Genomic DNA, 72,089 nt, shown 5'->3' on the forward strand with positions numbered 1-72,089 from the left:
AGACAGTCTGTGGTTTGTACTTGTTTAACTTTTGTCCAGTTTCTGAACAGATATGAGGAGCTGTGAGCTCTGTGTGCTAACTGCTAACAGCTAACGGCTGATGTTGTGTGGTTGAACGTCAGTGACGGCAGGCTGAGATCCTCACCGCTGATTGGCTTCCGCGAGAACGTGTCACATAAATTTGACGCTCGAGTTAAAAAAATTGAACTCTCGCGTTTAACGCGGCACCGTTCAATCGCCTCAATCGCGTGATTCGCGCCGCGTCCACCGCTTCATGCGCGCCGTCGGAGCGAATTTGCGTCTGTCCGCGTCTCTGCATTGACTTTACATGTAATCGCGCCGCCCCCAAACGTCGCATCGCGTCCGGTGTGAACGCAGCATTAGAGATGTCTAGCACTAGCCAATAGAGGCGTGAGTTTTACAAAGTGATGTCACTATGTTACGGATGCAAACAAAGGAGTCCCATGGAGGTGTTTCAGGCAGGGCGTGTGTGGGAGAGAAACTCCCTCTGGAGGGAACAGGGATTTGAGCCTTTGCAAACCATGTACATGCACACAAACCTAAAGCACAGTACAGGAGGCCTTATTATGCCTTGCCTCTTTCATTTAAGTATAAACGGGAGAAGAAAGATAATTAGCAACCCTGTGAGCACGTTGGACCCTTAATAAACCCTAATATGGTTCAATGTGATATTTAACCTGAAATTGTAATAAGAGATGTTGGCAGTGTATCAAAGAAAAGACTCATTAAACTGAAATGTAATTGAAATATTTTCCTTGGCTATGTTAAAAGATTAAGACGTTAAGATATTATTTTTTTCATTGATTTTTTTTCAAATGACCTAAATAGTTATTTGTCATCAAAACTGTTAAGAAATCTCTGTATTTACTAATAAATGATTGGACTAATGGTTTCTAAACACACATGCCGCAGAGCTGCGTGTCTTCTAATGGCATTTGAAATGTGCTGCAGATAAATGTTGTTTCTCAGGAGGAAAATCTAGATTGATAGATGGTCTGCCATGTTGTGGCATGGCAATTTGGCATGGAAGGGTGCACTGTCACCGAGGTCCAGTGATCAAAGGGGTCACCGAGTTCAGCAGGACAGTTCACAGTCTCACACCCAGACCAGAATCACTGCAGACCTCTGCATCGTATCCCCTGCCGTGTGAACTCTGGAGATCTGACTTTAGGCTGCCAGACAACCCATTTCTGGAAACACTTTAAGCCTTCTTTTAGTGTAAGTTGTATATAAACATTTAATAAATAGGGTAATAACAGAAATTAAGTGTTAATTAATGTATTTGTCAATAACTCCTCCTGTGGGGATTCATATGAGGAGGCTTGTTTAAAACAGAAACCGTGTCTCATGACATTTCCGTAAAACTAAACCGCATTGACAACTTTGTTTATAGCGATAACGGTACTAAAGACGTGGTTAAAGCTGTACAATTGTAACAGCTTTAACCCTAACCCTAGCCCTAACCCCCTAACCCCAACTCTAATAACAAAGCAAAGCAATGAACCCAACAAAACGAGTTGGTTAGGTTAAGGATTTGGATCGTGGTTTGGCTTCAAATGTGTTATTTTAATTCATTGTTAAAAGGAGTTTTCAATGGAAAAATACAGTTTTCAGCGTCTGCAATATGGAGATATCCTGCTTTTCTCTGTTTTATGTCATATTAAACTGAGTATCTTTGAGTTTTTGACTGACAAAAGATATTAAAAGACATCACCTTTAATTTGGTGGAACTGGGGTGTATATTTGTCACTATTTCCTGAGATTTTGTAAAACTGAACATTCAATGGATGAAAAAAATCATCAGATTATTCAATAATGAAATAATCATAATTTGAAGCCCTAGTAGTTATTAATAAAGATCATGTTTTAAAAGTATATATGCTGCTTATAAATGCTAAATTAGGGGACTTCAAATAAAGTGTTCAGTAGTTGTATTTGTGTTAAATTCTCCACGCTGTCAGGATATCTTCAGGATAGGGGGTAAAGTTGTGTGCTATTGTAGCAGCTTAACAGATACTTGGCTATTTCAAACTATTGATTTTTCCTTTCTTGTTGTTAGTTTTAAGTTAAGTGCACGTCATTAACCTGGCAGAGGGAGGTTGTTCAGTAGCTCCATCAGATACGAGCTCTTTGGGGATCAAAGAAATTCTCGGCCAGCATGGGTGCTGTTTGACTGTGAAAACTCAACGTTGTGCCCCTGACGAGAAGGGATTCACTGCCAGATAGAGACAAAGAGGGGATCAGTGGCCTGCCAGGGAGGGGGGGGGGGGTTGAAAGCAAACAGCCTGCTGCCAGTGTGATATATGTTTAAGCCCACTGGGTGCAGAGCACAGACACCCAGCTTAAGATCTTTAACTCGTCTCAGTAGCCGGGATGGTCGATCCTGCCGACTCTGCAACTCAAGCTGCTGCTTTATTAAAGAAAAACACAAGCTGTGCTTAAATGCCCATATGAAGGCAAAGACGAGAGCATTGTCTCCATTTAAAAGTGGTTTTATTCTAGAAAATAAAACTTATTGTTGGATACAAGTATAAGATTGTACAACCATTTTTATTCTACCCTAAAAACTCAATTGAGTCTCTTTGAAACTATAAAATAACGTTTACCAGGCAACATTCCTTAGAGCCTTTGAAAGGGTTAAATGATGTAACTTCTGCAGAGGGATTTTACTGCTAAAAAAGTCCTACCTCTAAAAAAGATATATTTTCGGACTGGAAAAGAGTGTGCTTACAAAGTAAAAATAAAGCATGTTAAGGTTTCAGTGAGTGTATATCTTGTGGAGTTATATAACGAATAATATAATGGATTTTAGGATAGGACTTGGCAAAAAGATCAAATCCTTTATCATAGTATTTGCAATTATAAATCTTGTTGTTATATTTCATCTTGTCTTTGTTTATGGCGTCATAACTGTAATCGAGACGATACAACTCCATAATAAAGACTGCTCAAATGCTCATTTAGCTGTCAGACAGAAATAATCTTTTTGGTAGAAAATGAATAAATTCCACCGGAGATCAACTGATTCAGTTTCAATGCTCTTTAGTTGAAAGTGCTGCACGAACAAGTTTTAGAACAGTGAGTAAAGACGCCATATAATGCTTGTGGTGACGTCCTGGTAAATGTATAATTTGTGGGTTTGAAATATATAGTGATATTTGATCCAAGCATATAAACTGTTTTATGGTGTCATAACTGAGAAATTGCTATAAATAATATACTCAAATTACAAAATAGTGGCTCAGTGGAGGAAAAGAAAATGCCTGGGGTTACAATAGAAGTATAAGTTATGAACTAAATATGATTAAATATATATTTGGTGTCATATGGAAAACTAATATGATGACCAAACAATAAAAGGCTCAGTAAACTAGGAAAATTATCTTTTGGTCAAGATGGTACAAAATTCTGGACTTAATTCCTCCTTCTATTCACTAGGTTGATGACATTTTAAAAAGGGTCCCTATTCTCTTTTTTGGGGTTATCCCATGTGTGATGTATAGGTTTTGGTGCATGGGGGAGTTTCTCTCCCACACCGCCCACGTAAATCGCCTCCAATGGACTCCTTTGTTTACTATTGACATCACTACGTAACACTCGCCCTTCTATTGGCTAAAGCTTAGACCCCATTTACACGGGAAGGTTTGCGTTTATGCACCGTATGCATTTTTTAAAAAGTCTTCCGTTCACACGCATTCGATTCATTTAACGTGTCCGTTCACACGAGACCGCTGGAAACGCTGGAAACGCTGTAGTACATATGCCGGGCCTGTAAGTGGCGCTGCTGCCGCCACAAAATACACTAAAAGCAGCGAAGAAGACCCCGGAGCATGGTTGCCATGGTTGCCCTTCTGTTTATTCTCCGCGGTGGACGGCGTGTGCGCCTGCTGTAAATCTCTCCGGTAGTCCACCAGCAGATGAAAAACACCCACCTCTCCGCCTCTTCCAAGGGACGAGGGAACCATGCGGCAGAGTTTCCGTTAACATTCTTTTTCGCCGGTCAACATGTCCGTTAAAGTTTAAATCTTCCGGACACAATTAGAAAAGTGCCGGTCAGAGGTCTTCTTTGTTATTTATTGAGCTTTAAAACAAATTGATAACGACTCTATATAATAATATAAGAATAATATACGGAGCCTCTCTTTTCCTCCCCCTCTTCTGACAGCCCAGCAGCTGATCTCTGAGCAGGAGACGTGGGGAGAGGGAGGCGGGGCTATTTCATCGTTGTCAGAAAATGATCGTATAGGGCGTACACACGGAGCCGTTTGACCCCCCAGAGCGTTCCGTTTGCAGATCTATCTGGGACCTGTTATCGTTTGCGGGGTCCGTTTCTATCGTTTTGTTACGGCCTCGTGTAAACGAAAGGGCTATACGCAAGAGAAACTATGCGGATACAACCCGTATCGTCCTCGTGTAAACGGGGTCTTAAACACATTGTACGTGAGAGGCTAAGGGGCAGGAAATCTCAAGCGGTTGTCTAATCATGCCAGAGCCGGCCAGCTAACGAATCAGCGCGGACTGGGCTCTGGTTTCAGACGGAGGGGGAAAAGAGGTGCTGCAGCACAGGCAGTATGAGAAAAATAAAGAGCTTTTGAACAATAAAGCATGGAGACATGTCACAGGGGAGACACAAACTACAAATATGAACCTGAAAATGAACTGAATAGGCCCCCTTTAATGTCCCCTAGTTAATCATTGTAAACTGATGGAGAAACTGTAGATTTATTTGACAAGAAAGACAATGTGTCTTTGTGATAAATACGACATGAATCCACCATCATCAGCCTGCATCTGTTTTTACATTCAGCTCTGTCCAGCTGCTCTGACCCGTTTTAAACTGCGTCTATGAAACATTTACTGCTCTAATTCAGCGTCCCAGACACTGAAGAATGAAAATAGTGGCTCTGAGACCCGACCCTGACTCGGTTACAATTTTCTACTTTTCCCTCTTCTTTAAATGTCAGTCTGACGCCAACCGAGGTCTGCAAGTAAAGACGAGGGGGGACCGCTATTTGCCATGCTGTAACAATTAATTAGGAGTCACTCAAATTACCTAAGCAGTCAACCGAGAAGCTCCCACAAAGGAAGAAGATCAGCTCAGACCACCCAGATCCCTCGGAGAGCACTGCTGCAGCCAATGTCAATCATTTTTGGAGTAATAGCAAATAATATTGTGTCAAAAGCATGCAGCTCGAAAAACCCAAAAACAAACTAGCTGATGTGGCATTAAATCCAAATGTAAGGGGCTTTGAGATGATTTAACAATCATTTGAGCAGCTTTTGGAGCACTGATGATTGGCTCTCTTTAAATACATTTTAGGCATAGTGCAAACTTTCCTTCTTTTCCCTGAGGAGTTTTTTTAAATAACAAAGGGACTGGGTCTGCAGGAGAATGACGACGCTGAAGACAGACAGCAACGTGACATCCTGTTCTCCAACCCAGCTGATTTATTTAATATTGTAAACAATTTCACAGAATTTTCTGCAGCAACAAACAGCTGATGGGGTGAGGTCGGACAGGGAAGTGTTGACAGTGAAAGCTGAGGAGTCTGTGGTCGGGTTGTTTTTAGTGTCTCTCTGATTCTGCTTGGCAGGGAGCCGGCTTCTGTACGGACTGATACGTCTTCTGCTGTGCTTCTCTACCCTTGCATGGCGAGGTAAAGTCTGCACACACCGTTAGACTTTATCCATTCAAGGTATTTTGAAGGTTGATTTCATGTAAGCAACACTGAGGTGGTCACCGAGAAAACATTTAGTTTACAACCTATGAATTTATATCTTTACGGTCCAGCTCATGAAACTTGTGTCAAATAGACCGTCAGACAGCTTTGTTTTTAAGGAGCTCCGACGTGGCGTTGTTGTTTACGTCTGCGGCGCCATCTTGTATACTGCATCATGTTTTTGCGAGAATTGATATATCTTATACAAGATCAGCGCCCTCATACTATAAAAAAAAAACCTGGATAGTTTACATTTCTCAGAAAACTTGTGACAAAAACTAAAGGAGATTCTCTATATTTTGGTGTTGGTTTAATTTTGTTGAGAAAGAGATCTGGCTTTTGGTTTGAACTATATAATATTATGTATTTTGTAATTAATCTGACAGCTAGTTACAAGTGAGTTATCACACTAATGCCTCAGTAATGGAACTCTATAAATAGTACATTTTTTAATGCTTCACTTTTGTAGCTCAAGTAGTACTGAATAATAGTTTCTTAGCTTAATTATGACAGGCAAAACCCACCAATCAAGATCAAATGAGAATAAGTTAGCATTAAACACTATTTCATCTTACTATCAGAAAGTTACAGCCTTGAGTGCTTCAGTTCTCGTAATCAAGTTACATTTTGACAGCAGAAGTTTTTTCCATAGTGCGCTACCTTTACATGAATGAAGGATCTTACACACTGTTGCAACATGGCATCATTTGCTATAAACACTTCCTGTCTGATGATGACTTTAATATCTGAGATATGAAACCGATATCCCACCTACAAATACAAGCACAATTTACACAATCACATTTTGTGTCTTTTTTTGATATTTGTATTCTTATTTTTATTATATCCCATTCTTTAATTTTGCCAACACTATTGCGTTTTGTAATCTTGGGTATGCCATTACAATGCCATCGGCCTCTTCCTGGGTATATATGATTTGTTATATTTTGTTTTATTATGCATTTTTAAACTGTTGATGTACGTAAAAAGTTGTTTACCACAACATTTTAGAGATGTAAACTGTTAAACTCCATTTCAGCATGATGGTAAGTCATCAGCCAGAACCAGAAGTTAGAGCCACATTTGAATGATAATTTTTTCTTAATAAATTATCCAACCATTCTTAAAGTGAAATGTCTTCAACATAAAGTGAGGACAAATTGAACCAGATGATGCCGCTATAAGAGCAATGTCTGTCCATGGCTGTGGGTTATAGGACATTGTCGCTGGTGGAGAGAGTATAGATAAGGCTGTGGGGAGCCGACAGTGAGTGATGTGCTGCCGGTCATTCAGACACTCGGAGATTGGCGTCTCCAAAGGCTTAAGGAGCAGAAGGAGCACGCAGGGGTTAGACTAAACAAAGCCCTGTCCACCCCAGGCCTCTCTGGGGACTACAAAGCTGCTCCTCTCAATACTCCCAGAATCCAGAGCAGTGCTCGGAGTAGGCGGCAGGTAAAGAGTTCAGATTAACACGTATAATCACTGCCGTATATTCTTTGAGGAGATGATCAACATCCTGTCACTACAAAGAGGGACTGATCTCCCACAAACTAGTCCTGATTAAAAGCAATCCACCAAAGCACAAGCAACTTATTCAACATCACTTACTTTTATTCACCACACAGTATTTCCATGTTTTTACCTTTGTTTTATTTTTTGGAAACTTTTCTTCTGGTTATATTTCAGTAAAACATTGACTTTATTTCCAAATGCCTTCCTGGTACTAATACAAATATATCTGTAGCATCTACATCAATTCATCTTGACTCATTCTCTGATCAGATAATGTATTCATATTAAACAAGGCAAAGTTGCTGCAAGGTTTTCTGTGTTAAGACATCATTTTGGAAAATGTTGGCATCTTTTGTCGAAAAAAAAACAAGCTTTGTAGAAATCATAAAAAAAAAATTCGCAAGGTAAGGTACGGAAATTGCTAATATTTTCTATCAACAAAAACCAGGCATGTAATTGGCACCAATATGAAACTAAATGTAAAATGATACTTAGCCCTAGGTATGTTTCTTGATAATAATTTACTAGTGTGAGAGCCAAAAAGGGTATCATAAAAAATGAATAGACTTAAAAGAAGTATACATGTTGAGATTAAGGGTCTGGTTTTGATTTACAGCATGCAACGGTGAACATGGTGAAGTTATTACTCTTTAAAGAAAAGTGGGCCTCAACGAAAGTCTCCATCCAAAGTCCATTTCAATTTTCTTTAAACAAGCTGAGATTTTAGATCAACTCATCCCATATATCTTGTGAAGATTGGTATTCCAAGGTCAAGCGTTTTCCTCTCACAATATTTGTACAGTTTAGCCTGCTGTAGTGATTGCGTACACATCTTTATTGTGCAGTGTGTGTGTGTGTGTGTGTGTGTGTGTGTGTGTGTGTGTGTGTGTGTGTGTGTGTGTGTGTGTGTGTGTGTGTGTGTGTGTGTGTGTGTGTGTGTGTGTGTGTGTGTGTGTGTGTGTGTGTGCGCATGTGTGTGTATGCCACTGACAGTTTAGAGCCGCAGAGCTAAAACAAACTACAACATGTGGAATCATCCCACGTTAGAACCGTGGCACCAGACTCATCCAGACAAGCCTGAATGGCGAGCTCTGTGAGAATCCGGTCTGCAGCTCGAATTCCTTTCAGTATTTGTGAGACGGCTTAATAACTGTAGAATTAAACTAATTACAAACACAAAGTTAGCGGCGGCAGAGCTGCCAAGCTCGGGAGACCCTGAGAGTTTGGATCCCGGCCTATCTTCTGCCTCCCAAAGCATGCAAACAAAATAACCAGATTAAATGGAGGTAGATTGAATAATTGATGTACACGAGTGTTATTATGTTAACTCGGTTGTGCTTGTGGATGCAGGTTGCGGTACATTACAGAGCCAAAGTGAAATCAATCAAAACAAAATGTGGGGATGCTGCTTTGGCACTAACGCCAAGTGTGCAGCGCAGTCGATTAAGATGCATTTCTCCAGGAGAAGGTGAAAGAGCTTCTGTTGCCATGGCTGCTGCTGCCATCAAACACTTCTGATTCCTGCCGGTATGTGTGGATTCAAGGGCAAAGCCGTAATGAGCAGAGACATTAATGATACTGCAAGATTTGCTTCCACTACAGCCCGGATTACTGCAGTTTACTGGTTTTGTATATACTTTTTCAAGCGCAAGTCAAGAAAAAATACAGATCAGACAAAGAGCATGAGTCAATCAGAGTATTACTGGAAAGCAGGGAGAGGATGTGCAGTCATGACGTCTCATAACACCCGTTGTGTTCAGAGATCAGGTCAGGTTAGGTCTTCCAACAGGTTAAAAAAAACTAATGGCGCATTTCCACCACACGGTCGGCCTCGGCCACGCTCGGTACTGCTTGGCCGCGTTGGGCCTTAACAGGGCCGGCTCACTTCATGCTGCGCTTCCATTACAGTTTAGGAACTGGGGTAGTTACTATAGTAACGCAGTGTAGGCGGAGCCGTGACGTCATCTTCAATGAGAACCCCAGAAAAACAACACAGCCGTTAGCTGTTAGCACTCAGAGCTCACAGCTCCTTATATATGTTCAGAAACTCGACAAAAGTTAAACAAGTACAAACCACAGACTGCCTGTGTCATGGTGAATACAGTCGCTGCTTTATTTATGTCTGTATAGGCCGTTGTTGTGAGTGTGGACGGTCGGAGCATATACTGCGTTAGCTTAGCCAATCTCCATTTAGAAAACACGCATTTTAAAAGGTTTTTCGCCTGCCGTCTGTCTGCAAACTTGCCAAAGCATTCATTCATGGTTTTTACTAACCGGTATCAGTATGTTGTTACTTCGGCATCATTTTGAAACGTGTATTACAATTAAATCACGGTCAAATATGTCCATCTTGTTGTAGTTGTAGCCCCCTTGACAGCGATCCTCTCTCTAGTTTAGCATACTCAGCCCGACTCAGGCCTGTTTGTTGGCCCCGATAGAACCACAATTTTGTCGGGCCAGAAAAGAGGTGAAAAAGTGGCCCCGGGCCGTAACTAGGCCTAGTGGAAGCGCAACCAAAAACGGGCACGGCACGACACGGCACGCTTAAACCGCGCCATGGTGGAAATGCGCCATAAGATTCACCCTCAGGTTGACATTTTGCTTTTTATGGATAAAGCACTGCATTGTGCGCATTCAGGAGGCAAACCATAAAAAAGGGACGTTTCTAGCAGCAGCCCATGAATTATATCCATTACCATGGGTTTGATAGTGTGGAATGAACAACAGAAGAATGATAATAACTGTAATATTGTCACAGCCATTGTGTGTCCTCCCCCGACTCCCACTTTGTTTGTGAAAGGCGACGGTATGAGGGTGACTGGCCTTTGATTCTGGGAATCAGTAAATCAGTCTGCAGGCTACAATGAGACATCTCATTTGAGGTATTTGTGTATTTTGGGTTTATTGGTCCCAAAATGCCCCCCATCCATCTCTGACCAACACTTTTTTTTTTTACTAGGGAATACACTGTTGAGAAGTTTATAGAAGAGCACTTAAGTTCACAGACGGGTTTACTGCTGGCTCCGTGCGCTCGGTGTGAAATAACAAACATTTCTCTTTAAACTGTTTTACTGCTCAATAGAAAGTGTGGGGTTACTGAAACCCACATAGCAGCGAAGAAACACAGATTCATATCTATATTTCATAAAAAGAAAACTCTTCCTCCCTTGGTGTCTCCACATACTGCAGCACAATGTCATTCTTAGTTAATTTGATCATTATCAAACCACAAAGTGCTACCTAAGGCATTTAAAGAAAATGAGGTACACAAATGATATGACCCACACATGATTAGTATGTCAAAACATTTAGTCGTAAATATTTAGAGCTTCTATTTGCAGTCAAAAAATATTTCTAATTACGGGCTATAGGGATAAACATTTGGTGATAAGAGTTGTCATGGCAAGGACTCAGATCATTGGTGGTTATTGGGGATCATTGAACAAATGCTGAATGCCAGAATAAAATGTTTTAGAATAACATTTATAAGGGATTAACATTTTCACATAACCTAGCAAAGAGTCCGGTGTTATCTTCATCGACACAGCGGGATTATATGCCTTTACACATTTGGGACTTTCTTTTCTTTAAACCCAGAATATTAGTGGGGAAAGGGCGACAAATCATTTTCTGGAACAATTTTTTTAGCTTTTACACTGCCAAAAAAGGCATCAACCAATCACGTCATTCGGAATAGACATATTAAACATGAGGTATAAAACAAACAAGGAGGATATTTTGTCCCAAATATGACAGCACTCAGACAGACAGCAGATCTACTCCTTCTGTTGCTATTTTTCACAATAAAAAGCCCTAGAGATATAACATTGTAATGTCGTTTATTGGTCACACCCCTGGTGAAAAAAGGCCTTGAGAAATGGAAAAATCAGCACGGAAAGAATACCACAGAAATGGTGGGAAGCTTGGAGAAGATCCAGTTTGTTTAGTCAATGTACACACAACAACTCCTCAACAGGTGTCTTCAATCAATACATCGACATATTAAAAGTGAACTATAGCAAGATCCATGTTGAAAATGACAAATAAATCGACACTAGTGATGATTTGGTCCAACATACCCAGTTTCTGCTAATTTGCCAATGATGACTGAATATTAAACTGAAAATAAAATGAAGTTTGATTATCAGATTAGGGTTTAAAGCCATTATGTAGACTCTGACCTCCTTTGGTTTCCCAAGTGGTCAAAAAGAAAAGAGCTGATTTAACCCCGTTTTTTCTCATTTTAACACAAACAAAAATAATGTTAAGTTTTATTTATGCTTTGACAGCTTCAGTACAGGAAGTGTGCTCCACAGTTAAAACCACCTACTAAACCTCTCATGATAATCGGTTTGCGATTATCATGAGACTTCTTTGCAACACGACACAAGTCACAGGTCAAAAGTGTGTTTCGTTTTCAAAGAGAAAAACGTCACATTGTTTTACTGCAGGTCTAACATTTCTTTACTGTTTCTTGAGGGGTATTAGTGTGATTTAGTCTAATCCAAATAATCACTGAAGGCAAAGCAGCGCTCCAAGAAAAGCACTTAGGTGGTGCCAGCGCAAATCATGCTATTTATCATTCCTTGGTAAACATGTCTCTGCATTACATGCATTTCTAACCAACACCCTTATTTTCTGGATGCTTCACACCTTATTCCATTTCAATAAGACATTTAGAATTAAGCACGTACTTTGGTTTTATGAGCATGGTTCAGCAAAAGAAAAGAAAAATCATCTCCTTGAAAGATAATGGCATAATTTGAGGTGTGGGATCCTGGCGAAGAATCAACCCAGGAGCCAATTATCAATCACACTAAATCAAACAGTGTGGCAAGAGATCATGGAGAAAACATCCTGATATTCTCAAGACAGTGCTGGGTGTTTAAACAAATTGTACAACACGTTGTGCTGCGTGTTCCACTTCTAGGAAACTGTGCATGCCGTACTTTTTAACTGTCCGTTGATGACAAAGAGCGGAAAACTGAGAAAGCTGAGAGAGAAAGCACAGATCCCTCCTCTGCGTATCCCGCTTCACCTCCTTTACGCACAGCCATTCATGCTGCTTTGTTTCAAGCTGCTTGGCTGACTGCAGGTCTGGCCTGCTGATTACAGTGATAGACATGGAGGAATCTGGCGCTGGCTGCCAGAAACCACAGAAGAAAAAGGAGAGGACCCTCAGTCTGTGCCGGTAAGGAGAGGTAAACACAACTAGTCCCTCCTTGGTATGCAGGGCTTATGTTGGCCCGGAGAGGAGCTGCGACTCAGAGGAGGTGCCAGTCTGTGGTATGCTCAGTAGAAAACACAATTATTTTTAATGAACGCAAAAAAAACACCCAAGAAAACAAATAGCAGCGATTAACCGTGCAGTCTGAGCAGCCTATGAGCATTTCTGTTATGCAATCAAACCCATACTAGCACAGACAAGCAGCAGAGTTTAGCCTTTTAAATTAAGTAATGTATTCATTGTACATGAACTGTAAAAAGGTGAATTTCCTAATTGTCCTAATCTGCCTTCCACTGTATTTTGAAAACTACTAACAGGAATTGATGCACTGATGCACTACAAACTTTACAGGATAGACATGTTTGTGGATGACTAATGGCGCATTTCCAACGCAGGCCTCGCTCGACTTAGTACGGTTTTGTTAGGCCTTGTTAGGCCCGGCTCACTTCAATGCTGCGCTTCCATTACAGTTTAGGAACTGGGGTAGTATCTATAGTAACGCAGTGTAGGCGGAGCCGTGACGTCATCTTCAATGAGCACCCCAGAAAAACAACATCAGCCGTTAGCTGTTAGCAGCACTCAAGCTCACAGCTCCTCATATCTGTTCAGAAACTAGACAAAAGTGAAACAAGTACAAACCACAGACTGTCTGTGTCATGGAGAGTACAGTCGCTGCTTTATTTATGTCTGTATAGGCCGTTGTTGTGAGTGTGGACGGTCGGAGCATATACTGCGTTAGCTTAGCCGATCTCCATTTAGAAAACACCCATTTTAAAGGGCCCATGTCATGGCCATTTCCACTGATCATAATTACATTGTTGAGGTATACTAAAATAGATTTATACTGTGCAATTTTCCAAACTCACATTGGTTTCGCATACAGCATCTCTGTCAAGCATGTGTATTCAGCAGTATTCACTTTCTCCACTAAACGACTCGTTGGAGCTCTTGCCCCCCCCCTCCCTGTGAGCCTAGTGTGCTCCGATTGGTCAGCTCGGCCACTCGTTCTGATTAGTCAACCACCAGAGAGGCTGCGCCCATGTCTAACAGTGCTTTTCCCGGCTGCTCTCAGCGTAACATGAGTCTTATCATGGCGTCGGTACAGCGGTATATTTTATATACATATATATTTTTAACTGTTGTTATAGAAGAGTGTGACGGCCCCAGGGCCTTTGTCTTACGATGGGGTGGAGCTGAAGAGACTAATCAGCACGATCACGGACACCTCCGGACACTACGGCCCCAGTCTCTCTCCAAAGCGGCTGCAGGAAGACTAACTCTGCGATCCTCTCAACCACCTATCTTTGCATTTACCACAATAAATGTGCCGTGGTTTTGTAAACTCGTGTATGTCTCCTTGTCTTTCCGTTGTGGCCTACGAGCTACTCTCATAACAAAGAGTAAGTTATTTTTACCCGTTATAAACTACTACTGTTTGATGAGAAATCAAATCATGGTTTGCTATATATGAATTCAGGGAAGAAAGGATAGGCCTACTAAGTATTTCCATTAAACTTTATTTTTAGAAATGTACAAAATGAACATAAATATACATATATACACGGTATATCATCCATTCCTCCTCCTCTTGCCTGCGCACAGCCGGTGCGGTGCGGTGCCTTTTAGCACGAGGCCTCAGTAGTAGTAGAATCCCTTCCCCGTCATGGATTGTCCGCCAGGATCTGGCTGGACGAAATCAAATGCAAATCACAAAATATTAGAGAAACTTAGTTGTTTTAGATTCGTTAGTAGTAGTTGTGTAATGAACAGCTTGCCTGCTAATATGCTAACCTAGCTTTGTTTACCTTGGTAGCTAACACGATATGAACGTTAGCTTGGAGGAAAGGCAACTATAATGCAGTGTAATAAAACTACTATGAACAAAAGCTAGTGGTTCATATTAGGCTAGCAATAACGTGTTTATAATTGCAATCGTATACGGGTATTCTGCTACCATACAATGTAACTTGCATGAATACATTGTTTTGCGCTAGCATACAGCTAGCCTCGTTAGCTACATGCAGTATATGTACGGTCACAATGTACGGTAAACCGGAGTATACTGTATGAGTATTCCGTGTGTGTGACTGCAGACATTCTCCTGCCATGACAAACATGTAAGGCCATCTGCTGACATTGTAGTTGATATATTTAAACGCTAGCAACGTAGCATCACAAAAATGTTTTTCTGACCAAAACTAGCTCTAGCTCCGTGTGTTAGATCGCTACGCCAGCTATAATGTAATTACGTTTCGCGACTGACCGGCAAATCACCCGCAGTATACTGTCAATAGGTATTTTGTGTGTGAATGCAGACATTCTCCTGCTATGAGATACATGTATGCAAGGCCATCTGCTGATATTAGAGTTGATATATGGAAACTCTAGCAACTTAGTTAGCACAGTTAGCACTGTGTCAATGGCTTAGCAGTCCAACACAGTTTACACATTTAAACAGTCTTGTTTGATAAATACACAAATAACAATGCAAACTTACAGGTTGTATACCCAGATCTTCCCCTGCTCCAAACGGTCCAAACAAGCTGTGCATATCCGGCCTCAAACTGGGCAATGTTTTGGAAGCTTTCGTCTGTGAAATGCCGGTTCTTCGAACCTCTGGAGGAGGAACACGCCGCTGCTGGTGTGGCCATAGCTCTTCGGGATTGGTCCATTTCGTTCCGGGTACCGCATGACATCAGGCGGTACCCGGAACTAAATGGAAGACTCAAATGGGCAGTGACGTATCTCCAACGAGGCGTTTTGGGGAGGTATTTTCTGTGTTAGAGTTTTACTCGCTACAGGGTGTACTTTGAGGGTTTTGACTCTGCACACCGTTTACATGCATAAAAACCTTCATAACACACAAGGGGACGGGTAATAACCGGAAAAGCATGACATGGGAGCTTTAAAAGGTTTTTCGCCTGCCGTCTGTCTGTAGACTTGTCAAAGCATTAATTCATGGTTTTTACTAGCCGGTATCAGTATGTTGTTACTTCGGCATCATTTTGAAACGTGTATTACAATTAAATCACGGTCAAATATGTTCATCTTGTTGTAGTTGTAGCCCCCTTGCCAGCGATTCTCTCTCTAGTTTAGCAAACTCAGCCCGACTCAGCCCTGTTTGTTGGCCCCGATAGAACCACGATTTTGTCGGGCCAGAAAAAAGGTGAAAAAGTAGCCCCGGGCCGGAACTAGGCATAGTGGAAACGCAACCAAAAACGGGCCCGGCACGACACGGCACGCTTAAACCGCGCTCCGCGCCATGGTGGAAATGTGCCATTAGTCATTATAGGTACCATTTAAGAGTGCTTCATGTCTCCAAATTGCCTTTCGCAGCTTTTAGCTCCATTGTTACAGATTTTTTTCTTGTTCTGTTAGTCCACCATACATCCGTACTAAACCAGCTACAATTAAACATCTTGTTTTTTTCACATTCCCATTAATCCGGTAATTTTCACTAAGAACTGAGCTTTCTAAAAATAACCTTAAACTTCTGCCTCGTTTTTTAGAGTGTAGATGATGAAAACAGAACTTTTGGAAAACAAGGACGTAAGCCTGGTCAGTGATTCACTAAATTACAAACACCCAAGTTTTTTGTTTTGCTTTTTAAGATGTGTTTTTTTTCTTAAAGATCATACAAAAATGACTGGTTAAACATTTATGAGTTTAAATCATTATTAACTGCTTGTTAAAGAGGACATATTATGCTCATTTACATGTTCATATTTGTATTTTGTGCCTCTGCTGTGACATGTTTCCATGCCTTAATGTCAAAAAGTGCTTTATTTCCTGCCCCTTTGCCTATCACGTACAATGTGTTGGGAGCGCTAGCCAATAAAAGCTTGAGTCTTACATAGTGATATCACTATGTCACGGAAGTAAACAAAGGGGTCCGTCCCATGGAGGTGTTTCAGGCGGGGGGGGGTTAGTGTGGGAGAGAAACTTCCTCTAGAGGGAACTTTGGGATTTTAACCTTTGCAGACCATTTACATGCACAAAAACCTATATATCACACTCTAGGAAAGGGAAAACCCCAGAAGAACATAATACAAACCCTTTACTGTAAGTCAGTGGTCACCAACCAGTCGATCGCGATCGACCGTGCGGTGCGGGTAGATCGCGCACCGTTAAAAAAAGTAACAAAAGAAAGAAAAGTAAAAAACATAATAATAATGTTGTTTTTTTTAATAAAGTTTTTAGATGTAAGCCTATCATCCACCACCCCGTTAGCAGGTGCCACTTGATTGACGTATCTTTGAGACATTCCTTGTCGCTCCCGAAAATAATAGACTGACTTCAAGTGATGCTGCATATTTTTGAACTCACTGCACTTATGGTAGATACCAACTACAACAAAATGATGCCGAAGTAACTACATACTTATACCGGTTAGTAAAAAACACGAATTAATGCTTTGACAAGTCTGCAGACAAGACGGCAGGCGAAAAACCTTTTGAAATGCGTGTTTTATGAATGGAGATCGGATCGATCAGGCTAAACTAACGTTGTAGCTGCTCCGTCCAAACTCACAACAACATGTTACAGACACAGATACAACAGCGACAGTATTCGCCATGACACAGACAGTCTGTGGTTTGGTCATGTTGAACTTTTCTCCAGTTTCTGAACAGATATGAGGAGCTGTGAGCTCTGTGTGCTAACAGCTAACGGATGCTGTTTTGGTTTTCTGGTTCAACGTCAGTGACGGCAGGCTGAGATCCTCACCACTGATTGGCTACCGCGCGAACGCACCAAATGATTTGATGTCATTCAGATGCAATTAGCCTACATAAAAGGCCTCAGATTGGAAGCACTGTCTGGGCTGTCTTTTTCACTCAATACTGAAATAGTAGATCTCGCCTTTCACCAAGGCCTCGGGGATCTTGGGCTTGAAAAGGTTGGTGACCACTGCTTTAAGTGTTTGTACACAGCATTCAAAGGTTAATGATAATGATGAAATGCACAGTAAAGGTGATCACACAACACAAAGAATTAGAATCAGCAGTCTGTCAAACTGCTTATCACAAGTTAGCGCTGATGCACAGTTTTGTTGTTTACCATCCACAAGAGAACGACGAAGAGTGATCCTGTTGTTTCAAAGGAGATAGAGATTAAACAAAAAAAAATGTAAAAAAGCTGGGTGCATACCTATGATCTTTATCTCTAAAATTTAAAAACGACCAACAAATCATGTACTAAAGTCAACGTGACCCAAAAATGTGCAATATAAGTATCTTTAGTCTGCCATTCATATTCCGTGAGTGGCTGAAACAATACTTCCAAAAGAGAGGCCTTTCATTAACCAGGTACAAAACACTGGCCCTGTGAAAAGTTCTTCCAAGAAATACGATGGAAAAATAGCTTCCAAGATAGAGACACACTTTAGATCCCAGATTTTTGGTTTCCAATTGACCTTTGAAACCTTTATTGAGATCTTAAAACATTATGATGGCCATTACAGAGGTGTAAATGACAGCTAGATATTCAGAATGTTGGTTAATATTTAAAAAAGGAGAAATACAATAGAAAGAAAACAAGTTGTTAAATAAACAGCATTACTCAATAGATGATATCTAAACTACTTCACCTAAGACTTCTTTTATAGGAAACCACTCATCTGAGTAACCACCAAAGCTTTGTACAGTTTGATGATTTATTATTCACTGAGGTTGAATTACCTCCTAATGTTCAGTGTTTGATTTACTCCACTGATTTACTGGAGAGAAATACAGCTGTGCTGCAGATACTAATACTGACATCTAGCTGAAGTTGGTCGACTGCATTGAGAACTGCATTATGCAACGTGTGTAGCCTGAAGATTAATGATAGGAAGACATTAGGACATTATCAACTTTTTTTTCTCTTGGTTAAAATAACTTTCATTAAATGACATGCGAGTAGACCGGCTGACTGTATCAATGTTCTTTTTCTTTTTTTTGGATTCAGCGGTAGGGCTGGAGGTTGAACGTTTTATAGTGAAAATAAAAGAAACACTGAACTGAGCCAAAAAATGTCTCCAATGAAACTTCAGTTTTTTTATTACAATACAGTTCAGTTGTTTTTATTTGGTCAAAAACACTAAAGAAGAGTGGGAGGCACTAACCACTACTGTTAGAGTACATAAATGAATCCATGACAAGGAATGCATAAACACAACTTATATCATATTTATAACAGAACAAAAACTTAAGATTATTTTTATTTAGTTTTTCTATAAATATGAATGCATTTAGCATGTCTGTTTTGTTCAAAAAAAAAACTCATTATACTAGAACTTCCAAAATCAATACACAGCACTATGGTGTGTGATTTTCTATTGATGAACGGAAAGCAAAAAGCAACAACATTCTGAGAGCTACTGCTAAGTCGTAGAAAGTGCCATTAGATGCACACAGAACGGTCTCTTGAGTTTTAGATAAACATAATGATAAACACCTTCCACCCTCAGTGGTATATGTTGGCGCAGGGGGGCAAAAGCTACACAAATGTCACACTTTAAGGTAAGTTACAGCCAGTACGTTGGCTGTGTTATATTTTTCAGTGCTCCTGGCCCCCCTCCAAACATTGGCTTTGCAGATATTGCAAACAGCCGTAGAACTTGTTGGCGTAGAAAGCGTGAAATACCTCCAAACAGCTGACATGTTTGTTGTAAGCTCCCTCAGCTCAGGGCTTTGCACGAGGATAAGGAGTAGCCAGCCAGGGAAATCCGTGGGATAGAACATTTGGCTGTAAAAGCCCAATTTTGGGTGCGTCTGGTATGATGTAGAAAAACATATAAGCTTTGTTTTCTAGGTTGCATAACTGCAGGACGGTCCATTACATCATATTGTATTTTTTAAAGATAGGAATTTTGCATTAGTTTGCATAATTGGTCAAAGGTTTCTTATGAGTCTAGTGCAAGCATTGATTTGAAGCAGACGCTAGTGGACGCATACCTACAAATTATATAAACTTCTCTCTCTAGCTCTTTCCTTCCTTATTGGCATCACTAAACTCTGAAAGGCTGCATCATTACCCCTATGCAGAGGTGAAAGAAGTACACAGATTATTTACTTGAGGAAAAGTAGCAATACTAGTGTAAATTAACTCTAGTTCAAATCCTTCATTCAAAATTGTTCTTAAGAAAAAGTACCAAATTCCAGGCACTAACGGAACTAAACGGGAAAAGTACGGGGAAAAGTACTCCGGTGTGAACGCGCCTAATGATTACCATCAACATGCAGAATGGCCCATTTAAGCACCATATATTTGAAATGATGTTATCATAATTATTGATGCACTAATGTGTTCATCAGTTCAATGTTGCAGATGGTAAAAGTGGCGTTGTTTGAACTAGTTGATATACTAATGCAGTAGCTATAATAATATATGATAATATAGTCGTTTTAAGTTTGATCTAAATCTGCAAAGTAGCAAGTAACTAAATCTGTAAAAGAAATGTAGTGAAGTAAAAAGTGGCGAAATATGAAAATAAACAAGTAAAGTACAATAACCTACATTTTTACTTAGGTACAGTGCTTGAGTAAGTCATTCCACCACTGCCCCTATGTGAACAAGTATGGACATGACAAATGTGCCTTTAGATGGGTACACATTTACAGTACAACCCTGCCTTAACCCTCCTATTCTCTTCGTTTCTCCCCCCTTACTTTGGTGTTCGCGGTCAAATTTGACCGGTCCTGTTTTAACTGCTATTACATTAACACAAAAACCATTAATCATCACCACATTTCATTTAACACCCTTTCAAACTGTAAATATTGTATCAGACTACTGGTATACATGAAAAACTGCAGTAAATATACAAAGAATAGACACTGAACATGTATTGCGTGTGCCAGGTGTGATTCACATGGGGGGATTGGGCACATAAGGGGGGCAACACATCTAGAGTGTGTGTGTGTGTGTGTGTGTGTGTGTGTGTGTGTGTGTGTGTGTGTGTGTGTGTGTGTGTGTGTGTGTGTGTGTGTGTGTGTGTGTGTTTTATCTGATCCGGATGGTTACTAATTCCTTTTCTTTATGGGACCGGGAACACCATGGGTGTTACAAAGTTGACTAAATCATCCAAAATGCAATGAAAGTGGTGATCAGCAATTTGATATGTTCAAATGTCTACTGTGAAGGATATCATAAAGCCTTAATGCAATCGAATCTAAAACAAAAAAGTTATGATTGATGAAAGTAGTAAATCGGTCAGATTTGACCCGAAGACAACAGGAGGGTTAATGGGAAGAATTGACAATACAAATATCTCTAATTTGTAATAGGTGAACTTATGAGAAATGTGCCTTATGTAAACTGACGTACTTGCACTATGACACTTGTGGTTAAGAAGAAAAAAATGTCAGCCATTAGTGGCCATTAGCCATCACAGGAAATAACTTTCATTCTCTGATGGAGGAGAGAAGAAAATAAATTCAAGCACTGAAATTGGTTCCCTCCAATTTTCCTTCTCTATAAAATGGGCTCACGTTGAGCTTTCATGTGAATCTTCATGCATAATGGAGCAGAGGGCCTTCCACCAAAATAGAGCTCATTTGCACAGAGTGTGTGGAAGAAAAAGGAGAAGAAAACACATAAAAGCCCATTCAGGGTCAAAGATTCCCTTGAGTACACCAATATCTCTAATAGTAATCTATTAAAAATCACTTTGAAAAACCAAGTTGAAAAATAGACTTCCAAGCGGGGCCATTACTTTGTTACCTCTGGCAGACAGAGAGGCACCTGGGAAATCTGAGCTGACGTTTAGGGGGAGCAGCAGTCCAGCAGAAAAACGATATCACTTTCTTAAGCTAATTAGCCCTGTATATTACCAATCAAAAGAACCTCACTCTGAAACACAACGGCTAGCCAAGAAATATATTTGTCTTCCATTTGTGGAAGACTGGCCGTGGAAAAACTCCAGGGTTGAATATTATTCACCCAAGACATTCCAGGGGATAAAATGTTGCATTCAAGCGGGATTCAAGCGTCTGATTCCTGTCACTGCTACCACTGTTATTCCCAAACAGACGGATGAGAGCTTTGTTGAAACTTGATCTCATTATTTCAGATCGAATCAGTTAGTTCAAAACTGGATTCAAGCTATAACAAAGGCACTGGAGTCTGATAAGGACTGATGACAGTGACATTTGATTATTATTCATTACATTATTCTGAAATTAAAGCTTTACATATTTGAAATACTACAAAAAGGAGCTAACTCTGATAATAATTGATTTGTTCAAATGTATTTCATCAGATTTTAACTTTAGTTGATATATGTCGATACATGCTGAAAGAGTCACAGCAGTCTTAGAATTGGTTTGCCATCTTGCTTATACTACTTAAATGTAACAAATATTGCAGTATTACTGAAGGCACTGAGGTGTAGAATGATATTACTTTATATGAAAGGAAAATAGCATTTTCTATTTGACTTCCCATACTTATTTTATTGAAGTAAATACTATTTTGGACAGTATATTTGAAGATATATTTGAAGATAGAGAGTGTTTCCCCTCTTGATTATGGCTGTATCCAACTTTATTATGTATTTATTTTATTTTTTTGATGACTATATTGCCTTCAGATGTATTTGTATTGTACTTTATGTATGCACGCCACGTTACCGAACAAACTAATGTGAATTAAGGCATTGAATGATTCACCGGAGAGTTTAGGGTTATAGTCTTTCTCCTTCATAAAGTGTAATGTGATGGTCTTAGTAAATAATAAGCAAGATTTTGACCAGTCAATGTACAACTTCCACCAGCAGAGGGCGAAGAAACATCAAAAATCTGTCTGAGCTGTCAGCTGGTTACAGTTTGGAGCTGATGCATCCTTGAATTGGTCTGCTTTGTGTAAAACAGATAAATATTTAATGCAAAATCAATTTGACAAAATAAAAACAAATGTATCTCTTTCTAGTCAATCTAGAAATTGTATTTGCATCATATACTTTACTAGGGTGTTTGTTAAACATTATACACCTGATTCACCTCACGTGTTGTATAAGCAGTTTTATAAAACACATGCACAATTCTACAGCTGACTATACCATCAAATGAAAACTATGAGGCCACACATTACAAAAAAGAAGAAATCGTAAAGGATGTTTTCCCAATGTAACATGTTCAATTTCACATGTGGCATAGTCTTCATTATCACCATTTGTTTCTCCATCTCTGACCTGATCAAATTCATCTTTAAAGTTATGACGTCATTTCACTGAACAAGCTAAAGAGAAAACCGTAAACGAACTTCAAATGTTTTAACATCTCAGTGTGTGTGGGAGGACCTTGGATAGTCTTAGAAACCTATTTCAAGTTCAATTCAGCATTCTGGTGCACTTTAAGCGGAATATCAAAAGTTACATTTAAAGAGCCGCGAGCCTTCAACATTTGTAACATTTCAGCATTAAGATGTCTAAATAAAGACTAAACTTATGTGATAAAAGTTGTCGAGTAGCGAACTTGCCTTATTCAAAATAGATAAGAAATAATGTCGATATGTCAAAATGTATATTCCCTTTGAGAAACTGTCAGTTATCCCAGACGCTGTCACAAGCTGACCTTTTATCCGGTATAAACTATTCTTTCAAATACAACTTTCCAATTGTTTCATATCGTTCTCATCATTAACTCTATATTTTAAGGATCATAGTTGCCAAATATGTCGGAATCTTAAAGAACCACAAGCTGAGCATATGTTAGCAGCAAATAAAACAAAGGTCACAACCTACTGTACCTGCAAAATTATTTGAATCCTAAAACAATGGTTAATGTGGGGGAAACTTCTGTGTAGCAATGCAGGAGGAGTCACCGACTCAAAGGAGACACGGGGAGAGCTGGAGCTTTGATGGCAAACACTGATGGGTTTATTTGGAGCTTCGGCCCGAGAATTCACAAAACAAGTCAAAGAGTCAGAGGTTCTGACTTCACGGTAGTTGCCACGTCAATTCTGAAGAACTCTACCCCAGACACATGTATTTAGCTAGTTCAGAGAGAATAATCAAGATTGTGCATAACAAGATAGAATCATAACACCTCTATCAGCTGACGCCAACAGGCAGGAACAGGGAGACAAAACACTGAGAGCACAGCAGCCAAGGTTACAGGTGCGTGTGCTCAGTCAGGACATGCAGTATGAACTGATAAACTGGGTCAAAGTTATGGGCCTTGGAAAATATTTCCCCAACAGTTAACACCATTAACTTCGATGAAGGCCAGGAGCTGTCTCTCTTTTTAAATGTCCTTTAATAGTGCTAGGACTCTCTTAAACCACAACAAATGTTTATCTGGATAGAACCACATGAATAGAGTCAAAGCAAAGACCCATCTCCATTATATTAGGCCAGACAAACAGTATGGAGGGAAATAAAATAGTCCACCAAAATCTTCAAAACGACCCCGGCAACATGACCTCATCGGAAACAAAGAGCATCTTCTTCCCTCAGGAAACATCTGGGCCAACACTTCAGTTCCACAACTGATCAAAAGAGGCGAAAAAACCAGGGCGTGTCACCGCATGATTTGACTTTTAAGTCTGTGGTGGAGAGTAATCAGGAGGATAATAGGGGCAACAAGGAAATGACCCTGTAATTCATTGTTTCCACTGAGCAATCCTGTGAGGCAGCAAGAAGTGCAGGACCTATACTGTATATCATACCTAGTATAACAAATGATCTACCTCTAACAGATATGATGCAGTGTCATAACATAATATGATCAAAACTTTACTTTATAGAAACACTGAACTTCAATGTAAGTTGTCTTTCTCAATCTGAAGTGCTTTATCAAACCAAAACACTAAATAATATCTGTTCAAATGTGAGGATTTGCAGCTTTTCTCCATTTAATATGGCTGGAAATTGAATTTCTTTGGATTTTGGACAGTTAGAGACGTCACCTTGGGCCTGGGGGAAGTGATCATTCTGACATTTCAAAGAACAAACACTTACAACTCATCAGATTTATTGACAAAAACAAAATGGTTAGAAATTGCAGGTATAGATTTTTGATAGATGAATCAATAGGGAAGATAATCATTATTGGCAGCCCTAATTAATTTTCCCTTTATGTTATTAATTTAAATTATGGGTTAATGGGGGGGGCTAGTGGAGCATCGCAGCAGCGAAACCGTGCTGCGCCACACTAATTGCGCCGCATAAGCGCATGGGTGCGCCGCATTTTCGGCTCAGTTGAGGCACCCTCCGCAAGATGAGGCCCCACGCAGTCTGCATGATCGGCCTGTAGGGAGGGACGGCCCTGGTATTTGGAAGCTTTCTCCACACATTTGGTCTAGTGGTTGATTTTCATAGTTTGGGTTTTCAAGTCTTACAGCAGCAGCTCATTGAGAACCATAGTTTTGGAAAAATACATAATATTACCTCAAATTGCTATAGTATTAAATATGTTCAGTTTATAGTCATAACATTGTTTTTTAGATTATAGTTGCAACCAGGGAAACTATGAGAAGTGTCTCATAAACACTCGTTATCTTGGAAACAGTATTCAGTGTAGTTTAACAACATTTTGGTTGTCAGGAATTTATCTTCCAGAAAAATGTGGGTGTCGAGCTCTTAGTATGTCCGGCATAAACTGGAGCTAAACGAACACCCCAGAACCTAACATATAAAGTAATATTTCCTAAAACGCTATTCATTCATTTAATTCCTGTTCACACTCAAAAGTTATCAGTTTAACAACATAGCAAGTAAAACTTTTTTTTGTAATTATCTAAACAATTGTTGTGCTATTTAGAAAGCTAAATCAAGCTAGCTCTGTTTGCATCTGTCAGATTAAAAGTGTATAGGAAAGCTTTCTGGTTATCATTAGCAGGCTCTGAATATTTGTCATCTTGACCTCAGCTGCCTTTCTGCCTCAGGTATAACCTTCTCCTGACTTGACTAGACAGAGGGTTTTTTGGAACTATTTTCTGTCACAACCAGCAACAAAAATACAGAGTAGCCACTAGCCAGTTAGCTAGCTAAGAGTGGGCAGGTATAGCTACTGTAGCAGGCTAACGTTTAGGTTTAAAGTTAAACAGCTAGAAAATAAACAATTCCCATCACAAACTAATTATAAAAAGAGTATACAACCACTTACCCACATTTTTACTGTAAGCATTATTCCATAAACATATTGTCAGTTGACATAATACAGGCAACATTTGGTTCTTACCTGCAGCAGCACCTCCAACTGGTCAGGATATGTGTACCGTGAAAGGCTCGCGCACGCTAAGGGGCTGTCAATGTGCCTGCGCGCGAATGCACAAAAGTTAATATTACATTAATGTAATACGTTTGTTTTAAATATTATATATTTCTCTTAAATGTGAGAAAGACCTGGAGAAGTTATAGAAAAAGTTATTAATTATTTTCAGTATGATGAATGAAGGAAAATAATCCATAGATGTATTATTTGTTCTCGAATGTCAAATGTAACTGTCCATATACTCAGTTGGCGTGATTTTTGTTTCTGCAGTTCATATTATATAAAAGGGACATTTTTTAATGCTTTAATTGAACACTATACATACATATTGTTCGAACTTAATTGAACCAAAGTCATTCACTTGCTAAGAAAAATAATTCTTTAAACATTTCCAATCAATACTCGCAGTTATTATAATGTCCACCCCATTTATATCAATGAAGGCTCAAAACACAAACACCAGCCTGTATAACAAATACACCTCAAAAGCACCACAAACCACATCTTACAACATTTTTGTGAAAATATCATCAGCATTAAACTGTTTCACACACTAAATCAGACCGACTTTATGCAGGGAGAATTTGTTGCAGGTCTGTTGTATTATAGTGAATTAGTTTTAGTAAGTAACTAATAAACTGGCAACTGGGTGTATAAACGGTATTCAAAATGTCAATGGCAAACACTGTATTGGTGATTAGTGTTGCTAAGGAGGACATCATGTGCTAAGGTTACCATTTACTTGTAAAGCATCATTGTGTGGTAGTGGATGTAAGATAATGGAATGCTGCAGAAAAACAATAGACAGTTAACTACATTTAAAATGAAAGTTTATTTATTTCAATCACACATCAATATTACACAGTAATAGGCCTTAATTGTGTAGATTAAACCATATTCACCTCAACTGTAGCACTGAGGTACAGCCTGAGTATTATCTCAGATAGTGTACCTTCGATCATTTGCACCCAAAATCAGCATAGAGTATCATAAAATAATTTTTGCATAACAAATAAATCCATGAAAATGAATCACAAGAAGCCCATCAAGTGGCATTCCTCGAAAAGTACAGATTTGTAACTTTCACTACATTATAACTGATGAATGAATTACTGCCAAATTAAATTGTCAGGGGCAAGATTGCAGTGTGACTTAATCATACAGTACAAAGAATCACATTATATTGCACATGTACAGTTAAGAATCTAAAAAGACGTTAAAGTTAAAATGTCCTATGCAAGAATCTGCAACCAAAGATTCAGTTTGTCCTGTGCAGGGTTGGCAACTCTTTTCCAATAAAAGTAGCACTAGCTCAAAAAGTTGCTAAAAGTCACCACATGGAGCAATACAAACATTTGCATATACATTAAAAGTAACGGTTGTGCTTGATAAAGCGTGTTGCTGAGTATCATTGGAAATTGACAATATATTGAAATAATATAATTGGAAATGAAAATATAATACAATTGCATATGTTACTTGCTTTTTCACTGATCTGAATAAATTGCTAAAACTTGGTGCTAGTTATTTCTAGTAGTGGCCAGTCAAGGCACCAATATTAATACCACAGGGGGGGTTTAGTTGTCTTTTTTCAATTTAAAATTCCTAAAAGCTCAACAATTCTGGAGTGACTGGAGCTTACAAACAGTGATTGCACAGAAAAGATAATACAGTATTGATCAATACAATACAATGACACATAATTGATTTCCCAGCAGCCTATTAATGAGGGTGGCCGATCATGCCTGAGTCAAGAGCATGCTACAACAACAAGTAGTAGCCCACGTCATGCCACATTCACCCCATACGGAAACATCACATTTGATCATACAGCATCAGAATACCTCCCAAGAAATGAAACAAGAAAAATAAAATTGAGTCCTTGTGCATGAGCCATTGTGCCGTCAGTTGCATTCATTTCTTCGCGCAGAATTTGCTGTAGTTGCTACAGGCCTTCTGCATGTCTGTTAAGAAACCTGGAACCCCAGTCTGTTAAAGGCAAACAGAAAAAGAGCATCTATCAGGGAGTATTATGAACAGATGTGCAGAGAGGACACACCCAGGTGGGGCAACAAAGAGAGGAGCTTGTTGACATCATCCTGGAACACATCTGCTAACAATAATGATGGAAAACCATAAAGCAGGCCGAGGGACGGAGCTCTCAGAGGCCTGGGAGAGAACCCTTTAAACACCCTCTTTAAAGTAGATCCACGACGAATGTGTTCAACATACAGTAGTGACGTATTGCTTGAATTAAATGGTTTCTTCAAACTTACATATGTCAGAGAAAGTATTCCTTCGTTAAGACCTGAGCCTGTTTTTCAGGTCTCAGGCTTGAAGATGACATTCCCAGAACAAATGACCATATCTTCCCTTCTAAAAGGGTTACATTAATAATCTTTTTTCTCAAAGTAATGATAAACCTGTGAGTTGGATGTAGAAAAGTCAGAATCAATATAGATGTTTTTTATTTTAAAGAAAATTCAGATTGAACATAGTAAAAAACTGTAAATTATAGTGTCCGTCCAAAAATTCTTTTTTACTTATAGTGAAAACTACCCTTGGATGATGGGTTAGTAGACTAAAAGCTTTAGGAATCCAAAGTACAACATATAATAAGTACCCTGTATCAAGATTGATGCAAAACAAGTTAAATTTGACCTTTTTAAGAGAGATTTAGCCAAAAAAAACACTTCTGGGGTCATTTGGGTGGATTTTCCATATCTCTGGCCCCCCTTGGTCGATTTTGATGAATGAAATCTCTTTATAACCGCTAGAGCCAATGGGATCGAGGGAAAGTTCTACACACACAAACACGTTACCAAATAAGGAGTGAGAGTGACGCGTGGCCAAAACCGAAAGCTGCATACACTCTGGTGGCTACCATTAGCAGCTAACTTATTTGCTCCGAATTTTACATAAAAATGGAAATTATGGATTATAAATAATTTTTTCAAAGCGACAGTCACATTATCAACCCATGGATCAACCTATACAGCCTTGTTTTTTCTGGTTTTAATGCCATTGAACACGTCTTTTGATCTAATTGACAGCTACGGTGAGACGATCTGCCGTAAAAGCTCCGTAAAGGTACGTGTTGTGATGTCTGTGTTTGCTTCCCCTGTCGCGAGTTTGGATCGCTCAGTGATGATACTGTAGCGACCCTGCATAGGGTGCTGGGTGTGTCACTCAAGCGTCCCCCGTCTCTCTGCCAATCACGGAGCTGCACAGTAATGCTGGTCGGTGTGCGGGCCTGTGGTTGGGGGAGCAGAGGGGGAGGGCTGGGGTGTCGTGACGTTGACCCTGCTGTGAGTGTGAGTTAGGGAGTGGAGTAGAGAGTAATGACAAACCTGTAACCTGTAACCTGAGCTGGATTCTATAACCGTAAGCGAACAAAGGAGTTATTAAAGACAATCACTGGAAGCCTGTTTCCGACTCCCTTTGTCGAACGCTACATTGGTGTCAGAAGTGACTTTTTCGAACGAAGGACGTCTATCCTGACGGGAGCTCGTAACTGCGTCACGGAGTTAGCCGGTGAGCTAGCGGAGATGGATGAGTTCGGCAGGATGGGAGTGAAGCAAGAAAATAGTGACGGAGAGGAGGATGGAGCATGCGGGTGGTCGAAGGACATGAGTAGGGAGTTCAAGAGTGCACGGGAGGCGAGAGAGCGCCTGAGAGAGTCGGCGGTGAGGATGGCTAGAGACGCGGGGATGACTCCTTCCTCAGCGGCGTTTCGCGCCATTGACATTCTGGATGTAAACAACAATGGCGGCGCCCAGCAAACAGTAGCAGCCGCCGCGTCCGTGAAAACACCCAAATACTCGGGTAGGTCAGACTGGGAGGCTTTCCATGCCCAATTTGAACTGCTAGCACATGCCGGGGGGTGGTCAATAGAGACTAAAGCGCTACAGTTAGCTCTGTGCCTCACAGACGAGGCTCTTTCATGCCTGCTACTACTTAGCCCTGAGGACCGACACAGCTATGAAGCGTTAGCGGGGGCTTTGAAGAGGCGGTTTGGACAGTGTTTCCCGCCAGAGCTGCTCCGGAATGAAATAAATAACCGCTGTAGGAAGTCTGGGGAGACGCTGCGGGCGTTGGCTAACGACGTGGAAAGCCTGACGCGGCGGGCGTATGCACACATGCCACCCGGAGTGCAGAGTGAGCTGGCACGGGATCAATTCATCAGGGCCCTCCTCCCTGCGGACTTGAGGGTTGAGGTACAGCTGCAGCATCCACAGTCCTTGCAGGCGGCTTTGGAGATGGCTGTGGAGAGAGAGAATGTGTGGAGTGTAGCTGCTAGGAGCAGCGGAGGGCCGTTACTACCGGCTGTGAGGAGCTGCAGAGAGGAGGAGAAGCCTGCATGGGTTGCTGAAATGACTGAACTGATAAGGGCTGTGACTCTGCAGTCAACACACAGGCCAAGTAGCAGGGTCTGCTGGGAGTGTGGTCAGCCAGGACATTTGGCCAGAGACTGCCCCAAGGCACGCCGGTCCCAGGGAAACGACGGGGGGCCCGCATAAAGGGGAAGATGCGGATCCAGGCCCAAAAACCCACCAACCAAACCACAGCCGTATTGCCACCAACACAGACAGCCGAGGAAGGAGCCCGACAGCACAGCCGGGGGAGCCAGGCTCTACTCCTTCCTGAAGAAGATGACAGCACAGGCTTGGAGCCTGTTGTCGCGGTGGGCCGTGCTGGTGGTGGGGATTCCTGTTATGTCCCTGTCACTGTGGAAGGGGTGCCCTGCACTGCGCTGGTGGAAACAGGCTCGACAGTGACCCTGGTGAGATCAGATGTGTTGCCCAGTGGGACTTAATTAGAACCGACAGCGGTGCGTCTACGCACAGTCACGGGAGAGCTGGCACCTATGAAAGGAAAAGGCATGCTGACTGTGTCGGTGGGGGGAGTTGAAGTGCAGCATGTGTGGATAGCAGATGTACAGGATCCGTGTATTCTGGGCTTGGACTTTTTGAGGGCGTCTGGTTGCCACCTGGACCTTCAGGCAGGCACAGTGAGTTTCCACGGGGGGCCTGTGATCACTATGACCCGTATCCACACCCCTGCTGAACCTGCTGGGACACACCCCGTGAGTACCCTGGAAACTGAAAATAATCCTCCCTCTTTGCCTTTATCCCCGGTGACACCCACTCAGGGCAACTCCACACCTGTCACCCCCGGCCTGTGCCACCCGACCACAGCCCCTCCCCAGTTACCCCAGACTGGGGTGGAAGAGGCTCAGCCGGCAGTATGGGAGGTGTGGAGGAAGAACTGTGGCGGCCTTAATCCCGAGCAGCAAGAGCAATTGTGGCAGCTGCTGCTAGAGTTCCAGGGCAGTTTCGCCATGAGTGAGGGGGAGGTGGGCCGAACTCATCTGGTAGAACACAAGATTGACACAGGGGACTCGCGCCCCATCAAGTGTCGCCCTCGCCGACTTCCCCTGGCTCGTCAGCAGGCTTGTGACGAGGCAGTGCAGAGCATGCTGCAGGCAGACATCATCGAGCCCTCCGACAGCCCGTGGGCAGCACCTGTAGTCATGGTCCCAAAGAAGATAGGTGGCTGGCGGCTGTGCTCAGACTACAGGCCGGTGAACGGGGTCACTAAGAAGGATTCATACCCACTTCCCCGCATCGATGAGTCCCTGGACCTGGTCTCCGGGTCGTCGTGGTTCTCCTCCTTGGACCTCCGCAGTGGGTATTACCAAGTCCCTCTGGCCCCAGAGGCCAGGCCAAAAACTGCTTTCTGCACCGGCCGGGGACTATGGCAGTTCAAGGTCCTCAGTTTTGGGCTTTGTAATGCCCCTGCCACCTTTGTGCGGTTGATGGACAGGGTGCTGTCTGGTATTCCCCGTCAGCAGTGCTTGGTTTACCTGGACGACATCCTGGTGCATGGCGGCTCGTTTGAGGCGGCCCTGGGATCTCTAAGAGTGGTGCTGGAAAGGATCAGAGCCGCTGGCCTGAAGCTACACCCAGAGAAGTGCCATTTCATGCAGAGAGAGGTCACTTTCCTGGGCCACAAAGTGGGGGGCGAAGGCATCGGCACCCTACAAGAGAAAGTGCAGGCGGTCGCGGACTGGCCAAATCCTCGCAACCAGAAGGAGCTGAAGAGTTTCCTGGGCCTGGCCTCGTACTATAGGAAGTTTGTACAGGGTTTTGCTTGCACTGCTGCACCCCTGTTCCAGCTGCTACAGAAAGACAGTGATTTCCTCTGGTCTGAGCAATGTCAAGCAGCGTTTGACAGCCTTCGGCGTGCCTTGAGTGAAGCCCCGGTTCTCGCCCCGGCCAACCCCAGTCTGCCTTTCACCCTGGACACAGACGCTAGCGGAGTGGGCGTAGGCGGAGTGCTCTCACAGACTACACCAGAGGGGGAGCGGGTGGTGGCATACTTCAGCCGGGCGTTCAACAAAGCCGAGCGACGGTACTGCGTCACTCGCAGGGAACTCTTGGCAGTGGTGCTGTCCATCAGGCACTTTAAATACTACCTGTGTGGCCAGGCGTTCACGGTGAGGACTGATCACTCTGCATTACAGTGGCTCATGACATTCAAGGAGCCAGAAGGGCAGGTCGCCAGGTGGTTAGAAGAGCTCCAAGCTTTCGACTTCAGGGTGGAGCACCGGGCTGGAGTGCGTCACACAAACGCAGACGCTCTCTCCCGCCGCCCGTGTGCCGCCGGCGGATGCCACTACTGTGAGAAGAGAGAGACCCGTGAAAAGGAGCTGCTGGAGGAGGACACCGTCTGTGCTGCAGCTCGTCAAGTTGAAGAGGTCGTTTGCCGGGAGCTCCAGACAGTGGACGTGGCAGAGTGGAAGCAACAGCAAGAGCTGGACACAGACCTACAGCCTGTACTGCAGTGGGTCGAGGCGCAGCAGCGGCCACCGTGGGAGGAAGTGGCAGTGTTCTCCAAATCAACCAAGGGGCTGTGGTCTCAGTTTGAGGCTCTGCGCCTGTGTCAGGGCGTACTGCAGCGTGCGTGGAAGGAGCCAGCTACGGGAGAGAAGAGATGGCAGGTGGTGGTCCCGAAGGGTCTGCAAGAGGCGGTACTCAAGGCCATGCATGGAACGGCAGGCTCCGGGCACTTTGGCGTCACTAAGACTCTCCGCCGCCTTCGCCAGGGCTGCTACTGGGGGCGGTGCCGGAGGGATGTCGAAGACTTTTGTCGCCGCTGTGACCCTTGTATGGCTCGTAAGGGTCCCCCTGGTCGTTCCCATGCTCCACTGCAACAGTTTCCCGTGGGGGCCCCAATGGAGAGAGTAGCGGTTGATGTGGTGGGGCCTCTGCCTCTGTCAAGCAGGGGTAACCGCTACGTCCTCACTGCCATAGACTATTTCACAAAATGGCCAGAGGCGTATGCCCTCCCTGATCAGGAAGCAGTGACAGTCGCAGATGCTTTGGTGGCCGGCATGTTCAGCCGGTTTGGAGTGCCGGAGTCCCTGCACAGTGACCAGGGGAGGAACTTCGAGTCCCGGGTGTTCGCCTCCATGTGCACACAACTGGGCATGCGAAAAACACGCACCTCCCCCTTGCGGCCTCAGAGCGACGGACTAGTCGAGAGATTCCATCGCACCATGGGCCAGCAGCTGGCCATCCTCACGTCTCAGCACCAGCGTGACTGGGACGAACATCTGCCCCTTGTGCTCATGGCATGTCGCTCTGCAGTCCAGGAGTCCTCAGCCTGTTCTCCTGCTCTCCTCATGTTAGGGAGAGAGCTTCGCACCCCTGCTGTTTTGGCGTTTGGTCAACCGCCAGATTCCCTGGACACTCCTCCAGGGCCTGAGTACGCCAGGAGACTTCAAGACCGCCTGGATTCCGCTCACGCTTTTGCCCGCGATCAGCAGAAAAGTGCTGGGGTGAGACAGAAGCGGAACTATGACACCAGGACAAGAGGGCAGCACTTCCAGGCCGGGGTGCTGGTCTGGGTCTACAGCCCACAACGGAAAAAAGGCCGGTGCCCAAAACTGGACAGCCAGTGGGTTGGTCCCTGCAGAGTACTGGAGAGGGTGGGGGAAGTCGTCTACAGAGTGCAGCTGCCTCCCAAGGGGAGAAAAGTTGTGCTCCACAGAGACAGGTTGGCCCCTTACAGAGGAGTCGCTTCTCCACATGCCCAAGGGACACCGGGGCCCACGGCCTCCCCCTCGACACCCCCACCCAGGTCCCCCGGCGAGCAGAGCAGCAGCCCCCCGTCAGTGACTGAGTTCCCCCCCACTTTCTTCCCCTTTCCCCCGCCTGGACCAGAACCGGCACCCCCTGTCCCCCTGACCCCAGCCCCCCTGCCGAGAAGGCAGACACGACCCCCGAGTCGGTTCAGAGACTTTGTGTGATAGTTAAAGTTTATAGTGAGACCCCTCGGTTCCTGTAGAGGGCAAGAATGCGCCCTGGTCTCACTGGAAGGGATGGTAGTCCACCCAGACCTTCCTAGTTCAACTAAAGAAAAATGTGTTACACGTTCTCGCTGCTGTGGGTTAGTGTTTAGTTGCAGGTTTTTGTTCTAGTTTTTTATGTGTCCCTCGTGGGCGAGGAACTTTGTAGTAGGGGGGTAGTGTAGCGACCCTGCATAGGGTGCTGGGTGTGTCACTCAAGCGTCCCCCGTCTCTCTGCCAATCACGGAGCTGCACAGTAATGCTGGTCGGTGTGCGGGCCTGTGGTTGGGGGAGCAGAGGGGGGAGGGCTGGGGTGTCGTGACGTTGACCCTGCTGTGAGTGTGAGTTAGGGAGTGGAGTAGAGAGTAATGACAAACCTGTAACCTGTAACCTGAGCTGGATTCTATAACCGTAAGCGAACAAAGGAGTTATTAAAGACAATCACTGGAAGCCTGTTTCCGACTCCCTTTGTCGAACGCTACAATACTATACCTATATAATCTGTGGAGTCTCAGCTTTAAGGCGAGACACGGCAGGCAAAAACATCGTTTTTCCTGCACTGGTCAATTTTGAGATTTTGTGCTATTTTGAATCCATAACATGTTTTCTTTCAGGCTTTTGGAAGGAAAACGTACAAAATACACATTTAAGTGTTTATTTTACTATAGTTTGTCTATTTGCGTCTGTAGATTTCTCCTAAATTCACCAAAAGTTAGCATTCTAACGTAACATAAAGTACCGCGACCGCTGTTTGCACCATGTCATCAGAGATATCGTTGGAAAGCTCCGTCTCTCCTGCACAATCTCATCGGATCCAAATATGGTCATTTCCTTTGTATCAGCAACCAATCGTGAAAGTGCAAAGGGGTCTTAAACCAAGAAACGAAATCTCATTGGCTGGTGTCAATTTCTGACAACGTGATTCATTCAGATGCGTCACGTGGTGTGCTAAAGCACTTCCTGGTTAGCTTTCCGCTAGAAATTTAAATCTGAAAATGGCAAAATAACGGCGAAAAAAACGTTCACAGAGAAGACGACAACAATTGTCACTTGCACAAAGCAAGGTTATACAAAAAACAAATGACCCCGAACATGAAATACCTTCACGGAGTGCGTCGATGCGCAAGCTATCATCCAGATAACAGGAGGGTTTAGCTCGCGTCACACTGCAATCTTTAACCTGTTTCACACCTTCCCCCCGGTACCGGGCGGATAAACGCGTCATTTGCAGGAAACAACGTCTAAGGAATCTTAATATTGAATAAAACTATGAATGTGTTATATCCATGTAACGGGAAGAAACTCAGCTAACTGATCTTTTTAATTTTTTTTTTCAAAAAAAACCCACATTGCTAGCACTCAGCCTCTGAATTAGCCTCAAGCGAAAAAAACGTAACATACTAAGGCAACTAAACTCACTCTAACTCCCTTATTACTTATCCTAGATGCACAACCAACCACTCTTTTTTGGTGTCCTGGAGACACTGAATCTACCGGTGCCCTCCTCAACACTCAGTGATAAACATTCGCGACGCTCTAAACGAAAGCGTACATCATCACATGTGGAGCTAAGAAGCTAAACACGTAAATATGGCTTACCTTGGTCAAAAGTGGTCTTCAATGGCATTAAAACGATAAAAAAACGATGCTGCAGTTAATCCATAGGTTCATCCTATGTGTCTGTGCCTTCTTTGAAATTATTTCTGATAATCCATAAGCAATACAACTGCGTTTTAGTTTCCAAACTCCAGAAGGAGACATTCCTCCAGTTTGGTTTCGTTTTCCACACGCGAAGCAACCACATTTTTTCTTTACAATGTGTCTGGGTGGGAGCCTCCCCCTTCGATTCTATTGGCTCTAACGGTCACAAGGGTATGTCAACCAACCAAATCGAGCAAGGGGGGCCAGAGATAGGTCAAATCCACCCAAATGACCCCAGATGGCCCAGTTTTTGGCTAAATCTCTCTAAAAAGGTCAAATTTCACTTGTTTTGCATCAATCTTGATACAGGGTACTTATTATATGTTGTACTTTGGATTCCTAAAGCTTTTAGTCTACTAACCCATCATCCAAGGGTAGTTTTCACTATCTGTAAAAAATAATTTTTGGACGGACACTATAATTTACAGTTTTTTACTATGTAAAATCTGAATTTTCTTTAAAATAAAAAACATTTATATTGATTCTGACACTTCTACATCCAACTCACAGGTTTATCATTACTTTGAGAACAAAGATTATTAATTTAACCCTTTTAGAAGGGAAGATATGGTCATTTGTTCTGGGAATGTCATTTTCGAGCCTGAGACCTGAAAAACAGGCTCAGAGTGGAACAGGTTAAAGGTCGTTTTCTCAAAATGAGTTTTTTCTCCTACTCTGAGTTCGAAATGTCCACTTCAGTAGCAGTTACATACACCAAACCTTCCAGTTATATTCCTATCAATATTATGAAGGCTTTTACAGAAGGGTTTGGTCATATATAATTCATAGCCTGAATTATATAACATTTTATACCTAAAAACATGGTGAAAATTGATATTTTAGGGCTGTTGACAGTATTTTCTGATTTATGGAGTGATACAAAGAGATATCCAAAATCCCTTCTGTAAAAGCCTTAGATACTAATATGACTACAAAATGAAACAATAATTTTGATCCTGGCTTTATCCAAAGTTCAGATTTCGGTTCCTGAAATGTGTTAAAATGTGCGCATATTTCATGAGATAATGGTTCATTTGCATATTTAAACATGCTATTTCAGAAAACTTGTAATACAAAAAACAATTGCCTTATTGTAAGTAATTAACTGGAGAAATTTCTAGCTGATATCTTTAAGTTAAAAAAATTACCCTATTCACCTGGGGTGTCTCGCCTTAATCGGATATATTGTATGTGCAGTTACGATAAGTAATAAGGGTATCTTTATCTTGAGTTCTGTGCCGCAGTGCGTTAGAATTGTTTCGCTCAGGGGTCATTTAGACGCTTCTTATGAGACTTGTGTTTTGTTTTGGTAAAAATGGTTCGTATCTTCAGTTAGCTGAGATTCTTCCCATTAATCTGGTGCTACACATTAATAGTTTCATAAATGTTAAGAAGCCCTGAGACACAGTCTCGAAAAAAAAACGTTGGGGGGGCCCCCCTGTGGGGTCCTTGTGCATGGACTGAAGAGGTTAATTACATTTATTAAGATACTTAAAATAAAGTTTCCCTGTCACTTTTAGGCTTTTATAAACATACTATTTCCATGTCATGGCTTTTATTGTCAACAATGTTGTCCTCTTACTCTGAACAACAACAGCAGCAGCATTAAATGCTGTATATTTTTATGATGAGATATTCTTTGGTTGGAACAAATGTGAAATTCCACACATAGAAGCAAACAATCACCCTAAGGTCCGTTACACACTAGAAAATAAAATACTTACATCTGGCTAGATGCATAGAAACTCTTATTTTGGTGGAAAAGGGGTATTAGACATCAACATTTATAAATATTTCACTATTTTGTGGCCTTCTGGTGTGTCGGAAATGGTCTCAAGAGTGGATTAATCTAGAAATGGCTGAAATCAAAATTTTAATTTCCAGTTTTTTCAGCTAGGTTTGTTGTCTGGCAGTAGAAACATATAATATGTAAATGACAACGGATGAGTCGCAAGTTTGGCTGAATAATTAAAGAGTAAAGTTGGCCATAGAGAACAGGATGGTACAATTGTTTTTCCCCAGTGTTGTGGATATTATCACATGTGACATATTATCTTAACAGATCTCAGGAAGCAATATCTCCATAGGCAACCATTCAAATCCGCTTCTTTACAGAAAAATATCTCCAAACAAATCTAGTGTACATAAACTAAACCCACATCTTCTTAAAGCTCAATTGTTTATTTACTTCCAAAACTTGAAAATGTAAACAACTTACAGACTGAAATGCTCTAACCAGTCATGCTAAATTACACTTTACTAATCCCAATGAGGAAATTATTTGCATGTGATCCATTTGTAACCGTTCAGCGAGGCCAAAGCCCCTAAAGCTACTTATTACATACATACAGAGCTTCTCCTTTTTTATTCTTGCATTGTTTGTATTCATTTCAGAAATATTAAATAAAGTAAAAGAAACATGTGTGCACTGACCTTCGCTGCCCAGTTCACCAGCCAGGTGGGAATCATGCCACCAGGGTTGTCAAAGTAATTCATGAATACTGAAGAAAAAAAAATATTTTCATTTTTGACAGCTAATGACGTCTACCATTAATCAATCAACTGTTTTTTTCATTAAAAAGATCTGACAATATCACGTTTTGTTTTTTAATGAAAAGCAAATACATTTCACAAGAGAATTTCCTCCCAAATACTTAGATACTTCTTTTAAAAGTTAATAGGATTAGTTTTTTTTTTGTTTTTGCATACATTTTCCCTATTATTATTTAGATTTATATCAAACATGTTTTCATTGATATCACAATATGAACTTCAGACATATTGCCCAAGCTTATCTACAAATATTCAATTAATAATTAACTAATCTGAAAATGCCGGACACCTTTTTGCTGCATAAATGGCTTGAACGAGTGATTTGTAAAGAAATGTCCGTCAAACTAATAATATACACGTTTTAACTGTACAAAACACATATTTAAACACTATGTTGCTGCGACATCTGTTTTTTGTTTTCAAATCCATTAAGTTGCAGCTCTGACAAATTACACAATGGACACAATGACGTCACGGACAGACAAGGAAGTTGTAGTACAACCGTCTGGCCACTATCAAAGTTTGTTTCAACACCTTGCGCACTTCCTAGTTACTTGTTACTTGGTTACCTTTGGTTCCACAGCCTCCGTCGCTCTCCAAGGCCACGCTCTGCTTGTAGTCTTTGACCCGCAGCACACCGCTCTTTTCGGCACACGGCGTCTCTGGAGCACTTCTGGCCAGGATCACCCAGATCTTCCTGCCATCAACATCCAGGTCTCTGCGCTCCCTCATGTACACATACTGAGGGTTCAGCTGTTAGGGAAGACTTTTTGGGGAAATATGCTCTCCATTACAGTATGATTTAAACTGTATAAACGATACTTGATGCTTAAAGGGAAAACCTTTAGTGTTAACATTGTTTGTTTGTTTAGACCAGAAGGATACATCTCTGTTTGACATAGGAAATGGGTATTTTACTTCCCAGTAGATTGCATTTTGTCCACCGAAGTCCTTCTCATAGAGCTCTGAATACAAAAACAAGAAGATCAATTACTCAAAATGGCTGTTAAAGATGAATTCAATATGTGTGCGCTGCTTCAATCTCGGAGGTTACTCTGTAAATTGTTGTTTTTCATCTCTTTTGGTAAGGAAAGGAATTGGTAAGGACATTTTGATTTTTTTCTTTGGGTTAGGGATAATCTGCCCATGACCAAATTATGGAAATAGAAATGAACAATAAACAATTAAAAGCACCCAGTAGGATACATGTGATTCAGTACAGTACATTTGTACACCTACTAGATTATAAATACAACGTTGAGACTTCAAATGATCTAAGCCATCACACGTTATACAGTAGTTCTTGACTATTTCATGTAGGAATTACAAGTGACAAGAACATTTTACTGCAGAAATTAACATTACAAAAATACATATTACCTCCTGCACAATATTGTTTACAAACATGTAAATATGAGCCACAGTTTCCCCTGTATTGTCATTGTGTGCACTGTTGAAACATGGTTATTTGGGCATAGTTGGCTAACAATTGTGTGCAACTGACTGCTGGTCGACTTTATTATAGGAAGGGGAGACACCATAGCAAATACAAGAAGACTCTGCTACAACCATAGACAACAAACTACCCCAAAATGCCACTTTAGAAGAATAACCTACTTTAACCTCTTATATCACGTTGGACAAAAATGTCTTACGGTTTCTAACAGACTAGGGAGATACAAAAGGACAACAACATGTTACCTGCAGGTTACTGTAGAGTTGCATGGAGACAAGGATAACAGATTAAGCATGTTATTTCACTGTATAAACCATATACAGAACACTCGCTCTAAGAAGACAGATGGTTAAAGACTGACAACAGAAGCTAACGTGTGTTACAGGCTAACAATAATGTGTGAATGTCAGTAATGTACTGAGGAATAAAACCAATTATTATGAGGGAAAGTTGATTTGGATGGAAAGGAGAATGACAGTGAGAACCTCACTTTATTTTTGTTTTTTTATTACCTTTCACATATGTATCCCAATTTTTCCGATACGTCAAGTCCATGTAGACCTCTGCACACAGCTCTGCATTGCAGTTGTTGAGCACACCAAATACTTTGTACTCATAAAGTCCAGTTTCCTGAAAACAGCACATGAAATGTCTCTCTTCCAAATGTTTGCTACTCGCCACAACCACAGTATGTGACCAATCCCATAACCAAACAACTCTCATTAGAGCGGTGTGCATTACACCCTGTCACCCAAAGTGTGTTGGATTGATCCAAAAGCATGGAAACTGTTCTGAAGACACACCTTTTACAATGAAAATTGTACTAAACCTGACAAACTGCATTTCTAGGCACATATTTTGTGCCTGAAAGTGTGTCAACATGAAGGGAAAGTCAAGCCAAACACCATTCACAGAAATATAATTGTAGTTGTGTTGTGTTCCCTTGGCAGAGAACAGCACATTAAGGGTTTAACCCAAATAATTGCAAAAGATTATCTGGATTATCTCTAATGAAACTACAAAAACATATAAAGTTTAAATTACTTTTGTTTTTCAGAATGAAATGTATGTGTAGGCCCCATTGGAGTCAAGGAGGTATAGTTCAAACACAGTGAGTGAATGACGATAACTTGGTTAGCTGCAGTTTAACATTTCAATTTGACTTGTTCTTTTACCTTTTGTTAAAAATCATTCAAAAGCTACTGCCTTGATGGGCCAGATGTATGCCGAATTTCCGGGTGGATCTTTACAATTTACATAATACATTAAATCAGGTTTGACAACTTTACATTTCCATATTTGTAAATGGAGTTTGGTTAGACTGGTCCAACAGCTCTCAATTCAATTTCCGGATAGTTCTCATGTTGGCCGCCAGGAAATCACTGCAGCTGTTTTTTATTTACCAATGTTGTCATCAAATTCATCACTCTAAAGATAACAATCTTATCAATTTTGGATAGAAAGACTGACAGGAAGTCGGTGATGATACCGATAGTACAGAAGGAAAGCCGATACGGAGTCATTCATTCAGTCACCAGCAGCCCTCTTCCTGTTGTAAAAGCAGCAGTTGTATTTTAAATTCTTATACCTTATCGTGGAGCCGGTAGATTTTGACTCCCATGGTCTCGGTGAAGAGTTCCCATCCTCCCTCCAGCTGCGGCTCATCCAACTCCTTCCACGCGCTCTGAAACTCCTCATCTTTAAACTGCAGCGACATGACGGCTCGCGCTCGTTCCTCTGACAACAGACACCTTACCTGTCTGTCACACAAGCGAGAGCACCACTTCCGGCTACGGCTTTCAAAATAAAAGAGCTCGCAGTTAATAAATGCGTCAAACTGGAATAACTTGAACTACAGCAAAACTTCCATTGGTAGAAATGTAATTTGGGAAGCAAGTATTTACAATTTCATGTAGAAATAAATATATAACAAAATGACACATGCCAAAAATATATGCCACTCTTTCATCGTTACATACTGTATGTATTTACTTTTATAACAACATTATACCATATAATATGTGATGTGCTATTACATTTTATATTGTATTGCTTTTTTATAAACCATCACACATTATCTGACACTATATATAAGATAAGATAAGATAGAAGTACCGAAAGTATAACCCAAGAAATCTGGGAGGGCTGCTTTCTGTTTTTATAGCCCCAAACTGTGGAACAGCCTCCCATTGGATCTTAGAATAGCAAACTCCATTGAAGTAAATTGAAGACCCATCTTTTTAATTTGGCTTTTAATTTGGTGTAATTTTAGTTGTATCACTGTTGTTCATGTTTTATTGTTTTATGGTGCTGTGATATAATTATTTCTGTTTGTTTATAACTTGTTTTTAATTATGTTCCTCACTCTTTATTTTTTATCCGTCATCTTTATTATCTTTTTTTTCATTATATCTGTGCGCCCACTGCTGCTGTCACATCCATCAGTCCTTGCTGTTGCTCTAAGATTAGATGAATGCAATCCTTTGACATGAAATCCTTGATTCATGATTACCGTTCTGCTGATTTGATTTGAAATAAAAATGATTGTGCATGGACATAACAAGCCAAAATCCCTGTTGACATTCGGTTGTGTGAGATAATCAGTGTTATGCAACAGAGAGAAAATCTATCATCAAAAGGGAAAGATCAGCTACAGTTTAAATGTGTGTGTGTGTGTGTGTGTGTGTGTGTGTGTGTGTGTGTGTGTGTGTGTGTGTGTGTGTGTGTGTGTGTGTGTGTGTGTGTGTGTGTGTGTGTGTGTGTATCAGATCGTAAATCAATGGGTGTTATGTCAACATCAGTGATCCCTGAGAGAGGGTCACACACAGGTCTTGAATACTGGGAGAATGTAGTCATCACAAACATACAAATGGAAGACAAAAACAAAAAGATTGACTACTCTTCTCCTAATTCATCTGCGATGGATGACTTTGCTGGAGTGGCAAAAATGTATATATCTGTAAAATAATAAGAAAAGAAAAAAGTAAATATAAAGAGAAATTAATAAAACAATGAAAAGTAGATTAAAACATTTAAAATATAAAGAGAATCCCATGTTTTTAATTTGTTGATTTATTTCCCTTTAAATATGTATTTATTTCCAAAAATGTGTTTACATGTCTTTAATAGAAATACTATCGTATAATAATTTCATAAATATGTAATATGAAATCATATAGTGTAATATAATGAAAATAATATTCTATAATATCATATGATATAATAAAATATAATTTACTATAATATAATATTATACTATGTCAATATATAATATTATGTTAATATAGCCAATTGTGATATTGGTCTGTGAGTATATTTAGCCACTGCAAAAGAGTTCTGTTCCCTATAAAACTACATTTCAGTGATCATCTCTAAACAGTAACGGAAATAAACAAATATTGATTTCAAAATAATTGTATACAAGGGAAATCAATTGCAATCAATGCTCGCTACAAAATGAGATTTATTTTGAAATGAATGACCGGAAGTGGTCTCCCCCTTGCTACGGTGGGCTTCACGCTGCAGTCATCGATACTTGAAATAGTTGTTCTGAATGGGGATGGCAGTCCAAGCCGCAGCTCTGAACCTGAGGACTTCACGGGGGGACGCATCTCATGAATGGGAGTCATATTCCAGCCCGGAAAGAGAAGCTGTTTGCGGTCGACTTCAACACAGAAGAAATCTTTTAATTAGATGAATCTGACTGAATATTTTATGAGCGAGTTTCCACTGAGGCGACGCTTCCCTGCAGCAGAGGAGCACTTTGTGCGACATGGAAAACGGCTGTGAGGCAAGTAACCTTTCTTCTGTCTGTACTCTGCTTTGTCGAGCTGTCAAGTAGATTTACCTCATTACAAATAACAAGCTGAAGTTTAAGTTTAAAGGTAAGTTATTTTCTTATTACCAGGCTCCAAGTCAGTTTACATTGCCGTGGTTGCAGATTATTTTGCTAAAAAAGTATGTTTTTCTGTATTTCATTCCTTTTTTTTTCTTATCGCTAATTACAGTAGCCTTAACAAACATTTGCCATGCTTATTACACACCTGTCAGACATTGTAAAATACGCTATACTGGCTGTCATTTCATTTAATTACGTCTTCTTTCATACTATAACTTGTTTTTTTATTAAACTGTTTCTGCTTCACATCTTGGACCCTTTTTCCTTGATACTTTTTTCTCGTGTAACATTTCAAACTTACATTTTATGAGTACAAGGGATCACGTGTGATCAAGAGCATTTCAAACAAAGGCTGATGTTCCTTCACAGATGGTTTTGCTTAGAAAAGCTTTTAAAGTCCTTAAGAGGCAAAACTTTATAGTTGGCTTTAACGATAATAGCTTTACGGTTATTTTATAGAGCAGAAATGTTTCTTCTTCTTCTTCTTATTTTTCTTCTTCTTCTCTTTTTGATACTTGGTAAAGATCTGGCAACCACTATGTTCGAAAGAAAAGTCCAGATTACTTCAAGTATAGCATTATTTACATTCTAATAAAAAGAAAATGTCAATCAAATGTCTAAAAATAATGAAACATTTATTTTATGATTTCCCACGTTCCAATAAGATGTCCAATAGTCTTAACATCAAAGAGGTTTTTACAATCCTACACAACAAATAAAAGCATCAAACACTCATATTTGAAGAGCTGGAAAGAGCGAGTGATTTGCATTTTAGCTTGAAAAAAGACGAAACAAAAAAATGAGATATCTACTATTATAACCGTAGTAACTTTGTGATTGGAGTTCTCTAACTAAATACCCACAATGTTGTTGTTTTTTAAGTAAACTTTACCAAGCTTAAATTCTCAGGTTCTCCATCAAATTCAGCTGACACCTTAGTTTGGGAACGACATGTCAGACTTCTAAACAACCTTATACAATTCTACAAGAGATACATTTGGCCCTCTTAATAAAAAAAGTAAGCATTTTAAAGATAGCATACCTGACACTACCCATTTATTGTCACTGACTCTTGACGCGATGGAGGAAAGAATGAGTGCTTGGGAAATTGCTGGTGATTTCGAAGCTCCTCGCATTTCACGGAGCAGTTTGTAATGTCATATCCTGCGCTCTCCAGGGAATGTCTCAGCTCGTGCAGGGCTGAGTGGTCCTGCGTCATTCAGACAACTCCTCTGCCGGGGTCAGGGGGCGGCGGCTGGGATTGTGCAAAGAGGTTTCATTAAAGCAGCGTGTGGTGGGGGGTCAGAAAAGTGTTGCTGAATTGTGAAATGTGGTGTCCAAATCTACCAAAAAAGCAACTATTTCTGGAAAGTCTTTGTCATGTGTTGAGCAACAAGTATGACTTTTGCAATTTTTCCCCCACACAGACTGGAACACCCTAGCAAGGAAGGGAGGTAAAGGGGCGACAGCGAAGGAACCATCTGTGGTTGGTTAACAGAGGGTTTCTAATTCCTGCAATGCCAGAAGAAGCTAATGAGGACGCCATGAGAACGCCAGCGACCCCAGAGAAGGCCAACAACACCGAAAGTCCCGCAGCCACCCAGGTGAACATCCCCCTGGTCAATGAAGTGCAGCTGACCGCAGCCACGGGCGGGGCCGAGCTCTCCTGCTACCGCTGCACCATCCCCTTTGGCGTGGTGGTCCTCATCGCCGGCATCGTGGTCACCGCTGTGGCTTACAGCTTCAACTCGCATGGATCCACCATCTCCTACTTTGGCCTGGTGCTCCTCTCGGCCGGGTTGGTGCTCTTGGCGTCCAGCGTGGTCTGCTGGAAGATGAGACTGGAGAGGAGGAAGAAGGAGAGGCGGCGGGAGAGCCAGACCGCCCTGGTCGCCAACCAGAGGAGTATTTTTACTTGAACTAGAAGTTGGACACCTGGTTTTCTGGGTCTGAAAAGGCCTGGTTTTGAGAATGAGTTGGAGAACCATGGATAAAATACATCAAAAAAGACAAGAACCACAATCACTGAAGACAATATGTTCAAGACGTTTCAACTTACATTTTAATTTCAGGATTGATTTATGCACATAGCTTCCGTCTATTCAATCGTGGGACCCTGTACGTCCAATTTGATGGTAATAATTCATCTTCTGTTTTCTGGACATGACCAGCTGCATACAGATGTTGGCTAGCCTCTTCCAACCTGTAAAAGCTTTGTTTTACCGCAGACTCTATACGCCCAGACCTTAATGCTTTGAAGACATTGTAAGGGATTTATTTGTCAAACAGACGTCGAGCATCTGGCCAACTGGGAACGCAGCCAAGAGGAATGTATCACAATTAAGATGAATTACCACCGTGTAGAGGAAGTCTCCCATTAATCTGCTGTTGGATGTGGCGGCTTTGATTCTAAAGAGAATGTGTGGTTTGAAAGGCCCAGGAGAAGGAAAGGGAAACTGGAAAATCCAGGACAATGATTCATCCTTCATTTACTTCTCCTCAACTGTTTATGAAGTGTCAGCGTTCATCTCACAAGGGTTGTCTGTTATGGAAGTTTATGGTACTCAATGTGAGGATTTTCCTTCAAATCTGCAAATATTTTCTCAGCAAATCGGATTAGATGGCACACGATATGTTTAACGTTAAATACGTATTCTCTCAAAGCACTTTGATTTAGGGCTGCAACTTAACATTTTTGTACCTGTCCATACATTTCTCAGTGAATCGTTTGGTCTATAAAATATCAGAAAAAAGGGGAAAATGTTTTCTCAAAGTCCAAGGCAATGTCCTTAAGAGTCTAAAACCCAAAGAAATTCACTTAAATATAATATAATACATTTACTGGCACTTTTACATTAAAACGTACTATAAACGATTATAGGGATATCAAAGTAATTGCCAATTATGTCAATCGGGTAATCTATTATTCAACAAAAACTATTGCAGCTCTACCTTGATTATCTTAATCATTATACTCAGTATTAAACAAAATCTATAAAGTGACACTGTGAGTAGATTTGGCAAATTGTAGACATCAAAAGGAATATTGTGTATAGTGTTGATTACTTATTGTCCAGTGTACTTCCATACTGTAAGGAAAGTATAAAATGTAGCATATGTTTTTTTGATGTACCATTTGCATGTATTAACAGGACGTGATGAGGTTTAATAAACTCATTGATACTCAAATGTGTCATAGTTTCACAGTTGCGAAGAACGATATCAATGTTAGCTAGAACCAGATAGATGCTGGCTTATTGGGTCGTGTTTTTGGTTACTTAAGTATCATAATGTGTTTGCGACAGAGCTTATTTTCTGCAATATATCAAAAGGCAATGAAAAAGTCCCTTTGTTTTTTATCAAGGGACCCATTCTGATGCTAACTTCCGGGTCAGCCTACACTAATACGTCATCACTGCACCACTCTTTATCTGTGTTGTTCTGGAGTCGCAGCAAGATTAGCCTAGCTTGCTACGCTAGTTGCTAGTTCTCCCTTTCTCTAGTCATCTTGCTAAGCTAAACTTAGCTAACTACATTGTGACTTCAGCTTCGTACATAAACAGAGGTGAAATTGATATCAATGTTATTATTTTTACTCTACAAGAAAGCACATAAGCTCATTTCCCAATATGTTGAACTGTTGACATTTTGATAATGTGACAAGATCTTGCAGTTCCATTCTTGAAGGTAAACTTCACCTCAAAATTCAAGGAAACACTTGGTCAGTGGTGGAATGTAACTAAGTTATCAATTACTGTACATCAGTAGTATTTTGTCATACTTGTACTTTAATTGAGTAGATCCATGTTATGCTATACTTCTTTTTCACTACATTTTGGAGGCTTATATTGTTTTTACTCCATAACATTTATTTACTCCTAGTTACTTTTTACATATAAAAACAAGATATGCTGATATGATAAGATTCAGTACTGTACTATTGATCTACCCAGTATTTGAAAAATCTCTAAAATTGAGAAAATACAATATTGTAATGCTCTTACTGCTTTCTGTACTTTTACTTAAGCAACATTTTGAAGGATCTGAGTACTTCTTCCAACCACTGCACTCGGTGAGAAGTTGATAAATGATAACTTTGAGAAGTGAAGTGAAGTATTCCTTAAAGAATCAAGTTTTTTTGCTATTTTTTTATTTTTTATTAAGATACAGTACCATATATTGAACAGTAGACCAACGGTATAATGATGAAACTGTCTTCAAATAAACGTCTTCGGCATTTCTGTGCTGAAATGTAACATTATTACTGGCCGACATAAACTTGATACTGTTTATGAATATGTGCTTCTTTCAATGTTTATAGGAAATAAGAATCTTGATGAGTTGACGTCAGTGTTTGTATTACTAAGAGGTTAAGTGTTGGAGAAGTGATGAATTATTACACAATCAGATCTTTGCTTTCATGGCTGAATAGAAGGAAATGTGTCTTTCTCTGATGACGTACATGGGTTTGCCTGAGTCTTAACACACATAAACATCTGATTGCTTAAATAATCAAACTGAATATAGCTTTTTGTTTATACTTTGAAATGTAATTTCAGTTAAATGAGTTCCCGTAGTTTTCAGAAATGTCATCAGCAGGGGTAATTTAAAGGTTCAGTTCATGATGAAGACAGAAATACTCCTGAAACGCATCCATTGGACTCCTTTGTTTACTTCCACGACAAAGTGACCTCATTATATAACACTCGCTTAGGCTAGCACTCCAACACATTGTATATGATAGGCTAAGGGGTGGCACATCTTCAAGTGGTTGGACATTCACAACAGAGCCGGCCAGCTAACCAATCAGAGCAGACTGGGCTCTGGTTTCAGACAGAGGGTGAAAAGAGGTGCGGTATAACACTCGCTTAGGCTAGCGCTCCAACACATTGTATATGATAGGCTAAGGGGTGGCACATCTTCAAGTGGTTGGACATTCACAACAGAGCCGGCCAACTAACCAATCAGAGCAGACTCGGCTCTGGTTTCAGACAGAGGGTGAAAAGAGGTGCTGGCACAGGCAGTATGAGAAAAATAAAGAGCTTTTTGAACATTAAAGCATGGAGACATGTCACAGTAAAGATACAAATATGAACCTGAAAATGTGCGTATTAGGGCCCCTTTAAAGTAGTAACCCGAAACGCTACAGTCAAAACATTGTACTGAACCGTTTTAAGGTTTAAGCTATTTGCTTTCATTACAAATAGTGGAAAGAAATATTCTAAAATACAGCTTTATTTTACTAACTTTGTATCTGTAGATTTCTCCTTAATGACCAAAAGTTCTCAATAGAAAATGCTTTATTTGCACACTTAAACATAACATTTCAGAGAACTTGCAACACAAAAAACAATTCTCTTAGTGGCAGTGATTGATGAGGGAAGTTTCATGCTGACATTACTCTTCTTGTTTTTTATTTGTTATCACATGTTCTCCAGAATCAACCTTTAGCAGCAAAACCAAAGCTATAGCTAGACATTTCTAGACTTCAAGTTTTTTATTTTCTTATAATTTAGGTGAACTGACCCTTTAACCACATTTCCAGGATGTTTATTATAACACCTTTTAATGCAACTTTAACATAATAGGTTGTGATTGCTCCTTGTATCATTTATTTCCCCAGTTTATACATTGTCTAATTATAATCATCTTCCCATTTTCTTCAATCTTTTGCAGACAATTAAAGCTATACATTCTGTGTGGTAAAAGGAAGTTGAACTCTCCGGTTTGACCCTGTTAGGTTTAAAATAGCCTGGACGTGTATTTATAGGCAGCATTTGCGTTGCTATGCGTCCCCGTGACACCAGACACTACAACTAAATGGTTTTCTTGCGTCAGAGGAGAGCCGTCAACACACTTTGTCACTTTTGGGAGATCACCACCACACAAGCAATCATCCTTTTTGGCCTGCAGTGTGTGGAGATGCGAGTTAGGATCAGTAACATTTATGGGACACATGACACGCTGAGGGGTCTCCTGCCTGCTTGTCAGGTTAGAGGAAGGCAAAGTGAAGCTGGAAAAACGGGTGACTTGATATGAAGTTTGACAGGTGCTCTCCACCGGCGTCTTTAGCCTCTTTACACACTGCTGGCACCGCATGCAGGGCTGTGTGCGTCACTTTCTGTGCCTCGCGGGGTTGTCATTCCACTCAGTGCCACGCTGCCTGAGTTAGTTTATCAATAAACAAGAAGGCCATTAAGGGGAACTAGTTACAACACAGCAGAAGAAATACTATATTTGAAGCAGTGGGGTAAAGTGACTTAGTACATTTACTCAAGTACTGTACTTAAAGGTGGGGTCGGTAACTTTGGAGAAACCAGCTCGAGTGCGCTAGAATTTGAAAATACACAGCCGGAAAAAATCTGCCACTTCCTTACAGAGCCCCTCCTCCAACACACACGAACGCGCACATGACCAATGAGGGCACGAGATAAGTTTGTGCACAGATGGAAGGCTGACAGGCAGGTAGGCCATCCAGTTATTTTAGCCGGGCCGGCTAATTAATGATTGTTCGTGCTTTTTACAGTACTACGGCTTCCACAGATGACATTTTTTTATGGATTTTTTGTCAAAGCACTTAAGATATTCATTGCTATCGGGATGTTAAGAGCATTCCATGGAATATAACAAAAAGTGTATCTCGAGCCGGTTTCTCAAACTTACCTACCCCACCTTTAAGTACAATTTTGAAGGACTTGTACTTTACTTGAGTATTTCCATGTAATGCTTCTTTATACTTCTACTCCACTACAATTCCGAGGTAAATCGTGTACTTTTACTCCACTACATTTATTTTGTTACTTTGTATATTTGGATGAATGATGTGAAATATAATCAAGTCTTAAATCAGACTTTAGTTCCACCTGGAGTAAATTCACAAGCTACCCTGTATACAAAGTCATTCAAACTAGCTGCACCTTTACCAGCTTTGATAACACTTTAATGATCAATAATGATCAAACATATCATATATATTATTCTGAAATGGACCAATCTGCAGAATGAGTACCTTTACTTTTGGTACTTTAACTCTATTTTGATGCTAATACTTTTGTACTTTTACTTGAGTAACTTTTTGAATGCAGGACTACACTCTGGTACTTCCACTCATACGTATTAAAGTTAAAAAAAAGTTAAGAAAAGAGAATTTTTTTTGTTTATTCAGAGGGAAATTCAGATGACAGAATGAAAACACAGGAGAGGTCCAGTAAAGATGGAAAAAAAAACACACAGCAATATTGAGAATAAAATATATTTTAATTAATAATTATTTCTTTCTTTCTTTGATCAAAGATGGAAGAAAATAGTGATGTAAACAACATTACTAACGCTGCTCCGGAAGTGAAAATAATTGAAGTATCTGTTTATGTACATTTATCATTATTTTCCATAATTTTTCTTCCACTGCTTCGTCTGTTTTTTAATTTTATCTCATCAAATCTTTTAGCTTGAATTTCTCTTGTTTTGTATTCCTTGAAACCATATCGGTTCTTAAAATGCAAAAAAAATAAGGATAAAATTGAAATGTAAAACAAATAAGGGTACAACCACCGCTGTCAAGCTTTCTTGGTGATGGTGGTAGTGTGAAGAGTCCATGTCAGGTCCTCAGTGATGTGGACACCGAGGAACCTGAAGCTGCTGACTCTCTCCACCGTAGTCCCATTGATGGCGATGGGGGCGTGACCCTTTCTCTGCTGCTTCCTGTAATCCACAATCAGCTCCTTTGTTTTGCTGACGTTGAGATGGAGGTTGTTATCCTGGCACCAAGATGCCAGGTTTTCGACCTCCTCTCTGTATGCCGTCTCGTCGCCGTCGGTGATCTGGCCGATGACGGTCGTGTCGTCTGCAAACTTCACGATGGTGTTGGAGCTGTGTGTGGCCACGCAGTCGTGTGTGAACAGGGAGTAGAGGAGAGGGCTGAGCACGCAGCCTTGAGGGCCTCCGGTGTTGAGGATCAGGGTGGAGGATGTGATGTTTCCCACCCGCACTGCCTGGGGTCTGCCCGTCAGGAAGTTCAGGATCCAGTCACAGAGGGCGCTGTTGAGCCCGAGGTCTCTGAGCTTGATGAACAGCTTGGAGGGCACAATGGTATTGAAGGCTGAACTGTAGTCAATGAACAGCATTCTCACATAAGTGTTCCTCTGGTCCAGGTGTGAGAGGGCAGTGTGGATGGTGAGGGCTATGGCGTCGTCTGTCGTCGGGACAAGTCTGTGAATGTCCTTGAGTGGCCCAGCCAGAGCCCAGACTTGAACCCGATTGAACATCTCTGGAGAGATCTGCAAATGGCTGTGCACTGACGCTCCCCATCCAACCTGATGGAGCTTGAGACAATCTTCAAAGAAGAATGGGAGAAACTGCCCAAAGATAGGTGTGCCAAGCTTGTAGCATCATACTCAAGAAGACTTGAGGCTGTAATTGCTGCCAAATGTGCTTCAACAAAGTATTGAGTAAAGGGTGTGAATACTTATGTTTATGTGATATTTGAGTGCTTTATTTTTAATTCATTTACGAAAAATATTTTAAAACTTTTTCCACTTGGTCATTATGGGGTATTGTGTCTAGAATGTTGAGAAAGAAAATGAATTTAATCCATTTTGAAATATGGCTGTAACATAACAAAATGTGTAAAAAGTGAAGGGGTATGAATACTTTCCGGATGCACTGTATAAATGTATATTGATGTAGCAGTTTCCTTACAGTATGAAAAGTAAACCTATTGACTTGAGTTTTCATTGGTGTATACACATCTTGTTTCCAGTTGTGTATGTTTACAAATCAGATAGGGAAGGTAGGGAAGAAGACGAGCAAGACAATTAGGAGAGATAGGACAGAAGGAAGGAATAAAGTAAATAAATAAAAAGGCACTAGGAAAGGGATAAAGAAAGAGCATGAGAAAGGGAATCAACAAATACAGAAAAATCGGCAAGAAAGAGAAGAAAAACTTTTTTATGAAGGACATACGGGAAAGATCGGAAAAATGAATATGAGATAAGAACAGGTGGAAGTATACTGTCTGCAACCTTGAGATTAATGTTGCTTTAAAAACTTCACACAATGCACAGGGAAGACAGCTAGAAAGTCTCTTGACATGGAAAATATCACAACCTAGGTAAAAAAAACCTCACTGTCAACCTTTTTCAACTTCAGTCTAACAAGCTGAAATTCCTCAACCCAATCCATCCCACATTGTTCGAATCCAAAACAATTAAACATAATGAGCTCAGCATTACAGGGATCCTGGTGCAGTCTCATAATGCAGGTTGAGGCAGACCTGACCTGACAGCCATCACACCGGCTCACTCCATCCAAGTGACATTCGGTCATTTTTCTACAACAACGTGGAACACAGAAAAGCCAAATGTTTTAACCTGGGTCAGGTCATCTGATTGTTAAAGTTATTCTACAGCACTGTGGAGCTGGAGAAGGAACAGATACTGCATAGATAAGATCTGTTCCAAGAAAAGGCTCCGAGTTCATGTACTGTATCTTGAGAGCAAAAATAAACGTTGTGGGTGTCAGGAGATGGATATGGCGGATCAAAAATAATCTGAGAAGATCTTAGGCATCAGAGTTTATTGTTAATGATTCAGATTGAATATTGCTCATATTCAGAGGAATTTTGTCTGTAGCGTTTTATAGCACGACTGCTGAAAGACTGAATTGTGAACAATGGGGCTTTAAAGGTAATGTGTAACATTTCAGCGTTGTCAAAAGAACACTAACGCTATGTAGTTTATTTGCAATACATTTATTATTTTTTCGCTCAGAACCGACTCCGAAATGGTGAGGATAGAGGCCAAGCCAGAGAATAACTGTCATGTCTCGGAAACTTATTATGAAAGCATATTCTTTATATTAGTTTTGTCATGTCCCTTTGTTCTGTGCCCTCTGTCTTATTGTGAAAAGTAATTCTCCCTCTCGTTTCAGGACTCCATGCTCCCCGCCCCTATGTGTCTCCTGTGTTCGTGATTGTTTACCCCGCCCGGATTGTTTCCACCTGTGTCCCTCACCTTGTGTATATATTGTTTTAGTCCCCACCTGTCCAGTGCCAGTTCGTTATCATTCATGACTACATTCAAGCCTGCTCCATGGTCGTATTCCATTTTCATGCTCCTGATGATTGCTATTAGTTTTTCCTCGAAAGAGTGATTTTGTGTTTCCCTCTTTTGTTACTGTGCTAAATCCAGTAAAGTCTTTATTTTTGAATACCACCTGAGTCTGAGTCTGAGTTGTGCATTTGAGTTCATGCCACTAAGTTCACCCCTTGACAATAACCAGCGTTCTTAGGATTCTTGGGGATCATGAATGTCTGTAACTTTTATGACTGTGGCTGTGAGGTAGTGCGGTCACCTTTCAATCAGAAGGTCTATACCAGGGGTGCCCAACCTTTTTTGAACCGAGAGATACTTTTAAAGTTGCCAGTCTGCCGAGATCTACCAGTCCAAATAGAGGCGTAACCATTACTGACAGCCTACTACCAGGTAAATACACACTTCTACTTGTATAAAACTGACCTTTGTACGATTAATACTTCATAAAATACTGCAGATCCTTTATCTTACCTCTTTCTAATCTACACACATACAAGTATTTAACTGAAGTTACACAACAGTGTTGTTGATACAGAGTTGGAGTTTATTCACACGTCACATACTACAGTGGGTAATGTTTTCAAGAAACATTGAACAGTGCTGCCACATATGACACAGGAAAAAAAGAAAAGACTGAACCCTTTCTTTGCCATTATATAAAAATAGTGTTGCTCCAAACTCAGATCTGAAGCTACACAGGAATCTGCTGCCAAAGTGCAATAAAAAAGACAAAATTAATAGAATCATAACCTTTTTATGTTGCATTTTAGTAGAGTATAAAAAGAAATGCCTTTAAAATAGGATGCAAGCAACACTAGTTTCTTAAAGGTAGGGTAGGTACATTTGAGAAACCGGCTCGAGATCGCTAGAATTTGAAAATACACAACCGGAGAAAATCTGCCACTTCCTTATAGAGCCCCTCCTCCAACACACACGAACGCGCACATGACCAATGAGGGCACGAGATAAGTTTGTGCACAGATGGAAGGCTGACAGGCAGGTAGGCCATCCAGTTATTTTAGCCGGGCCGGCTAAAATGATTGGTCGTACTTTTTACAGTACTACGGCTTCCACAGATGAAATATTTGTATGGATTTTTTGTCAAAGCACTTAAGATATTCATTGCTATCGGGATGTTAAGAGCATTCCATGGAATATAACAAAAAGTGTATCTCGAGCCGGTTTCTCAAACTTACCCTACCTTTAACCTGAATTGATAATAGACTATTGTAGTGCCGAGAGAAGGGAGTCGGAGGCGGTGCATCGAAGGTGCAAAGTTGGTTTTATTGAGCAGCAGAAAACCACATGTTGCCGGCTTGAAGCCCGGGAAGCAAAGAGGAAGAAGCAAGGAGGGCACACAATAAGTATAGTCAACAACATATATGTCCGTGCGGAAACAATACCCCCAACCTGTAGTTCCATGAGTGAATTATGATAAACAGTGATAAACAGTGATCACTACACTATAATCAATTTAAACAGAACAGATCTTAATGTTTGCATTCTTATACTATTTTGTACAATAATTATAATGAATAAGTTCAAACAAACTAAAACTTACAAATGATTAATAACGGTATCTAACTTGAGTTTTTATTATATCAAAAACCTGTTGAAATGCTACTGTTTACTGTCCCCAAAAAGCGCGTCGGCAGCCTCCAGGAATGCTTCTTTCACAACTTCGCCGTCTTTGAAAGACTTCATGTGTTTCGCAAGAACGTGACTGACACGATAAGATGCTATGGTAGCAGCCTTGCTCTTGTTGTTGGGCCTGGTGAAAATGGACTGCTGTGCATTTAGCTGTCCTTTCAGGTCCCTCACCTTTTGGGAGCGTAGGGCAGAATTAGGAGGGAATTCCGTCTCGTAGCGTTTGTGCACTGTTTTGAAATGCCGCTCCTAAATTACCCTTCTTCGATAAAGCCACGCTCGCATTGCAGATGAGAGACAGATGGACTTTGAATTGGAATAGATACAAAAATAATCATCCTCCCACTCGGAGTGAAAATTATATATTTTGGGCTTTTTTGCTTCTGCCATAATTGCGGTCTTGTGTGTGTGCGGACTCCTGTTGACACGGACAACATCAGCGAAATAGTGCCCACTTCCCACCAGCCACGCCCCGACACATGGGGTCACGCCGGCCAATCACAAAGCTTTGATGCGTTCAAGTGCATTATTCTGGCACAGGAAGATTATGTTATAGGACATTAACGATAAAACACGGGCCGTTTCTCAATCGCGAGGATTCTGGCTTGGTAGCACAGCCGAGCCGAGCATCTTGCTTCAGAAGCAAGGCAAGAATACTTCCTGGCATTCGGAAAACGAAGAGTGGAACAGGCTAGCAAGTGTGCAGGTGTGCGTCATATGAGAGGCCCCGCCTTACATCTTCTGCCACAGATTTGGGGAAATTGGTCCATGCGCAAAGCATTGTGGGGATTTTAAGGACGCGAAGTCTACCCATGTGCAGCCTCGAAATTTCCCCCAAACCAAGGACGCGGCCTCGGTGGAATTCCAAGTATGCTGGAGATTGGAACAGTCCTTCGCCGGCACTCGATGACGTAGCATCCTTGAAATATTGGCTTGGAAGCCAATATCCTTGCGATTGAGAAACGGCCAGAATATTGTTGTTCTATTTTTAGACACATCTCGCGATCGACTGGGAATCTCCCCGCGATCGACCGGTCGATCGCGATCGACTGGTTGGGCACCCCTGGAACGTTAAAGGTCACCTATTATGCAAAATCCACTTTTTCATGTCTTTCATACATAAATAAGTGTCGCCAGTGTGTAAAGAGACTCGAAATGATTCAGGAAAAAACAATCTCTCTCTTTTTGTCCTGATCCATTTATATAAAAACCTGTCTGAAAATGAGCTGATTAGATTTTGGCCACTTTGTGATTTCACAATGTTGTTTTGGGTTGTGCAACCATTAGCCAATAACCAACCAAGGTAACACCTGTACCTGTGTTTTTTTAAACCAATCATGTCGCAGTTTATTAGCATTTAAAGCTACAGAATCAGCAGTTTTGAAACAGGGCTGAAACAGAGGGGATTTTGGCATGCTACAATGCATGATCTGTTTGGTATTCCAGCCAAACACTTCAGAGAAATGTTTTGTATATATATGAGACCTTTAATATATTGATGAAAAACAGTATAACAGGGGACCTTAAATGACTGTGGTTGTGAGGTAATGCGATCATCTTTCAATCAGGTTGTGGATTCAATCCCGCCCTTGAGTCAACATGTCGGTTTGTCCTTTGTCAAGATACTTTAACCCGAGTTGCTCCTGATCGCGTGGCCAACGGTGTGTGTGATTGAAAACGTATTTGAGTAAATGGCACATCGCTCTTTATGAATGGGGTGTGAATGGGTGAATGATGACTTGTAGAATTTAAAGCGCTTTGAGGGGTCGTAAAGACCGGATAAAGCATCAGATAAACACAGTCCATTCACCATACATCTGATAGTTGGTGAAATGTTTTACTGCCCGTATCAAACTTGTGGACAGACTAACCGACATTGCCTTCCCTGGAGTCATGCGGTCAACATGGCTAAAGAAACAAATAGTCAACACTGTAGTTTTCTAACCTGCTTTAGCAATGCAGTATTGAGAACTGTGGATCTTCTCTGAGGTCTGTGCACATGAACAGCAGCTGTCCTGTTGTGGGTGTCTCTGCTGCTGGACGGGACACCGCCCACTGGAAGGAAGTTAAACTCAAAGCTGGGCAAGAAGATGAGCCAAGCTGTGAGCATGAAGCTCTTCTCACGCAGCAGCTCCGCTCCTTCCTGCCCACAGAGGTGTGGCTGCTCAGGTTTGGATTGAGGTAATGAAGAAATTCACAATAAACGATTACCCTGAATACTAAAACAAGTTGACATAGAAAGCTAAAGACTAAGAATTCCATTGAGGTTGTGACTGTAAAGACTTATGCCTCCTTTAAAAACAAATACAACATGCTAATGAATGCTAATTAGGATAAAATGCAAAGTAAAGCTCATGCTAACGGGAATCCCATTTATTTATCAGGTTTACATTTCACGAAAACACCCAAGTGATTACGATTCAACCCAAGGGTGAACAAGAATATTTCTGCCAAATTTCAAAGCATTTAATTGAATAGTTATTATTTCAGCCTGGACCAAAAGATCGTCCCTATAGAGCCGAGATGCTAGCAGCATAGTTTGTTTGGGTCTTTTAGAAACCTTCCATCCATTTGATCGTTTTCAGTCAGAGTTACAACCATATGGGGCTTTCAGCACCCTTCTTTTCACCAGCCTTTCAGTTTTATTGCAAAACCTCTCCATAATAAGATCCAGAAATGTTTTACAGTGTGACAGTGGCGGTCACTGACTCTGCACGTTATGCTCTTTCTTTGATTCTTTCATGTGCAGCCAGTGTTTCTCGAGTGTTGGCCGCCCACAGTCCCAGAGGTTCTGCAGCCTCGTTTCGCCCTCCTTCCATCACATAATAAAGAGAAATCTCTTCCTGAACAGGTCCTCCCATTTTTACAGTACATTCCACTTCATCAGAACTACCTTGTCCTCTCCTATTCAACAGTACAAAAACACTAATTTAAAGAAGGAACGTGTCCTCATACCTCAACGAAAGAATATGTAGTTTGCCAATGATTTACAAGAACGATATATGATCCATAGAGAGTATCAGGGGCTCATTTTGTCAAAAGGTCACAATTGAAAAAACGAAATGACTTTAGGTTTTAGGCAACAGAACTACTTGGTTAGGCTTAGGAAAAGTTATGGATTGGGTTAAAATAGGTATATTTGTCACCCAAGGCTACGTACGTATGTTACATTTGTTATAAGATAACGTAGGCAGCTTAACGCAAGTCAACGTTGACTTTTGATTAACACGGGACAATAACACCGGATTTCAAGATGAAAAACCTATGTTTTGTTATGGAGCACAACAAAAACACAACAAGGCGCATATTAACCGTATTACCTTATATTTCATAAAATTAAGTAATTACTTACTTTAAACCATAACTTTAATAGCAAAGTGCTTGTTTTTAAAGCAACAACTGAAAAACATTACATGAATAGACCTAACACTTCAATACCACGCAAACAACTATGCAACACTCCGTATTGAGCTTTTAAGCCTTTTTTAAAGCATTGTTTTAGCAGAAACTTGTTCAGTCTCAGCGCTGTTGTCAAGCATATTTACAGCAGTAACTGTTTTTTGCAGACAGTCAAAGTTAGCAACTAGCTGGTGAACACAGAAGCACACTTAGCAGCTAAACCATCAATTATTTCCTCAGGAACTTGTGGAGACAAAAACAGAGCTAAACAGAGAGTGAATGTTTGACTTCTAAAAAGGATTTTCCAATACCAAAATACTGCATTGTCAATTTCATAAGGGGAGTAACTTATTTCTTCCAGGTTATTTTTCATTTTCACTTGTAACTTTGATGTTAATTTTCGTCAATTTAGATGTTTTTCCGTAAACTCATTTCTACAGACACTTTTACTTTGCAAAACTACTGTATGATATTTTTTCTCTAAACTTTACCAAAGATTTTGGTTTTGTTGGGTTTCAATTTGCAACATTAGCACATGTTGCAGTTTAGTTTGTAGAAGACTGTGTTGCTATGGGATGACAAAGCTTCTTTACAACTGCTGGATGCGTCAATAAACATTTATATGCTGACTTGTTAGGTTTAACAAGCTCTAAAGTTGCTTGTATGTCAACTAATGGCAGAGGTTTTCTGCCCTGTAGTGGACGAGATTAATGCAGCTTTGAACTTTTATGTGTATTGTAATTATTACACTTTTTTTTGCTTTTAAATGAGCAATTAAAAAAAAAATCTGCATTCATTTTCCAGCAGGGATTTTACCAACAAAGCAGATGTTTGCAATGTGGATTGTAAATGTTGGGTTCCCATGAGTTCCTAAGAAAGCAAGAACACTCCTGACTTGTACTTAAAACCAAAACAGATGATGCTGTCTTTTTTCATTTCAGTTTATTTAAATGATTAGTAACGTTTTTAAGAGTTTACAATCATTATCTGCGTGCATTACAATATTACCCAACATTTATCAACCTCTGAGCATATCAACTTTTGGTATAAGGGCTTTTAATCGTATTACTTTTTGTCTTTCTTTAACAATAGAAAACATGCTTTCTTACATTTTCAGATCAGAGATGTATCACCTGACTTTACAAAAGAAAACATCACTTTGAGTAGTATACAAGGTTTTTATACTGAAACAGTGCCTTTAAGAACACATAAAGACAGATTTTTTAAATGGCAGCTTTGGGTCATAGTTTAACCCGACCATTTTATCCAGTGGTGCACCACATCTGAATTCTCTTTCTGCATTTGAAAGTGTGTGGTCAACAGCAGAGGAGGAAATATAATGAGAGGCTTCAGAACAAAAGGAGTTAACACCCTCATGTCAGTGAGAATGATTACGTCCATTTGTGCGAGGAAGAAAAAATCATGAGCAGTTGTTTGACTTAAACCAGGACTTTTTTTCTGAGTGTATTTGTCTTTTTCCCACACTGTGATTGCTATCATCTTCTCTGACGCACATGGGTTGCAAAAGATGAGAAAATTGCATACATGACAAATGTGTCACTGTACAAGAGAGATGAGGGACTGAAGATAGCTGCAAAGCATCTGTGATTATCTGGTAGAAAGCCTGTTTTTTATATAAATAATATAAAACTCTGGATGGATTTCAAAGATTTGCTTCAACTTTGCTGACGTTGCCCGATCTGTTATATAAATGTCTGACGTGGACATGTAAAGCAGCAGGAACTGTGTAAGGGATCACATATGAGGTTAAAATGGGTCATTTCAAGCCCCAGGGGATAATGACGGATCTTACTGTAAAGCTGATGACAGTGTAATCTCTGTATTTGACAAGGATATAAAGCATCAGCTAAATCTTAATCTTTTTTGTTATCTTTGAATTTAACTTTTGATCTTCATGTCAATTGTCTGCTCAAACAACAAACCAATCAAACCAAAAAGAGACCACATTACTGCCATTGTTGCCTCATTTCATTACCTTCCAGTTCACATAAGGATTGATTTTAAAGGGGCCATATTATGGTCATTTTTAGGTTCATATTTGTATTTAGTGACTCTACTGTGACATCTGCTCTGATTGGTTAGCTGGCCGGCTCTGTTGTGATTGGTCAACCGCTTAGAGATGTGATAGCCTATCCGGTACATGTGCTGGAGTGCTAGCCAATAAAAGTGGTACGTAGTGATGTCACTATGTTACATAAGTAAACAAAGGAGTCCAATCAAAGTGTGGGGGTTAGTGTGTGGGAGAGAAACTCCCTCTCGAGGGAACGTAGGGATTTTTGGGTTTGGCTAACCCTAACCCTAAACCTAGCCATTTACTTGCTCAAAAACCTGTATAACACACTGCAGGCAAGGGGAAAACCCAACAAACATAATAGGGCCCCTTTAAGGTTTTACTTGTTACTTTTAAAAAACCAGCATACATCTGTAAACCTTATCTCAGATTTGACGAAAAACTAGTAGGCACTACTAACAGTCCTCTATAGGAAACTAAAATTGAATGACAGTGAGTTTGCTGTTGAGCAGCCCTCCTGTTGAAATTTCTGTGCAAACCTTAAAAAAAAAGAATGTCCAAAACCTTTTTGAATTAAATATTTGACTTGTTTCATGTGTTTCATGTCATTGTGTTAGTGCATGGTGTATTATTTAGATGCAGTGTGTGCAGTGCTTATAAGGACTTCTATTGCACATCATTTAACTTCTTATGTTTTTATATATTTGTTATTTATTGAATTCTAAATGCAACTGTCACGAAACCTAATAGTGAGATAAGACAGGAAATTAGGCAGCAGAGCAATTTTTTGTCTTCTAGATATTTAAAAATGTGTACTGCAACAAGTTTCCTATACCACTCGAAGGACAATCCCAGCAAAAGGTTTTTCCTCCGTCTGTAAATAAAGTAAATAAGGGGAGGAAATGAGAAGGTGTGTCTGGCAGGAGGTCATTTAACAAACACACTGATGTCATGGGAAGTAGCTTCTTCACAGCTCTTGGTTTCCTTTTCATCTGAACAGCTGAGTTGCTCTGTGAAGCTGAAACTTTTCCGGCCTGCGCCTCATAAACCTCGGACAAACTCCAGTGTTTCCAGGTTCTTCACTCACAGTTAATATACACAGATCTGATACAGAGGGTGTGGTATCATGACCCAAAGATTGAAATTAATCCAAAGATTTCATTTTGAGAGAGAACAGCTAAAGTTGAACGGTTTGTTCTCCTATCTGAAAAAGTCTGACATCTGTTTCCAACCAGTTTGAGTATGAGCGTGAAGCCGCTTTGCTAATTGAAACAAGGCCTCTCCCTACGCACTAAATCAAGTCAGCTGTTGCTTTATAATACCTGTGTTCAATTGTGTGTGTTCATGACAAAATTGATAAATGTGTGATTGTCCATTTGAATCACAGTGCAATTGGAATATGTTTGATATTAAGTTCCATTTGTTTTCCATTTGTACATGAAAAGAGAATTTGAAAGAAAGGAAAAAAACACATGTACATATTCTCTCTTCTTTGTAGCAAGCTGGTTGCATAGCTCTATGGTCACTTTAGTAAAAACTTAAATATCTTAAAGGTCTCCTATTATGCAAAATGCACTTTTTTATGTATTTTATACTTAAATATGTGTCCCTGGTGTGTAAGGAGACTCACAAAGTGTCAGAAAATAAAACCCTCTCTCTTTTCCTCCTTACCCACATCTCTAAAAACGGGGGTACAACAGAGCTGATCCAGATTTGCTTCGGTCATGACGACATTACTAAAATGTGGGCTGGCTCTACGTTGAACTCCTGGCAACGTCCCGCCCCAACCTATCGTCCCCTATCAGAAACGTTGCTATCAGAAACAATGTGCGACGTGTTTTGGAAGTAATATGGTCTGTGTTTACATTGGCAAGCATTGCTAACACTCAGAGCTAACACTGTAGTGGAGAGAATATGTGTTAAGAAGCTGGATATCAAAGATACTCACCTTGTGCTAAACCCGCGAGAGAGAAAGCGTTTGAGCTCCATACTGTTTCAGAAATAATCCTTGATGTGGTTTGGAACATAATATGGCATTTAATCATGACAGCGTATAGCTGATTTTGTGCGGGTAGAGTAGACACTCTTCTCTTCACACAGCTCACACTTGCATTCGGAAAGGGGCGTGGCCAGCAGCAGCTTGGTTACATTTAAAGCTACAGACCCAGAATCAGCACTTTAGTAACAGGGCTGAAATAGAGGGGTATGAGGCATGCTACAATGGGTGATCTGTTTGGTATTTTGAGCAAAACACTTCAGAGACATGTTTTGTATAGATGTGGCCCTATAATATATTGTTCGAATATAGCATAGGTGAGATTTACTAATTATCTTATTGGTCGCCATTAAATGTCATGATGTTCCAGAGACATGTTCCCCTTTTTATTATCTTGTGAACACTTTGGTGATCTACCGACTATTACAAGGGTTAGGTGAATGGTAAAAACGTGCTGTACGTGGGAAAGTATAAAACACCAAATACGCAACTTAATTATATTATAAGGGATTTATTTATTTCCATTTTCTTTGTTTGTTTGTGATATTTTTGTTATTATGTCATTTTATTGTCACTTTTGTTATGTGTACTATTTTGCTTGTATTACGTTTTGCCCTGGAGAATGAATTACATTCCCATCAGCTGGATTGTGTGTTCATTACTAGCTAGCGATTGTTTGCATGAAAACATTTAGAACTAATAAGATAAACCTGCCGAACATCAGCAATCAAATATGGTGAGCACGCTGAAATCACTGCTGCTCTGACAGTGTGAACAGAGCCCATGTTATGTACGCTTACTCTATGTTGTGGGCCCCATGAAGCAGCAGGTGGCCCCTCTGGATCCCCGTCAAGAGACTTTATGCTACTTAATACCTTTACTCCAAAACATTTTATAGGCAAATGGCATACTTAATACATACCAACCAATACATTATTATATAGTATTATAGGTTAAGCTACCTTATACAGTAATTCAATAAACCCCTTTTTACAAAGTACAACATTGAACTGATAAACACATTAATGCACCATTTATTTCTATACAAACATTTTGCATAACGAATATTTTAACTTTTGGTACTTACTGTAAAGAGTAATTTGATGCTAATATCTTTGTAGTTTTACTTAAAGGGCCCATGTCATGGCCATTTCCACTGATCATAATTACATTGTTGAGGTATACTAAAATAGATTTATACTGTGCAATTTTCCAAACTCACATTGGTTTCGCATACAGCATCTCTGTCAAGCATGTGTATTCAGCAGTATTCACTTTCTCCACTAAACGACTCGTTGGAGCTCTTGCCCCCCCCTCCCTGTGAGCCTAGTGTGCTCCGATTGGTCAGCTCGGCCACTCTGTTCTGATTAGTCAACCACCAGAGAGGCTTCCGACAGCATAACACACAAGGGGACGGGTAATAACCGGAAAAGCATGACATGGGAGCTTTATGTACAATTTTTAATGCAGAGCTTTTACTTACAAATAAGTATTTTTAAATGTTAGTATTGCTACAATTACTCAATCAGAGTACTTCCTCCTCCTCTGCTCCTGAGTGAGTGTTACCAGCGTCACTGTGGGCCCCAGTGGGGGAGGTGTGTGTGTGTGCGTGTGCGTGTGTGTGTGTGTGCATTCCTCTGAGCGTTGCGCTGAGAAGGAGTGCACAAGCTGCTGTGATGACGTACACGAGACAATGGTGAGGAGTCAGTGCTACAGCTCCCTGCTGCTTTGCACTGGATGTGAGTGTGGGCTGCAGACTCTGGAACAAAGCTGGAAGAAAAACACACAACTTGTATCCTCAATCAAGGAAATATACTGTTCTGGAGAGTCGTTTGCACAGATTCCTGAATTAAAATGTGAATGTATTCACTTTGAGCTTGTAGACTTTTAGTGTTTTCTTGATTTAAATGTTCAGCGACTGTTCCACATGGGAGGACAATGAGGCGAGGGGCCCCTGGGCACAGACATGCTGAATGCCCCCCAAGTCCCTTACATAAGAGCAAGACACAGATGTAATATGTTTTTGAATACACTTTTGTGGTCATATTATATCTCTTTATATAGTATTGGGTAGAAAAAGTTAATTTTTTAAATCATTTTTTCCTCATTGTGGTCATTAATTTATGGCTTTTTTTTGTCATTTTGTATAGTTTTGTGTTGCTTTCCAGTCATTTTGCATCCCTCTGAAATAAGTTTTGAGATATTACCTTCAGGCTCTTTGTATGGTTTTGTGTCTGTTTGTAGTAATTTTGCATATTTTCGTAGTTGTTTTGTGTCTTTTTGTTTGGTTTTGTGTCTTTTGGTAGTCATTTTGCAAATACGTGTAGTTGTTTTGTGTCTCTTTGCCGACATTGGGAGTCTCTTAAAATATATTATCTATTTTTTTTATCATTTTGTGTCTCTTTATAGACATTTTCTGTCTCTTTGGCCTCTTTTCTTCAAGAGAAAATCCAGTGAGTGACACACAGGCAGACTGGTGGCTGGTCCTGTGCGAGAGGAAGCCATGAACTCTGGGAGGAGCAGGTTCCCACACCCAGAAGAAGAGACGCACAACGCTCTAACACAAACAGTCCACCACTCAGGAAGGAAAGGGCTCTCTTTGGGCCTTTATCAGATCTGCTGGATCCTCGTCCCGTCCGTCACCCGCTGCTGTCCGAGAGGCACGACCCCACCCTGCAGTCTTCTTCTGCGTGATTCAGATGAGGACACTCAGTGCACGTCATTGTCAGACTCGGGGGGGCTTTGATACAGAGTTGAAGTGATTTGAGTAGTTTATTATTATCAGGGGATTGTTGCCTGACGTGGATAGATATCATATCACCATGAAACTTCCCCAGTTGATAACTAACATGGAGACAAATGTTTTTTGTATTACAAGTTTTATAAAATGGTGTGATTAAATACGCAAATTAGGCATTCCCCTGTTAAATATCTGCTTATTTGCATACATTCCAAGTATAGACATAAAATCATTGGATAAAGCCAGGTTCAAAATACAAAAATAATTATTTTGTTGACATCTTAGGATCATATTTTTAAGAGCAGAAAACTTAATACCAAACCTCTTCCTTTGGGAGTGAATGCTTTTATTAATCAGGCTGTAAAATACATATAAACAAACCCTCTGTAGAATGCTTCAGAATATAGATAGGACAGTATACATTCAAATATACTTCTAGCTATCAATATGAAACTTCCCCAGTTGATGTCTTACATCTAGACAACTCTTTTTTGTACTACATGTTTTCCCATATTGTATGTTTTAGTATGCAAATGGGGCATTATCTAATGCTAACTATTGGTGAATTTAGAAGAATTCTATAAATGCAAACAGACAAAGTTAATAAAATATATAGCTCAACGTCTCAAATATTGACCAGTGCATGAAAAACGATCCTGCGGTGTCTCTGCTTCAGTGTCTCTGCTTCAGTGTCTCTGCTTCAGTGTCTGTTTGTTGACCGTTGCTCATGTGTCTGCACAGAGGTTTTGATGGAGCCTCAGCGCAGCGGGAGCTTCCCTCAGCTGTCTCCTGGTTGTGTAACCGCACCTCCTCGCTGACCTCATGGAACGTCTCTGCAGTAACTCAAACAGCCTGAAGACACAACGGAGACGGAGAAGGATCACGTTCACCACATCGCCTCCCTCCGACACGTGACCTCTGACCTGCAGGCCACTACAGACTCTATTCAATATTCAACCTTTGACCCAGTCAAGCACACTGGGTCAGTTGCCAGCATGAACGATGGATGTAACCAGAACTGTTTCGTTTTGTAACTGTGACTGAGAGGTTGATTTAAAATCACTCAAATGTATTCTCTCAAGTGTGTAATCTTATCTTTGCCTTCAGCGGGAGTGAACATTTTCTTTTCCCACCATGATAGAGGACATTTACATGTTATAGGAAGCCAGGCTTACTGGTCTAAGAATCTTGTGCAAACTATCTAATTATACATGTTTTATGGAAACATATCAATAGGTAAATCCCTGATACTTGGGGAGAAAATTAACAAAATAAAAAGCTCTTCTGCCTGTCTCCACCTTTTTTCACTTTTATAAATACCAATATATACTACAAATCAGGAAGTTATATTAAGTTCAAGATTTTATTTACCACAAGACATTTAATAAATATTAATTCTAGGGGTAATTAAAAAAATGGTGGGTTAGGGTAAGTGCACCTCTCCCTATTAATAAAATTGAATACAAATAGAAAAATAAAGTACCATTCATGGCATCATTCAGAGTTTTGAATTCATGATATGTTTAATCAAAATACTATGCATTAATGTGTAAGCAGTGTTTCAATATTAGGAAAGTGTTCTTTTATTATTTTTATAACTTACATTTTGTGTAAACCAAAGAGAAAATGGCAATTGTTTCAATGTTTATTTTTTCTTTGTCAAATGAATTATTTATCAGTCGTTTTGTCATCCAGGGAATACTTATATATCACAGATATTTCCCTCTGTGTGTTCATATACAGTATAGTGGCCACAGTAGGGGAATATGACTTGTCTCTTGCCCCTCATTTGTTTTTTGGGATAGTTGATGTTTTACTGTGTGTAATCCAGGGGAGGATGCAGAGAGACTCTTAGCTTCACGCTGTGGAAATGAACAAACAACCTGTTGAGAAAGAGTATAAAGCAGATCTAAACTCGTAACATTCTTCGCCCTCACGGTCCTTGAAGGCTCCTGCAGGGTTTGTCAACACATCCTCTCCATCTCTCCCTGCTGTCAGTCTGCAGGCCTCAGCCAGGCCGCGGGACTCCCTGGCACCAGCGTCTGGCGCTAGAGGAAGATCTATCTCCAAGATATGAGCAGGAGACACTCCACCCAGAGGCCTGCTGTACACACAGACAGACGTGTTACATCACTCCTCGAGACCACAACAACACAAACATCCCCAGGACAGAAACTCCTCTCTTCCTCTGACGGGCTGCTGTTTTTAAGGCGTTGCTTCAACTCACAATTCATGTCCACACAAACTAACTCTATGCTTTTCTTTGGTAAAAAGTCAGTTTAGTATTTTAAGTCATTTGTTTTTACTTATAAAGAACATTACGTTTATAGTCTAAAACATCTGCTATTTGTAGTTAGCCTGAAAATAAAACTAATATTTGTATACATCCTAGATTGTTGTTATTATCTTTTTGTATTTTTTAGGGTTATTTTGGTGTTTTGTATTTTTTTGTTTTAAAGTCCAATGTTAGGGTTAAGGTTTCTTTTATTTATTAAAACAACCACCATTTTGTTCCTATTTCTTTATTTCATTTTAACATATATATGGCAATGGATTCGAGCAATTACATTTAGAAACAAAAACTCACAATTCTTTGAGAAAATAAGACAGAAATTATTTAAGACAACTTTAAATGCTATAAAAAGCATATCTCTACATGACACAGTGAACAGGCTTAATTGTATATTGAAATGTGTCAGAAGGCTCCCCCCATGGCTCCTTATTATTACCATACTTTATTTATTTTAACTTTAATGGCCCTATATGGCATCATACATACAGTATAACACATACTGTAAGTAAAGCAGTGTTTTTAGGAAAGAAGGAAAAAGAAGAGGGTCTTTAGGAAAAGAAAAGGGTTAACAACTACAGAATTGACGATTGTCTGCAACACCAGTATCATTGGAAAAACTGGGGAAAAGTACACCGTTACCTGCCTAATTAAAGGTGCCTTTGTATAGCATGTTGGTTTAATAAGTACAATTTCCATAAATCTGTATACTAATACTCAAAGTGTGTTTTTCCATTGTTCATTTTGCAACAAAAAAAGCACAGTCGTATGAAACACTCCAAATACCAACCACTGTGCAAAAAGGGATCAACACAAGTACATAAATACTACTTAATATACAGATACTAGTAGCAATACAGAAATCGGCTCCAACAGGCCCCTGAAGTTGTGAGTTGTATCCACATTCATGAAATATGTCCCTTTGGAGTCAGTTATTCCAGACTGATGTTAAACCATTTGTTATACAGTATCCCTCTTGTCACATGAAAGGCAATCAATCATCATGAGCAAATAGCGACATGTTATGAAACTGAAAAAGATGGAAATGGTGCAGTCATCGTATGCAGAGTGCACTTTGACTGGTCCAGATGCTGACTGCTGGAGTGGCTCATCACTTCTCCCTGACAGATGAGCGCTGTGTGTTGGCCATCAGCTCTCATGTGTGGAGGTCAGCCAGGATCGGGGTCAGGCTTTCTGCAGCGAACATCAGTTTCCTGAACATGTAGAGGGATTACATGTATTAACGTGGAGAGTGAGGTCATTCTCTGCTGCAGATGTAAAGTACATCTGCTGCCCACCCTCACTGTTATGCACCAGGAGGCAGGAAACATCCCGACGGACTGGATTAGTGCAGGATTTCATGCTCTCCCTGTTTATGTTATGAATACTTTTCTTGTTGGGGGAAAACCACAGTGTGCTGCCCTGTTGGCTCTGCTCTCCTTGAGTGCAGTTGTTGAGGTTTTAAGGTTTTCTGTATGGAATGACAACATTGTATCTCAAATTAATGATAAACTATACTACTAAAACATTTGAATATTCATCCAAACAATTATTTAGTGTTTAAAAAAGAATGACTTAGTATCTCAAAACTATGATTTAGTATCTGAAAAAATGACATATCTCGAAGTTAGGACTTAGTATTGAAAAATAAAGACTTGGTATCTTAAAAAAAGACTTAGTACCACAATATAATGACTAAGTATCCCAAAATAGTGACTTAGTATTTCGAAATAATAACTTAGTATCTTAAAATAGTGACTTAGTACCTCAACATGTTGACTTAGTATCTCAAAATAAAGAGAAACTGGCACATCACCCCCATCCACTGTGAAACTGCACAGCACACTCACACATAATTTGTATAGATTAAGTCGATTTATTTGTACTTTTCTTACCTCACAAACTGCTTCAAATCAGTGTGAAGTATGTTACTTGGACACATTAACAACAACAAAAACAGACAGAAAACATTGTGTTCATAAGCTTCTTTATTAGTAGTAAGTGTGAGTTATTGCTTTATTGGTGCTCCTGTGTGTCTGGGTAACAGTTGGCCTCCAGCCTCTTCTGATTCTAGTCCCCCTGCTAACATTGCTAGTTGCTGCCCTCTGCTGTCCATCGGTCTCACAGCAATCTCAAATACCTGCACCACAACAAAAGTTCCAGCAAATTTCTTGAGACACATGCAACTGAAACTCTAAAGTGTCACATCCTCACAAACACACACATTTCCTTGGCTTTGGTCCTACGCAATCATGGCGTGCTTTGTCATGCTGCAGCAGAGATTATAAACCAGAGCAGTCCACTGACTTGTAATCCCACCTCTGATTCCCTGGTAGCCTGCAACAAGGAGTCTGCTGTAATCTGCTCAGATTACATGTTCAGCAAAATAATACAAGGTCATAGATTTGAGAGAAAAATGTATTTTACTTTGTCCTGTTGTTGACAAAGTCTTATGCTAGCATGTTAGCATTTTTTCCCCAGTGGCATTTTAGCCCCGCTGTCCGGCCTCTATTTAGCCAGATGGCTTCCTCTGTCAATCCCCACTCACAATCAAGATTAAGATTACACCACACAAACATGCACTCAAATGCGTCCCACACACATTAATTAATATCCACTTTCAAGCAGATGATATAACACAGGGTCTGTCGCGGTTACAACTGAAGCTTAAGTTATTAAAGGGAACTGTTGATCGCAGAAATTCAAGGTTGGAGGAGTGGCGCGGATTAAAGTATTTTTACCACAAAGCCCCGTATTCGCGGCGCTCATCTGAAACCGAGAGGTGAGAGACAGAAGCAAGGGAGGGGGGAGGACAGTATAGGGAGACAGATTGAAGAGGATAGAGAGGGAGAAAGCCTTGCGGTTTCCAGGCTTGTTTAGTGCTTCTCCGTTTGTAAAGCAACCAGTAGCTTCGACTTTCCCTTCTTCTGAGGCCTCGGAGGCGCTTGTTTTTCCAGGCCTCGGGGCCGCCCAGCATGAAGCGGGCACCATGGGCTTTCTGGAAAACTACCAGGAGATCGACCCTGTCACTTTGAACCTTTGCATCCTGATTGCCAGCTACGTTATCTTGCTCCTCGTCTTCCTGATATCGTGTATCATGTACGACTGCCGGGGCAAAGATCCCACTAAGGAGTACGCCCCGGACCCTCCGCCAGCTCAGTCTCCTATCAGGCTGGTGGTAATGCAGAGCTCTCCGACCCCGGTTGCAAGGTGGGACACATCCAACATGATCACGACCTACCACGAGCCAACACATTCTGACTTTAGGGAGAAGAAGAGCACGATGGTCTGAGAGACTCTGCAGACCCACCTTTGTATATACTTGACTCTATTTTTTTTTTGTATATGTTTCTTTTTACTTGCTTCCTCTCTGAGACAATGCTAGGATTTGACCTACGCCGAACCAGTCTTGCACGGTAGGTAGACATGCGTTGATGTCTTTAAGTGCTGTGTGTTTGCATGTGAGATCCCTATTTATCTCAGGGATCTCAAGCCAAAGCCTGCAGTCTGCTTGCGAGAGGAAATGTCACAACTGATAAAGCAGAAGGAATAAAGAGGGGGCTTTTCTGTTGTGTTGACAAAAAAGGGTTTAGGATTAAGGTAGGTGCTACGAAAACACACAGTGAAGTGTAGTATAGGACCAACTGAATTAGAGTCTTAACATCTGTGTTTTTTTTAAAAAGTGCCTTTAAGCGAGATCAATACTTGTCGCACCTTGTTATCTTTGGACTTCATTCCTCTTTTACAACAAATAGATACAAAATTATCCTATCTATTTCGCAATCAAGGGTGCATTGCTCTTTATTGGCAGCCATTCAGGGATTAGTGTCAACGTTTGGTTAAGTCTGTCAGTAACCCCTTACATAACTCGAGGAAGTGTGATGCATGGATGTGGTTGTCAAAGCGGCAGACAGATAAGTGAAAGCTCTCCTGACAGGTCTTGCTTAAACGTCTACTTTCTTATTTTGAGATGTATGTCTTAAATCACTCCACCCACACAACAGAAAGACGTTAAGACTCACATCCATTCAGCTCCCTGCTTTCTTGACACCATGGCTGAACGTTTACCCGTTATCTGGAACGTTACAATGGGAATGATGAACAGATAGATAAGCAGAGAAAGGAAAGCTTATATTGCTCTTATCAAATGCAGATATGGTTAATCAAGTCTGTGGAAACATGCAAACCGCATTTTGTGTAAATAAGCATGGAGCACATGATAACTGTTTGATAAGTAAACTGATTTGACGTGCATCT

General features: G+C 40.6%; 3 protein-coding genes across 3 annotated transcripts in view; 2 read left to right on the forward strand and 1 right to left on the reverse strand.

Moving 5' to 3' along the window:
• Positions 1-26,489: 26,489 nt before the first annotated feature.
• On the reverse strand, positions 26,490-41,509 carry pctp (phosphatidylcholine transfer protein). Its single transcript, XM_034143427.1, has 6 exons — positions 41,328-41,509; positions 40,252-40,369; positions 39,169-39,248; positions 38,853-39,024; positions 38,164-38,231; positions 26,490-27,665 (listed from the first exon to the last, which is right to left on the reverse strand). The coding sequence occupies exons 1-6, from the start codon at positions 41,454-41,456 to the stop codon at positions 27,591-27,593; spliced, it is 642 nt and encodes a 213-aa protein (XP_033999318.1). The 5' UTR covers positions 41,457-41,509; the 3' UTR covers positions 26,490-27,590.
• A 1,771-nt stretch (positions 41,510-43,280) lies between these two features.
• On the forward strand, positions 43,281-47,958 carry tmem100a (transmembrane protein 100a). Its single transcript, XM_034144094.1, has 2 exons — positions 43,281-43,529; positions 45,065-47,958. Exon 2 carries the CDS (start codon positions 45,155-45,157, stop codon positions 45,554-45,556), a length of 402 nt encoding a protein of 133 aa, XP_033999985.1. The 5' UTR covers positions 43,281-43,529; positions 45,065-45,154; the 3' UTR covers positions 45,557-47,958.
• A 22,828-nt stretch (positions 47,959-70,786) lies between these two features.
• Positions 70,787-72,089, forward strand: part of mmd (monocyte to macrophage differentiation-associated) — a 38,616-nt gene continuing 37,313 nt past the window's right edge. The window contains exon 1 of the mRNA XM_034143541.1: positions 70,787-71,248. Coding sequence (XP_033999432.1) covers positions 71,178-71,248 — 71 coding nt within the window. The 5' untranslated portion in view covers positions 70,787-71,177. The remainder of the gene's footprint in view (positions 71,249-72,089) is intronic.

The sequence above is a fragment of the Trematomus bernacchii genome, unplaced genomic scaffold (genome assembly GCF_902827165.1).
Source record: "Trematomus bernacchii unplaced genomic scaffold, fTreBer1.1, whole genome shotgun sequence".
Classification (NCBI taxonomy): Eukaryota; Metazoa; Chordata; class Actinopteri; order Perciformes; family Nototheniidae; genus Trematomus; species Trematomus bernacchii.

Coding starts and splice junctions, on each gene's coding strand:
- pctp (XM_034143427.1), bottom strand. CDS start 41,456: ATGTCGCTGCAGTTTAAAGATGAGGAGTTTCAGAGCGCGTGGAAGGAG. Junction 40,370..41,327: donor TCTACCGGCTCCACGATAAG/GTATAAGAATTT, acceptor TGCTGTTTTCAG/GAAACTGGACTTTATGAGTA. Junction 27,666..38,163: donor TGGTGAACTGGGCAGCGAAG/GTCAGTGCACAC, acceptor TGCCTTTAACAG/ACTGGGGTTCCAGGTTTCTT.
- tmem100a (XM_034144094.1), top strand. CDS start 45,155: ATGCCAGAAGAAGCTAATGAGGACGCCATGAGAACGCCAGCGACCCCA.